A 72,089-nucleotide genomic window follows, 5' to 3' on the forward strand; every position below is an offset into this window, starting at 1 on the left:
CCGCTGGCGCGCGGGGATTTACTTCTCCCTCCGGGAGGTGTAAATCCCCCGACAAAGGTAGGGGGGGGTTTAGATAGGGCCGGAGGGGTGGGTTAGATAGAGGAAGGGAGGGGAAGGTGAGGGGAGGGCGAAAGCGAGTTCCCTCCGAGCCGGCTCCGATTTCAGAGCGGCCTTGGAGGGAACGGAGGCAGGCTGCGCGGCTTGGCGCGCGCTGGCTGCACAAAATCGGCAGCCTTGCGCGCGCCGATCCTGGATTTTAGCAGATACGCGTTGCTACGCGCGTATCTACTAAAATCCAGCGTACTTTTGTTTGCGCCTGGTGCGCCAACAAAAGTACGAGAAGGCGCACTTTTTTAAAATCTACCCAAACATGTGGATATAGGTGAGCCAGTTTGACAAATTCCCACATGAGAGACTTCTGAGGAAATTAAAAAGTCATGGGCTAGGAGGCAATGTCCTATTGTTGATGGGGAACTGGTTAAAAGATAGATAACAGAGAGTTGGGCTAAATGGTCAGCATTCTTAATGGAGAAAAATAAATAATGGCATTCCCCAATGTTCTTTCTGAGATCACTGTTTTTAACATATTTATAAATGACCTGGAAATGGGAACAATGAGTGAGGTCATCAAATTTACAGATACAAAAAATGTATTCAAAGTTGTTAAATCACAAGAGGATTGTGAGAAATTGCAAAATGACCTTGCAAGACTGAGAGACTGGGCATGCACATGGCAGATGAGATTTAATGTGGACAAGTTCAAAGTGATGCATTTAGGAAGAACAATCTAATTATAGCTGCACAACGCAAGGTTCCATATTAAGAGTCATCAATCAGCGAAAAGAATCTAGGTGTCATCATGGATAATATGTTGAAATCATTTGCTGAGTATGCAGCAGCAACCAAGATAGTAAATAGAATGCTAGGAATTATTAGGAAAGGAATAAAGAATAAAACAGAGAATATCATAAAGTTGTTATATTGCCCATTAGAACGACCACATCTTGAGTATTCTGTGCAATTCTGGTCACCGTATTTCAGAAAAGATATAGCAGAATTAGAAAAGGTGCACAGAAAGGCAACCAAAATGATAAAAGGGATGGAACAATTCCTCTATGAGGAAAGCCTAAAGAGGTTAGGGCTCTTCAGCTTGGAGAAGAGATGGCTGAGTAGAGATATGATAGAAGTCTATAAAATAATGAGTGGAGTGGAATGGGTAAATTTGAGTCGGTGATTTACTCTTTCAAAAATTATAAAGACTAGGGGACATTCAATTAATTTACTAAGTGATACATTTAAGATAAATAGGAGAAAATAATTTTTTTTTACTCAATATATAATTAAACTCTTGAATTAATTGCTGAAAGATGTGGAGAAAGTTGTTACTATAGCTGGGTTTTAAAAAGGTTTGGACAAGTCCCTGGAAGAAAAGTCCATAAAACATTATTAAGGTGGATTTGGGGAAATCCATGGTTTATCCCTGGGATAAGCAACAAGGAATCTATTGACCTTTTGAAATCCTGCCTGGTACTTGTGACCTGGATTGGCCACTGTTGGAAACAGAATACTGGGCTTCATGGACCTTTGGTCTGACCCAATATGGAAAATCTTAAATTCTTATGTGACACTGGTCCTAAATGGTTCATACTTAACCTCTATCTAAACCTTACATTCCATTGTTCTCTATGGATAGAGGATATTTGCTTTAACAATCGAGTGTGTATATTGGGTTTTTGCTTTTAAGCTTTGGTATCAATGTTGACATTTTGGTAGTATAAAGGGTCAGACCTGCAGTAAGTGCATGTTTTTATTTTCAGCCTTTTTGTTCCAGTTTTTGGCCTGCACACTAACTTTCTCTTTGTAGTCTCTGGTGCAGATACCAATGAAGGTAATATGTTTTCATTGGAGGAAGTAGCAACAAAGCTCTAATTCTAGGCTTAAAGCCGAGCTTCGTTTTGGAAAAGCCTCTGAGAGGAATCATAAGGACAACACCAGAGAGATCAGCCAACCCATGGAAGTCTCATCATTTATCTCAGCCTCTGCCTTGAGTAAGTGACTGATCTTTCTTCAGATGAACTGTGCTGAATGTACTTCCCTGTGCCGAGGAATCTGTTGTGCTGTTAAAGATGTTGGTTTTGCCATTGCCTGTCTAAATTTACTGTGAAAGCCTGTGAGAAAACTGAACTTGAAGACACCTTATTTTTGTGCTTGAAGAAATTATTGGAACTAATAATTCAAGTTGTGGATTGAACTGTATTTTCCAAGGTTTGGGGTTTGCATGAGGTGGAGATTGCCAATGAACTGTTACTAATCCAAAGAAGCCATGTAATTTTGAGGGGGAAGGGGAAGGCAGTTGTCTGTCCAGCCGCAGAAGGGAAAGTTTTCCTGCCAGTAAAGAAAAACCTTTGAACCTGGTCCACTGTATGGTCTGCTCATTTTCAAAGAACTCCAGCGACGTGTAAAAGGATTAAGCTCCCCAGCAACTGGTTACATATTATGTACCCCTAGTAGGAGTCACATGAACATAACTATTTACAATAAATAATGTAATAAACATAGTCTTGAAAAATGTGTGCAAGACCCCTCCCTCCAACTTTTACAGTTGAAAAATAATGTCCAAATCTTACGCAATTCCTTTGATTCTGAAAGAAAATGAAAAACAATTAGAAAGTATCAAATAAATAGGTCTTCAAAGCAGAAAGCTGAAGTTACTGTACTTACTGAAATAAAGTTTGTGTACTTTACCGGTCATACAGTCTCATCTTGACTGTTAGATTCCTTCCAAAGAATGATCAAAGAACATTAAATCCTAGAAATAAAGAAATAAAGACAGATGGATTTACCAAATTCCTGTTAGATCCACTATTGGGAGGCTTTTTGTATATAAGGGAATGAATTTTCAAAAGCATATATGCACGTAAAACAGCATTTTACACAAATTATCTAGACCTTTTGAAAATTATGCTGGGGTTCCATGCATAAAAGCACCTGCACAATCAATCTGAAAAAGGTATGTCTGGGGTGGAGTTAAGGTGGGAAAACCATTTACGCATGCTACTTTCTAATCAAAAGTATGCATGTAAATGTACGTATGAACATTTACACTGCTCCCTTGGCAAATTTTCAAAGTGGCCCATCCCTTCTGACCCCCTGTTCTGAAGAAAGTTAAATCCCTGAGATCTAGTGGTCTCCCCTCCCCCTTCCCCCTTCCCCCTTCCCCCTTCCCACAACCTCCAACCCCCCCCCCCCCCAAGAAAATGATCCTGTGGTCTGGGGGGTAGCAGGTGGACCCCCAACCCCCACCTCCTAACCTTCCAGTACCTCTAAAATGCATCTTTGATAGCCAGCAGGGGCCCAGAGCACCCTCTAACTCCGGACCTGGCAAAACTATTTTTCAAAATGGTGTCAATGTGACCTTGCATCTATCATGTGATTGGGCAAGGTCCTGAGTTAAGTCCTTGGCCATTTAGCCACTTTTCAAAATGGCGTTGACTGAACCTTGTCCCTGTCATGTGATAGTTCAAGGACAGGTCAACAACATTTTGAAAAATGGCATCAAAGGGCCCAAAGAGAGGGGCATTCCAGACCCCTTTGGCTATCAAAGATGTGTTTTAGAGGTACAGGGGGCTTAGGGGTTGGGGGTCAGGATTCACCTGTTTCCCTCCAGACCATGACTGTCATTTTTTAGGAGGGTTGAGGTGTAGGGGTTGGGGTTGGATGTTTGGGGGAGTGAGATCAATAGACCCCAGGGATTTAACTATTTAGAAGGGGGGAAGGGATGGGCCTTATGGGGAGGAAGTTTTGGCTAAGAGGCCATTATTTGGATTAAGGGTGGAGATGAGGAAGGGAGCAGGTCATCGCCATGTGATAAGTCTCATTTTTTTTTATTTCATGGGTCCAGAACCACAACAGATGGTGGCTGGGGGCAGGCTGGGGTCTCTTTATGACCCCCAGGGAGAACTGTGCCCTTTGGAAGGGTCTGATTTTTTGGGTCTTGGCCCTTTAAGTGATGGCAGCCCCCATCACTTGGGAATGCCCTCTACAACAGCATGATTTTTTGTTACATGTTTGTGCCATAATAGTTTATCAGGGAGAACCAAATATCATGATACTCTATCGTGGCCTAGTAAATCTTCCTAACAACTGGCTAAATTCTAGCCTCCTGACTTATTACCCAACTAAATATATAGTGCTGGCTAATAGTGTTCAAATATTCATTTAGCTGGATAACCTCTGAGTTATCCATCTAAATGCTTCTGAATATGGGCCTCATATATGTAGAGATCCTCCCAGATCTCTACTGTAATCAAATTTTTATCATCCATTTAATGGATGGGAGATCTCTACTGTAATCCAATTTTTATCATCCATTTAATGGATGGGAGGAAACAGAATATTTAGTGTAGGTTTATAGCTCCTCCATTTGGAATGATGCTCAGAGTATATAAACCCCAGCTCCATTTTAAGGTATGAGATTTTCAATTGACCCTTCCAGGAATAACATGTCCATGGCTGTTCCCAGGTTCTATTTTATTTTTAAAGAAGAAGGCCTCTGGGGTCTCTAAAAATGAGACCTGGATTCAGAGTAGAGACAGAGGGCCAGATTTTAAGAATCTATGCCCTATTTTATAATATGCGCATGCAGCCGCACATGTTATAAAATCCGGGGTCGGCGCATGCAAAGGTGTGCACACTTGTGCACCTTGCGCGCGCTGAGCCCTAGGGGAACCCCGATGGCTTTCCCCATTCCCTCTGAGGCCGCAACGAAATCGGAGCAGCCTCAGAGGGAACTTTCCTTCCGCCTCCCCACCTTCCCCTCCCTAACCCGTCCCCCAGCCCTATCTAAACATCCCCCTGACCTTTGTTTCATACATTGCGCCTGCCTCTGGGCAGGCGTAGGTTGCGCGCACCGGCTGGGCCACTGGGCCGGAGGCCTCGGTCCTGCCTCGCCCCCGGACCGCCCCGCCCACCCCCTGCCCCTTTTTTCAAGCCCCGGGACATACGCGCGTCCTGGGGCTTGCGCGCATCACCGGGCCTTTGCAAAATAGGCTTGCTGTGTGCAGGAGCGGGTTGAAAAGGGTTACATGCATATACGTGCGTAACCCTTTTAAAATCCGCCCCAGAGAGTTTTCACCTTTTTGACGGACTGTGTCTGAAATCTTGAAGACCATATCTGGAAACTTGGTAATTTTTGTGTTTCTTGAAATAGTTTTTCCACCCTTATCTCATATTTTGGTGTCCCTTTTAATATTTTGTTTTTTCCTAACATGTCTGAGTGCTCACCAAAGGGCTCATTGTATGCCACCTAAGGAACAGTGCTTCTCAACCTGAGAGCATGGGTGGTTTGTAAGGAGTCCAAGAGGAGGAATGGATCTTCATCCATTTCTGGAGGAAGAAGGAAACTTTGTGAACCCTTCCTTAAGTTCATTATTATTATCTGAAGAAGAAAAGAGGAGATGAGGAATAAATGATACCCATCAAGTATCACTGATAAGATGGAGAAGACGAGAAGAACTACAGAAAAGGTAGGCATGAATGGGACATGACCAGATTGACAAAATAAATCCCAACCAAACAAAAGCTATCCTTTATCAATTGAGATGGAGCTTACAAACTTCCCCAAATTGATTGGAAAGGAATAGAGAAACTAAACTGATTGAAAGAGAAAGATTCACGTATTTATTCAAGAACTGAATTTGTAAAAGCTCATTTTGGAACAACTAAAACCTATAAAGAAATCAACCATCAACTACCCAGTTTATTAGTAAAACTGGGTAGTTGATTATTCCAGCAGGCTTATTGCTGTATATTACCACTGAATGCTCATTAGTACTGTTTATATGAACTTTACAGTGGGATTTTAGTAACCGCAATGCAGAAGGCCTAGAAGAATAATTTTCCTCCTGCTCAGGGAATCTAGGATTGTCAGTTAAATTATCATGGGACAAGATGCCAAGACTATGTTTGAGTTGTAGTTCCTGGGCCTTTATCCAGGACTATCAACACAGGGGTTACATATATTTAGCTCATTTTGATAAATCAGCCCCATAATGACTTCTGTTTTGTGTATAAAACTTACTATAAGGAAACAGGCACCCATCATTGCTGCCTTCATTTTAACATCAAGATCAACAGGAAACTGGATACCAAAGTTGTCAGCATTTGTGAATACATCATTTACAAATCCAGACCAGTACTTTGAAATCTTGCCAATTGTTGAATCTTCGTTAAGAGTTTTTACCTAAAAAGGGGAAAAAAAAAAAAGATTGCAGTAGATAATTTTCAAAGACATTTTGGTGGGTAAAACAATGCCTTAGTGCATTCATGTTTACCCACATGAATGCACATGTGGGTAAACATGTACATAATGCACATGTGTAATTTTGCCTGCAGTGAGATGTTTCTGGGGGGGCAGGGTAGGGAAGGGGCTTGTACTTACATACATAATTTTGAATTTTCAAAAGTATGTGCATATTTTTTCTTCTAAATACTACCCAAACAACTTATCAGGTGTAAATATATTTGGGTATTTTTTCCTAGGATAATTTTCAAAGTGAAAGTAAGTGCATCCTTTCACTTTAAAAACTGGTGCAAAATCTGTGGATAATCAATAGGTATGTACATTTGTTGAAAATGAAATCTCTTTTGTTTCATTTGTTTGGAACCACAAAAGAAAAGACAAAATACATTTCGAGGGGGGGGGGGGGTGGGTAGTTTTGTGTTAATGTACAGTAACTGACCTAGTTCAGATTTAGTGCCCAGTAACTACAAAATTAGGGGGGAAACTTTTGGCAAGTCTTGGGGAGGTCAGTATTCAAAATGGCTATCGGCGCCATTTTGAATACTGGCAGCCGATGACCTGAGTGCAGGAGATCACTCCAGGACCCCGCCTGGACCACCAGGGACTTTTGGCAAGTCTTTACCCCCAAAGACTTCCTAAAAGTCCCTGGTGGTCCAGCAGGGGGGGGGGGGGGCAGGAGGGTGGGAGTTTATTTGTTAGTGATACGTTGTATTTGTGGGGGTTCACCATAAGTTTCGTGACCCCCACGAATACGGCATATACGTTGCAGATTGCCAATTGGAGATGTGAATCAGAACCGGAATCTGATCGGTTCCGGTTCAGATTCAAAATCTTAAAATTTTTATCGTCCGGCTCGATTTTTTTTTTTATCGGTTGCGCCCGATCCGATAACAAAAAAACACTCCCCCACCCTCCCAAACCCCCAAAAACCGTTTTAAAATTACCTGGTGGTCCAGTGGAGGCGCAGGGAGCGATCTCCCGCTCTCGGGCCATCGGCTGCATTAATAAAAATGGCGCCGATGGCCTTTTGCCCTTACCATGTGACAGGGAATCCGTGCCATTGGCCGGCCCCTGTCACATGGTAGGAGCACTGGATGGCCGGCGCCATCTTTAAAGATGGCCGGCGCCATTTTGGCTGCCACTAAAAAAATGGCGCCGATGGCCCGAGAGCAGGAGATCGCGCCGGGACCCCCCCACTGGACCAACAGGTAATTTAAAACATTTTGGGGGGGTTCGGGAGGGTGGGGGATTCATTTTAAAGGGTCGGGTGGGTTTAGGGGTTGTTTTGGTGTGGCGGTTTTCCCGCCCTCCCCCCTCCCCCGATTTATGATTTTTCACGCTAAATCGGGGGAATTTCTATTGTATCACGACTCTAACGATTTTTGACGATTTAAAAATATCTGACGATTTTTTTAAATCGTCAAAAAACGATTCACATCCCTATTGCCAATACTTTGCAAATGAATACACACCCCTAGGAGGCAGTACTATGTAGTAAGGTATGGAGACGCATTAAGATTTAGTATTGAATTCGGTAGCGAATGGGTAACCAGTGAAGTTACTTAAGTATTGGAGTTATGTGATCCTCATGTGGAGTATTAGTAAAGAGTCTGGCGGCACAATTTTGAATCAATTGAAGCGATTGTATTGTATCATTTGGAAGACCGATGTATAGTGAGTTGCAGTAGTCAAGTCTAGTTAAGATAAGAGATTGTAACACAATCTGAACTCTTCAGATAGAAAGCATGAATCTGAAAATATTCACATCTAAACCAGGTCAAAAATGTGACCATACAAAATATGAAAATTTGATGCAAGTCACAGATAGTCTCGATTTATGTGATTTGAACAATGAATGACTCAAATTCATCTCACCTGATTTGTAGTGTATTATTTGAACTCCTTACTTCCTAGATCTCTCAGTTTAGATAATATAGATTTAATCCATTTCCTATTCAAGTTACAGTACTGAATCTCAAGAGAGTAGGAAAGACACAAGAATGTTGAATAAAACAGGATTCAAATCCTACTTCTGTTCACTTCACCTTCCATTGCCTTAGGATAGATACAGAATGAGAGAAAGTAAAAGAGACCCTTAGATTGTTTATAATTCTGACTGCTGGACTGTTGTAGTAGGCCTTACTAAGCCTGTGGCAGCACATGTCAAATGCGTGCTGTGTTGTTTGCTGTAAGGAAAGCAGCTAATTACAAGTACAGGATGTGGGCCTAAGTCAGCAAGAAGTGAAGGACATCTCACAGGACACGTCTGTGAGCTTTATGAGAACCAACTGCAAAGGAGAATACAGAGACTGATAAGAGATTATCTATGTCTTCCTACAAAGTATTGTGGGGAGATAAAAATAGCATGGAAAGTTGGACCCGAAAGGAAGAAGGAGAACAGATGTTGGGGTGCAGGTGGTCTAGGGAAAGGAATCCAGGCCAGAATGTCGTAGTTAGAAATGATCAATACTTGCAAAGGTAACTAGAAAAAAATGTATATAAGCCTTGTAAGATTGTGACATAGACAAGGAGGGATCATATGCATTCCTCCTTCCCAGACACACATACTGTGATTCGCAATCATTTATTTCCTATAATAAACATTTTACTAAATTTCTAAAATATCTCTGAGTCTTGTGTCTGGTACATGTGGCCGTCAGCAATGAACACAAGTAGATGGATCGGTGTAAAACAGGATTTTATTGAAGCTTGCCCGACTCTGGCCGAGTTTCGCTCAAAGAGCTGCCTCAGGGGCTAATATAAACAAATAAAATTACACACATACATATAAAATTGAAACAACAAATAAAATGTATATCAAAAAGAATATTATATAAATAATAATAAATGAAAACACATAATTAAAATAATTAAAACTAAATAAATCTCAATGTCAACAAGAATATGCTATAGTGTTAAACAACAATAGAGTTAACCACTAACAAGACTCTATAGTGTATCGTATCCATACTGGCATAGTTTATAGCATGCATATGTGTGTACAGATAACATTAGGCATACACTTGAAACAAGAATACAAACGCAGGTTGTGTGCACATATAGACAACGCAAAAAAATGTAATCAATGTAAAAATCAAAAAATGCAGATGAAGAAATTGAAAAAATACAAGACTGAAAAAAATGAAAAAATGAAAAAAAGAAATGAATGAGAATAATGAAACAATGAAAAAAACAAAAAAACAAAATTACATAAAATGTGAAAAAATAAAATATAAATTATAAAAAATGTGTAAAAAAAAAGTGAGATATCGATAAATATAGTGTGTGGATGGTTCTGGCATCAACAATTTTACAGTATAATTAAAAAACCAATTAAATACCTTAAAAGCCACTTGAATTGGCTTAAATCATCTCAAAACTATCACGTAACAAAGTCAGAAAGGTACTACAAAGCAGGCTTTTAAGACGGTATTCTGGTCAAGTACTTTTAAAAGCAAAAGTTTTAAAAGTAGTGGTTTTGCATTCCTTCAAAAAAGATAAAAACATGTCTATAAAGATACGGTTCCATAGTGTCAAACCATGTATCGAATTACAAACTAAAAAAGAAAGAAATTATGTATATCTCTTTTTTATATTTCACTATGAATAGTTGTTACGCCCAAATTGATGTACCGTCCATGAAATGTACCGGTTTGTTTTCTTGGTATATGTGGCCTAAAACCATACAAATGTGAGCCCTCTAGGGTCAAAGAAATACCTACAGTTTCTAAATATAATCCACTTTGAAGTATCTGAAAAAACAGAATATAAATCAAATAAATAATAATGTAAGTCTCTTTCTAAAACAAACATAAGAACATATGAAATTTCCATACTGGGTCAGACCAATGGTCCATCGAGCCCAGCATCCTGTTTCCAACAGAGGCCAAACCAGGCCACAAGAACCTGGCAAGTACCCAAATACCAAGAAGATCCCATGCTACTGATGCGATTAAAAGCAGTGGCTATTCCCTAAGTCAAATTGATTAATAGCAAGTGAAATATATATATATAAGGATAATCAATGCATTTTTTAGATTCAGAAACATGGATTCTGGGGTGTGCATCATTTTGCTATACAACAAAATGGTGTCAGCCTCATGTCGACCAGCAGCCATTTTGAAAACCAGCACTTGCGGGGCAAGGTTGACTGGGAATTGCTTCTACCTTTTGAAAACCCACAGATAGGATAAGAAGTAACATGGAGAGTCTGGTGGGTGACTCAGATGGGATAGCACTAAACCTATGGAACAGGATGGGATCTGGACCCACAGTTTCTTTTCTATGAGGTCAATATTCAGAAAAGCAGTGAATAGGCAAGTTATCCTGGTAATTCATCATGGATATTCAGTTGTACAAGTCTCCAGATGAATATACTCACCTAATGTTATGCAGGTGTATTTCTTTTATTTTATTTATTTATCGAGTTTTATATACCGTCGTTCGGTTTTGCCATCACAACAGTTTACAAAGTTTTGATGTTTAACAAAGTGTTCAAAAATTCATACGCTTGTTAACATAGTTATTTTATTTGTTATAAACATAGCTTGGTTGTAAATTGAACAGGTTAAGTTACGTGTTTTGGATTGGGTCTGCATGTTTATATGGGTCGATAGGAAGGGAAGATGTATCATAGAGTCATAAGGTGTTTTGGTAGGCTTTGTGAACATCCAAGTTTTTAGTTCTTTTTTGAAGGTTTTTAAATTTTGTTGTGTTCTCAGATTGGTTGGGATGGAATTCCATAGTTCGGGGCTATAGAATTCATACCTAACCAACTATCCCCCTCATTTATCAAAATGTGCTAAGGCGTTTTTGCATGCGTTAAAGACGTGTTCGCATGCGGTAGCACCACATCATATGGTGCGATGCAAATTTGAAAAACAGGAGGAGTGTGGGCTGGTTAGCTGGTCTGTGAAATGCTATCACACAGACTTAACGTCAGTTTTAACTACATCTTTTTCATTAGTGTTAAGCCGTGCGATAGCTTGTGTTACGGTTTTATCGCATATTGCAATGTCTCCTGAAAGGCCTGTTTTAGTAGATTTGAAGCTCTAGCCATGTGAGAGAGAGAGAGAGAGAGAGAGAGAGAGACTTGAGGTGAGGTTTAGGTATTAGTGTAGGGGGTTAGGGGCCACTTTGACATTCAATGTGAGACGTACGAACAGAAGAGTGGTCTCTTGTGAAGATTTGATGACCTTCAGAGTGAGGAAACTCACCCAAAGATGAGATTTGTGCAATGTTCTCTCAACCTAGCTTGATGTTACCCAGGTAGAGAGTCCATCAAGCTAGGTTGAGAGAACGTTGAATGTCAAAGGGGCCCCTAACCCCCTACACTAATACCTAAACCTCGCCTCGAGTTACTAGGTGGGCCTACCATAGGGATACAAATACCTATCTAGGGAGAAGACATTATGGCTAGCTTCTTTCTCTCCCCCCCCCCCCCCCACCCAATGGTTGAATGCAGGAAATACATCAGGTCTGGCATTTATTGCAGTCTGAAAAGATTATCGCAACTTAGCTCTTCACATAGGTAATTAGTGCAAATTGCAATAAACTGTATATTAGCATAAACCACGCCCCTTTTGCTATCACATACGATACGTATCGCATTTTGATAAATCCAGGCCTTAGCCAGAGAAACCATTTTTTAAATATTAACCACTTTATGGTTTTTGTTTCTTTTTCTGTTTATGGTTTGCTTTATTCACTTTAAATAAATGAAATTAAAAAAAAAAGAAATGATCAAAACAAAAAACGTTTCTGTCACATTCCTATTACAGGACTTTTTCTGACACTTTCAGACATACCTTATTTCTAAATGATTTCAAGCTAATTTTATATGCATTCCATGATGTTCAAGACAAGGATGATGTTACTAAAGTGCGGAGAACTCTGCAAAAGGGGCTTTGCATGCAAAAACCTAAAATGGAGTGCGTTATTTGGGATAAAGTGCTCCATTCTGGCTTTTTTGGCATGCAAAGTGCCATTTGCAACGTTTTCGAATTTTGTGTGGAATAAACTACGTGCAAAATTCTATTCAAATTCATAGTTGATGATCTGCCTTGATACAAATTCATGCATAACAGCTCATTAACTATGCTCACAACATAAATTGCATGCAAAAATGTCTTTGCAGGATTGTCTTTCCAAGAAACATCATATAAACATATCTTTTTTTTTTTGGGGGGGGGGGAATTTTCATTCCAAAATTTTGCATACTTGATGCTGAAACCTGCAATTTAGTTGCTATTGAAATCTGGTTTAAAACTGTTTTCTATAGGATTGGATAAACAAAATGTTGAATGAGGACTTGCTTCATCATAAAAATGTTCTACTACTAATACTGAATCAGATGAAGCATTGAAACAGATGCACCCTTGAGGTTTCAATTCTTGTCCAGTGTTTGCATAAGCAGCCAATCTATTGCTGTTGATGTGAGTTTGGATGCAATGTTACTGTTGCTCAAGGTTCTTTCACATTATCCATTGTTTTGCTTTTGGCTAGAAGAAATAGTCACTGCTTGGAATGTAAAGAGCTGATGAGGAAGAAAGTCTCTCTACCATATCTGCTGTTACAGAGGAGCTGGCACCCACACTCCCCTACTGCCCTTCCCCCCTGCGCAAACCAGTGAGTGATGTGAACATCCTGCCAACAATTTCTACCTGCAAAGAGTGGAAGCACGGCATTGAGTCTTCCCCACAGACATGGATCAAACAATTTTGACAATGTACAATCAATTGAACTAGAGGATTATTATAGTACAGAAATTAGCTTTCCTGTAAAAGTTACTGCAGCAACATTGCCTTATGATTTTTAAATTCCCTTTGCCTTATTAAAATTCCTAACCCCAAAGTAAGTTGATATAAAGTACTGAGCATGGCAACCCAAGCTAATATTCACTTTATGACACTGCTAAGACTCGTGCCTTGAAGCCATCCTACTTGTGAGTTAGTATAATGTGGTAGACTTTTTTAACTGACCCTCTGTGGAGAATTCTCACATCTGCGTGAGTGAAGCAGCAGGATCAGATGTATTCTGAGGACAAAAAAAAAAAATGATAGCAAATGTGGAGGGAATGAAAGTTAGAATCATCCTTTAAAATGAACTGAAAGGCATCTAAATATCAAAAAGCTAGCAATCTTTTCCTGACAATTTAGAAGCACCTTGATGCCCACCACCTAGCATGTCTCTTAAACAAAACTTCTAATCAGGAGAAGCTCTCAGACATTTTTTCTAAACTTGCATTTCAACAGGCAGGTTACATTTGATTTATCCCTCTATATTTTTTTCTGCTTTTCCCCTTCTCAGAATTATGCAATGATGTTTCCTCTGAGAGTTAGACACAAGGAAAGGCAGATGCACTGAACAAACAGATGTCCAGTTAGTGGTGACCATGGTAACAGTCACCATATGTTTGCCAGACTGTGTACTTACCACAGCAGGACAGAGAGTGTTGGTAGTACATCCCATACCCTGTGGAGCGCAGATAGGCTTGGGTGACACTTAAAATCACTGTGCCTGATCTTGTTATGAGTTCATTTAGCATCAAAGGCCTAGATTACAGCCAAACTATTTGGCACCTATTAGAAATCTACCGGGTCATTCATGAAACCACGATGTGCAGATACCGCTGCATCGCGGCAGTACAATGCAAATTAGGGGAAGAGGAAGAGTGTGGGTGGGGTTTGGGCGGAGTTATGTCCCAGCAGCGCTGCGGGCGATAATGTTTTCAACATTATCACCGGCAGATCTGTGGGAAATAATGACAACTTTTTCTGTGGCGCTATGGGTGCGAAACTGTGTGGCCCGGCTGCGACCGCGGCAGGCGAAAACTCACCGCCACGAAGCGGCTGGCTGCACAATTTCGGCCCCTGCCCCTTTTTTTTTTTTTTGTGTGGCTCATCATTCTGCTATCAATATATAGCAGAATGATGAATCTAGGCCCTAGTATGAAATAAAGTGGTACCGTTGCCACATTGATCCACTTGCATACATAGAAACGAAATCAATGGATTCAGCTGGTGCCATTTTGGTTCAGCTGGTGCCATTTTGAAATCCAACAACAGCAGGGCAGGAGCAACTGGGGATTGCTTCGTCCATCTTTGGATCCTGTGGATGGGGTAAGATAAGGGCCAGAGGAGGATCTGAGGGCCTGATTCCATCAAGGCATTTTCACATTTATTTATTTAAAATATTTTCTATACCGTCATTCAGTATATTACCATCATAACGGTTTACATAGAGGCACATATAGTAAATTGTACATGTTTCTGTTCCTAATATTAGGGTGGTGCCTTATAAGTTCGGTAACAAAGTTTCATAAAAAGGCTATATGTTCAGTGTTGTTTAATATGTCCTGTGACCATAATAAAATACTTATTTAAACATTTCAATTAAGGGTGTAGTAAACGAACCATGACGTACATACATATATTGTGTTAGTGCTGTATAAAGATTATATGTGTACAGCTTTCAGCGTTTCTCTCATTCTCGCTCTCCTTGTGAAAAGGCTTCTCTGAAGAGCCATGTTTTTAAGCTCTTTTTGAAAGCCTTGAAGTCTCTCTGTAATCTTACCTCTGTGGGCATGGTGTTCCATAGAATCGGCCCAGCCAATGATAGTGCTCTTTCTCTGACTTGTGTTAGTTTTGCAGTTTTTACTGAGGGTATAGTTAGGAGGGCTTTGTTGGCAGATCTGAGGTTCCTGTGTGGGACATGGACTCGGAGAGCTGTGTTTAACCATTCCGCTTTCTCGTCGTGGATTAGCTTATGTATAGTGCAAAGGGTTTTATATTTTATCCTGTGTTCAATTGGCAGCCAGTGTAGTTCAGCCAGTGTTGGAGTGATGTGATCTCTTTTTCTTTTTCCTGTTAAAATTCGCGCGGCTGAGTTTTGTAGAATTTGGAGTGGCCTTATTGTCGTGTATGGTAATCCTAATAGTAGTGCATTACAGTATTCAGGGCTGGCAAATATTAGCGCTTGTAGGACAGTTCGGAAGTTAGTTTGATTTAGTAGCGGTTTAAGTTTTCTGAGGACCATTAGTTTGGCATATCCTTCTTTGACTTTTAATGATATGTGTTGTTTGAGGCTGAGTTCAGTGTCTATTATTACCCCGAGGTTCCGTACTTTCTCGGCACAGAAGGGGAGAAATGCCTTAGTGAATCTGGGCCTGAGAGAGTCAAGCAGGGAGTGGGGGAAGGAGGGAATGTTTTAAAAGTTTGGTGGAAAGATTTAAGCAGTGGGGTGGGGAGGGGAGGGCACCACAAATCTGGTGGTACCAATCCCCCAGAAAACAACAAAAAAAGTAAACCAGCCCTGCCCCCTCCCCCAGCACCCCCCCCCCCCTACAAAATTAATTCATGTTATCAGCAGGCTTTCAGTACTCCATGGAAAACTGACGGATGATCCTTCTACATGACTTCCATAAAGTTTTGGCAGAAAAAAAAGAGAAAAGCAAAGACAGGAAGAGCTTTTAATGGTGTTCAGCCATATTTTCAATTACCTCTAAGCTAGGCACGCAATAACATATTTCTGGCATCACTGATCTCAAACCAGCATTCGCTGAAAAGAGAATATTTGATGTGTTCTTCAGCTAAATCTTCAAAGCCTGTACAAGTAGTGCCTCACAGGCTGCTTACTGCCAACTTGGATTTTCCACACTGCACTTGGAATTTGCATGTTTGCTTTGGCAGGTTTAGAAAGACTTTCAGAAACAAACGGCTTGTTCGGGGTTCACAGGTGATGATGCACAGTGCCATGACAGTACAACTAGTTTCCAGCCAGCACTTCACATTCAGTTACCCATATTTCTACTTGGAAAGGATAACTCCAGTATTCCATTTAGTATTAGAGTTGCTGCTTCATCTATTTACGTGAAAAGTACTTGTTTCCAAATTAAAGAAATAACTTTTGTTTTAGTGCAAATATTTTACAGTTTTAACTCCCAGCGAGTTTCAAAGAAACGTGCACCGTTTTTGAAATGTTACAAACGAAGGCAACAGATCTTTCCTACGTCTTGAAAAATGACCCCCACAATGGAGGAAACACGATAAAAAGAAACGTGAATTTTTTTCTGTAGTATTTACAGCTTGTAACAGAAATTATGGTGTAACCATTAGATTTGACTATTTCATAATGACACATTTTACGGCATTTGAAAACGAGTAATTATACAAACAGGACAGAAAGGTTAACCTGGATTGATATATATGATTATGCAACTGACATTTCTGTCAGTTTTACTAAAGCCATCATTAAAAAGACAGAAAACCAGTAAAAGGTTATACCAATGCTTTTAAACTGAGATTTAATAGCTGTCTAGCCTGTTGCTTAAAAAGCTGTTCGAATATTCAGTTATATATTATGTTCTTCAGCCCAGCTATATGATAGGTGAATATTGAATTTGATTATTTAAACTTTCTGTAGGAAGTTAAATGGCAGAGAAGCCCTCCCCTACATCCACCTTGCCCAGACTCACAGGGATATTGTGCCTGCCCTCCACCTATCATTGATATTATCCATCTGAATGCAGCAACGTGCCTAGGAATCAATAAAAGCTAAAGTCTCCATGGGAGAAGGACAGCAGTGGGATAACTGGCATAAGTTTATAGAGCTTTTTCCCCTCTATGGCTCCAGTTCAAAGATGGCTGTGGTTGACTGGCCCTATAGCTCAAGTACTGAGGGACCTGGGTTTGAATCTCAGCTCCGATTTTCCCAGGTCAGCTGGGGATTGGGAGTCTGCAGAGATTGGGGAGGGAATCATAGACATCATACAAGGATAACACTTAGTGGCTGCATGTAGGGCCCATGATTACAGCCTTGAATAGCCCCCAGCTGAGGATTGTTGCTGCGATGACTGGACTAAAGTAATTTGGGGTGGAATATAAAATAGAGGAAAAAAAATCCCTTAGTAGCTGTGAAATAAGGCTCATGATGTCAGATCCAGACCTGATTCTGACTGAGGTACAAATCTAAAGGTGTAGGAGGAAACTTCCAGGACAAATAATATGTGGTTGAGGTCTACAGTAACTGAAAGCTGGTTGGTAGCCTAAGTAGTATGAGTCCATGTCTCTCAGGACTAAGCGCACCAACAGCTTCAGGAAAAACCTCAGCACCGAAACTCTTCTGCTCAACCTGTCAAACAATATACTAAGAGGCTTCGATAACAAACTAAGCCATTTACTAATCCTCCTCGACCTTTCCGCAGCATTTGACACAGTAGACCACAAAAGTCTAATATCCAGACTTGCAAACTTAGGTCTCTCTGGCAAAACTCTAGACTGGTTCACATCGTTCCTAAAAGACAGGTATTTCAAAGTCTCCATCAACAACAACTCATCTGACACCATCCCCCTTGAAACAGGAGTACCACAAGGGTCTGCTCTTTCGGCCACACTCTTTAATATTTACCTACTACCACTCTGCCAACTCCTATCAAGCCTAGGCGTAACATACTATATGTACGCTGACGACATACAACTCCTCATACCAATTACTTCCTCCATCAAAGATGCAATGAGACTAGCAGCATCTCACCTTGATTAGATTAGAAATATGCTAAACCACCTAAAACTATGCCTAAACATGAGCAAAACCAAATGCATTCTAATAGAAAAAACTCAGGATCAGAAACACCCCACCTCTTCAAATAGACAACATCTGTATCCAATTAAAAGACAGCGTTAAAGACCTTGGCTTTTGGATCGACAATGAACTAAACTACAAAAAGTACATCACAACTAAAACAAAAGAAGGTTTTCACAAACTCCAAATACTTAAACAGCTAAAACCGCTGCTTCATCACCAAGAATTCAGGACCGTACTACAATATCTTATTTTCACAATCCTTGACTACTGCAACTCACTCTTGATTGGTCTACCTAAAGTGGCCTTAAAACCACTTCAATTACTACAGAATGCTGCAGCTAGAGTTCTATCTGGCAAAAGAAATCAGACCACATCACCCCCATGCTCAACAGTCTACACTGGCTACCGGTAGAAAAAAGAAATTGAATTCAAAATACTAACAATCCTACACAATGCAATATACAAAGTGGATAACACGGCCCTAGATAACGTCATACATATATACAGATCACAACATACGACAAGAACCGCAAGAAAACTACATCCAGTCATACCATCACTTCCATTAGCCAAGCTATCCTCCACAAGAAACAGAGCCATTTCCATCGCTGGTCCGAAATTATGGAACTCACTACCAGAACACCTGAGCTCACAAAGCAACATTAAACCATTTAAAAAAGAGCTCAAAGCATGGATATTCAGTCAAACGCTTAAGGATGGTATTGGTTAATATCACATAAAATATCTAATGCATAATTGTCATGGTTATGCAAGATCAATCCTCAGACTCCTACATTGAACGCTATAAGTTAAACTGAAAATGTATTGATCATTTCCCAGGCTTGATAACACTATATACATGATTTAATCACAGATATTCCTGTTCATAAAAGTAGATCTCAAATGTATTAAGTAGTTCTTTGGTTTCAATTAATGTTAAATGTACTAAGTTGTTGTATATGTAAACCAGAGTGAAGGCATCTAGCTATACTTCGGTATTAAAAAACCCCCAAATAAATAAATAAATAAACTCATATTAGATAGGTCACTAAAATCATCACGACAATTTGATGTTAAGATTGCACAAGCATAAGAATGAATTACCCTCATATTCCCTTAAAGATGTCACTCTAGAGCAGAGATGAGTTACACTGGCAGAGAAGTGCAAGGAAGCTTTCGCTGCCACTTCCCTTGCTATCTCTATTTGCGGCTGTGCTAGTTAAGCCAGATAAGCTTGTCTGGCTAACTAGTGCCTTATATTCAGCGGTGCAGCTGAATATCCCCATCATTCATCAAAAAATATATCGCATGCACTATGAAAAAGGGGTGTTTTTATGGAAATTATCCTTATTTTTCAGGATCTGCACTAAGAGGAAGGAGAGAGAGAGAGAGAGAGAGAGAGAGAGAGAGAGAGAGAGAGAGAGAGAGAGAGAGAGAGAGACTGACTATTTACAAGGCCTTCATAGTAGTTAAGTATTTATATCTCTATAGGAGAGCCACTTGATAGGTCGAGGTGAGGTGTTAGTGGTGGTTTAGGGGGCCCTGTTTCGATCTTCCCAGGTCAGCTGGGGATGGGGAGGCTGCAATGGCTGGGGAGGGAATCACAGACACCGTACAATGACAACACTAAGTGATGGTCAAGCTAGGGTGAGAGAACATAGTACAAATTTTCATCTTTGTGAGACTTTCCTCCCTCCAAATGACGTAAAATCTTCACCAAGGTGTACTGTGCTGTACGTACGTCTCACTCTATATGCGAAACAGGCCCCTAAACACTAAACCATTACTACCAAACAGGTGGCCTTCCTATAGAAATATAAATAGGTGCACACAGTGAGTCCCTACTATCATGCGATATGGCCCCTAATTTAACTAAAACCTGCCCAAATCCATGATCCTGTATCTTAGTACTTGATCTACTAAGGATTTTTCCCATAGACACAAAATGGAAGAAAAGCCTTAATGAACCTGGCCTTTAGATAGTTGGATAAAGTTAAACTGGCTAACTTTGTGGCAGTCCTATGTCCTGACCAGAGTTGGCTGGATAATTTAGCCAGCTAATCCTGAATATTGGGTCAGCCAGAACTTATCCAGCCAACTCGCCTCCTCCCTGATCTGCCCATTCCCTGTCCCTGACTAACAGGTCGTTCATCAGACTGTGTTAGGGCCTTATCACAGGCTTAGGGCCCTAATACCTGCGATAATGCATCATGAGATGCGTATGTAAATTTTCAAAATTTAGTCAAAAGGGAGGAGGTTGGGCAGAGTTTATGAAAATGAGGGGTGTTTAATGCTGCATGCGATAGCGTAATGCGCACTATTGCATGATTTAATCACAAATCTCGTTTCAGGCAGGGAGAGGGGAGGGAAGGGAAGGGAAGAAAGAGAAAGAGAGAGAGACTGGGGAGGAGTAATTCTGAACTTGGGGTGAAGTTTTGTTGGTGGACTAGCTTTTGGGTGGGAAGTGTTACATGCACAGTCAGAGGTACGAACAGCACAGAAGACCACAGTGAAGAGTTGATGTGATTTGGAGTGATAACAGGTACACAGAGATGTGATTTGTACAACGTACTTTTGACATAGCTTGATGCACTCTTTACCTAGCTGCTAACAAGCTAGGTTGAGAGTACAATGTACTAGGGATGTGAATCGTTTTTGAACGATTAAAATTATCGTCAGATAATTTTAAAATCGTTCAAAATCGTTAGAGTGCACGATACAATACAAATGCCCCCGATTTATCGTCAGGGGCATTTGTATTGTATCGTTAAATACGGCGCGGGAAAACCGGCACACCAAAAAAACCCTAAAACCCACCCCGATTTACATAGTGAGGGCAAAGGTAGCGCCGGTGCCGGCGCCATTTTGAAGATTGGCAATACGGCCCGCGTGCAGGAGGTCGCTCCCGGACCACCGCTGGACTTTTGGCAAGTCTTGTGGGGGTCAGGAGGCCCCTCCCAAGCTGGCCAAAAGTCACTGGGGGTCCAGTGAGGGTCCGGGGGCGATCTCCTGCACGCGTGACGTCGGGAGCCAGGAACCATAATGGCGCCGGCGCTACCTTTGCCCTGTCACATGATAAGGGCAAAGGGCCACCGGCGCCATTTCTCTTAACGCAGTCGTGGCCAGAGAGAAGGAGATCGCGCCGGGACCCCCCACTGGACCCCAGGTAATTTAAAACATTTTGGGGGGTTCGGGAGGGTGGGGGATTTGTTTTAAAGGTTCGGGGTGGGTTTTAGGGTTTTTTTGGTGTGCCGGTTTTCCCGCCCTTCCCCTGATTTACGATTTTTAACGATTTAAAAAAAAAAAAAAAAAAACCACAACGATAAGATTTCCCTCCCCCCCAGCCAAAATTGATCAAGACGATCGATCACACGATTCACACCCCTACAATGTACAAATCTCATCTTTGTGTACCTGTCATCACTCCAAATCACATCAAATCTTCACTGTGGTCTACTGTACTGTTCAAACCTCTGACTGTGCATGAAACCCCCCCCAAAAACCTAGACCACCATCAAAACCTAACCTCGAGTTACTAGTTGCCCCTCTTACAGTGGTAGAGTTTACTTATATGAGAGCCTTATAAAGAGGCTCTCTCTTTCTCTCTCTAGCCTTTTTTTTTTATCACGGGTGCTATTCCAGCAAAATTTATAGCAAAATGATGAATCTAGGTCTTAGCTGGCTAAAACCTTAGCTGAATAAGTCATCTGGCTAAGTGGCACCCACTGATTCTAGCTGGATATTAGTGGTGCACTTAGCCAGATAAATAGATATTATCCAGATAAGTGCTGTTTTGAATATCAGCCTTTTAGTTTTCACTATCAATCTGGCAACTTTTACAAGCGCTAAAGATTCATTACAAATTTTTTTTTTTCAGTTTACCTAGCTATTTTAATTCCTAAGTATGGCTGAAGGTTTGATTACTTTAATTGTAAAAAAAAAAAAAAGAAAGAAAAATGTCATTTTTAGCACATGAGGAGGGATCTTTGTTTTCAGTTTTTATTCTATTTTTTCCTGGGAATTTCAATGTTATAACGAAAAACAATCAGTGGAAAAATGATTTTGTTATAATACACAGGAAAAACATCAGTGGAAGAATCATTTTTCTACTGATTTTTTTTTTTTTTTTTTTTTGCTGTAACATTGAAATTCCCAGGAAAAATAAAATAAAAACTGAAAACAAAAATCCCTAAAATGAAAAATGAAAAATTATATGAAACTGCTTCATGTCTTATGTAATCTCAGGTATTATGATATAATTTCAAACCAATTTCTGGAGTGGGGTCTAAGAGAATGATTAATGCTGCTAAAAACAGGTCAAAATTATTCCTGATGAAAATTCCCCAAAATAGGAGAGCAATGATTCTGGATAATTACTGGTTCAATAATATATTTCAAGTGGTAATATAATGCATTTATATTACCATGCTAACAAGCAGCTAAGTTAACATGATAAATTTTCAGAATTGTTATTAGCAATGCTGCTATCTAGTTGCAAATGTATAAGTTGCAGTGAGAGCTTCTTCTGCTGAATGAAACTCATGGTACCTCAAAGTCGACGTCTCCAAAGCAGCCACATGTGGTGTATGGTCCAATGATTCTTAGCACATCTTCTCTTCCTTCATTTTGAATAGTGAACTTTGGCAGAAGAGGGTCCCAGTTCTGGACAATGAATCCAACAGTTGCACCAGGAGGAGCTTGAACTTCTAACTGTGACAGAGAAGTGGGACAATGGCATGTGTTAGCACACCGAACCGACTGTAATTAAGGTTGGCATTTTCAGCCCTCACTGGGGTCTGTAAGTCGATTTTCAAAGACTAGCCCCTTCCCCCCTCTTTGAATGAAAAAAATCATGCAGGGCGTCTGATAGTTTCTTTGCACTATTTTGGCATGGTATGATTCAAAAAATAAGATATGTAAAAAAAAATATGGTGCATGCTATAATGAGTCCAGTTCTTACTCTGGTCATTGGTATGCATCTTTCTCATAAAAGAGTGAGATGTGCTAGATGAAGTTAGACTGATTCATTCAGCTTTTCCAGCACACATTTCCTCCCTCTATGTGGGAGATGTATATCAGTAGCTAGAGTTTGAAAAGTTTTTATATATCCCATTTACCAATCAAAAAGGGTATCCAGAACATGTTAAAAAAGCAGATTCAATTAGGTATGTGTTTCTAGCAGTAAATTGATTCATCATTACTGTAGTGCTATTTAAGAACTTCTTAAAAGCCAAATGGTTGTACAGCACACAATCTCTTATGGGCCACTTTTCAAAAGGTTTACCCAAGTAACTTTGGAAGTTAGCCAGGTAAACTTCTAACTTTGAACATTTCCCTCTGCTGACCAGCTACATTTGTCTGCCCATATTCACAGGGCATACAGATTAAATTGGTCAGAAAATGACTGCTCCTGGATGGATTTTAGATCTAGCTCATTAGTATGCCTTGTTCTCCAAGGACAAGCAGGATGTTAGTCCTCACATATGGGTGACATCATCAGTTGGAGCCCGGCATGGAAAACTTTTGTCAAAGTTTCTAGAAACTTTGACTGGCACACTGAGCATAGAGATGTGCATTCTTTTATCACAAATTAGGCAATTTCAACGAAATTGTCTAATTTGTCGTGGTTTGGGGGACCTGAACCCAGACACGAACTTTCCCCGAACTTCGGGGACAATTTGTTTTTCGGGATAGTGCGGGGGGGGGGGGGGGGCACATTTATAAAAAAAAAAAGAAAAACACCCCAACCCTTCAATTTTACTTTATTACAAACCCCCCCCCCCCACCATCCCGATCCCTCCCCAAGACTTACTAAAAGCCCTGTTGGTCCAGCGGGGTCCTGCGAGCGATGTCTCCCCGGCGGGCCGTCGGTTCTACCATGAATCAAAATGGCGCCAGTGCCCTTTGCCCTTACGATGTGACAGGGGCTACCGATGCCATTGGTCGGCCCCTGTAACATGGTAGGAGCAATGGACGGCTGGCGCCATCTTGTGCTCCTACCATGTGACCGGGGCCGACCAATGGCACCGGTAGCCACTGTCACATCGTAAGGGCAAAGGGTACCGGCACCAATTTGATTCGTGGTAGAACCGACGGCCCGAGAGGGAGACATTGCTCGCGGGACCTTGCTGGACCACCAGGGCTTTTAGTAAGTCTTGGGGAGGGGTCGGGATGGTGGGGGGGAGGGGGGGGGGTTGTAATAAAGTAAAGTTGAAGGGTTGGGGTGGTTTTTTTCAAATTATGGGGTTTTTAAAATTCATTTTCCGACTCATTTTTCCCGATCCGTGCCGCCAAAAACGATCTGCGGGAAAACAAAATTTTCAATGAAGCGCCCGAACCGAAATCCGACCCAACACGGAAAAACTAAGCTCATCTCTGAGCATGCCAGCATGCTTCTAACCACGCATCCATGTGGAGTCCCTCTTCAGTCTCTTTCTTTCCATGAAGCTTTTGCCTCATGATCTTGGAGCTTGCACTTGTTTCTTTGCTTTTTTGCAATTTTTCATCACAAGCGTTGCGTCGGGTTCCTCTGCGTTCCTTGGGGTTATTTTCCCTATGGTCTTGGTAAGTTTCTCGGGTTCTCGTGGTTGTTCACTGATGATGTCAGCTCCTGGTGGCCACTGGCCATCAACTACGTGCTGCATTCTTTTTGCTATGGCATCGTCTGGCTTCTGCCAGTTCTCCTAGTGCCCCTGGACTATGTCCATCACAGATCTACACGAGGTCTGTGTCCTCTGCCTGTGGCATCTCACTAAGGGGCATATTTTAAAAGGTACATGCATGGCGTACATTTGTGCATGCAACCCAGCGCACACAAATGCACGCCTGATTTTATAACATGCGTGCGCAGCCATGCACATGTTATAAAATCAGGGGATGGCGCAAGCAAGGGGGTACACACTAGTGCACCTTGCAAGTGCTGAGCCCTCGGGGAGACCAGCTGGCTTTCCCCATTGCCCCCCCACCTTCCCCTCCCTTCCCCTACCTGTCCCCCCCCCACCCCCACCATCCCCTACCTGTCCCACTCCCCCCCCCCCATACCTTTATCTGAGCCATTGCACGATCCCCCGGCTCAGTGGCCTTGAAGAGGCCTCTGGCCATGCCCCGCCCCAGGCCGCCCCACCCCATCCCTGCCCCCAGAACGCCCATTTTTTTCAAGCCCTAGGACTTACACGCATCCCGGAGCTTTACGCACACCGCCGGGCATAACCCCCCTATGCGTGTAAATCCTTTGAAAATCTGCCCCTATGTCCGTGGTTGCAATCTCTGTGCCCAGATGACCCCCAAGGGCCGTTGAGCATGCTTGGACAAGATGGAGAAGCTGTTCAGCCCTAAATGTTTGGATCCGTTGTCGGCATCTGGGTTTTCTACCCTGCTCGGGAAGGAAGTTCTGGCCTCGACCCCCTCGGGGGTGACCTCCACTGCCACTCTATGGTCCTGAGGTGGGCGCAGGGGACCGGGTGCGTTCGATGTCTTTCCATTCTAGGTCGGGCTTTTCTCTGTCACCGTTGGTCCTGGGTAAAGACCATGGTGAACATCTGGAGAAATCGAGGAAACATCGCCATAGCTCATCTTCCTCTAAGTTGGACTGCGGGCAGGCATTGATTGCATCGGTGCCTCCCCCGAAACGGTCTCATGTGGAGGAAGCAACTCCTTACGGTCCTTCCGAGAACTCTCAGCATCCTCCACCAGCACCGGTGCAGGGTTCAGTGTCTCCCCGTGATTCAGGGGACACTCCAATTCCGCTGCCTCCTCCTCCTTCTCAAGCCGTTTTATCCTCGGCAGCTTTTGAGGAGGAGTTGGAGAGGCGTGTGTGGCTAGTGGGGCTGAGCCCTGCAGGGCATCGAGCCTCACCAGGGCCATCACCGCAGCGAGAGACGACTCCAGTGGTGCTTGCGCCTCTTCTGGAATAGTTGGATATGCTACTCGGTGTCTTGCCAATGCAGCCAGCTCTGATGCCCCAAGCCCCTTCGTGGCCAAAAGGAGCATTGCTGCTGCCACCACTGGTTCCCATCCTAGTGAGCAATTCCTTGGATGAGGACAGGCCACTGGGGTCGGTGGTGCCCCACTTGCCCAAGGCGCCCCAACACCCTCTGGCTCTCCAAGGGTTCTTGGGACCAAAGCCCTCGGTACCATCGGTGCCCCAGCGTTTCTGAAATCGATGGACCCATTAGTGTTCATATGCCACGGGCCCTTCCAGTCCCCTTGGTTTCCTCTTCTGTTCTACTTCTGCGACCTCCTGGCTTGACTCTTAGGGCACAGTTGGGTGGTCAGCTCCTGCATCTCTGGATGTGCAAAGTAAGGGGGAGGCCTCTTATGATCCCTGGGAAGGGGAGGCATCCATTTCCTCCACTGAGGAATCGGAGGATTTGCCCTCCGAGCCCTCCAGAAAAGTGGCAGAAATAACCCCCCCCACACACACACACACACAGGATCTCTCCTTCGCTGGGTTCATGAAAGCTGTGGCGGAGTCGGTGATTTTCCAACTGTTAACAGAGCAGGATTCTCGGCACAAGATGCTGGAGATCTTGCACTTTCTGGATGCCCTGAAAGAGCTGGTGGCTGTCCCAGTCCATAATATCCTTAAGGAGCTGGTAGCCTGGCTCTGGGAGCACCCCCATTTCCATTCCTCCGGTATACCGCAAAATGAATACAGTTTATCTGGTCCATCCTGCCACCGGGTTCGAGTGCCACAAGCTCCCCCACCAATCGGTGGTGGTGGAATCAGCCTTGAAGAAGGCAAGAGGCTTTGCACTCATGTCTCAGCCCCCTCGGGCTGCAAGCATAGGGCTCTGGATGCTCTCAGATGCCAGGTGTTCCAAGGCTCTATGTTAGCTGCCAGGATCGCTTGTTACCAACTCAGTATGGGTCAATACTCCAGCTTCTGGAAACAGGCCCAGGAGTTGGGGGGAGTGCCTCCTTCAGCAAATTTAGGAGGAATTTCAGAGGGTAGTGCAGCAGGGCCTTGTGATAAATACGAGGTCCACTCTGTACGATGTGTTCAAGATGGCCATGAGAATTGCAGTAGCAGGCATTGGGGCTCGCCATATGGCTTGGCTACACGCCTCTGATCTGTGCCCGGAGGTCCAAGACCGCTTGGAAGATTTGTCTTGCATGGGAGAAAATCTGTTGAGGGACAGGATTAAAGAGGTGGTGGCACAACTGAAGGACTATCAACAGTTATTGGCCAGTACTTCGGACACCCAGCCTCCCAAGAAACCCCCTAGGCAGTATCCAAGACAGCCTTTTTACTAGCCATGCAAGTACTGGTCTCTAGAGTGAGACCTCAACAGCCTCCGGTGAGACTGAGGTTGAGGCAACCTCATAGGCCCTGTCCGACCCCAGCCCTGCAGTGGAACCCAATCACAGGATTTTGACTAGCAGCCAGGGAGTGTGAGCCAACCTCCTCTGCCCGGTGATGTCGACTCCCCAGTGGGGGGGTCGACTGCAGTTATTCGTAGGCCAATGGACTTCGATTACATCGGACCTCTGGGTCCTATCCATCATGTGCCAGGGATACAGATTGCATTTCCAACGAGCTCCACCCCGATCTCCTCCATGTCCATGGTGGAAAGCAGTACGGAATCTGCAGATACTCCGAGTAGAGCTCTCCACCCTTTTAATGGCTCAAGCATTCGAACCAGTTCCGCCAAGTCAGTGGGGCAATGGGCTCTACTCCAGGTATTTCCTGATTTCCAAGAAAACTGGTGGCCTTTGGCCCATTCTGGACCTGAGGGCGCTGAACTGGTATTTGGTCAGAGGAAAGTTCAAAATGGTCTTGGGCACCTTGATTCCTGTCCTCAGGATGGGAGACTGGCTGTGCTTCCTCAATCTCAAAGACGCATACGGCGGATCGGCAGTACCTGTGATTCCTGGTGGAAGGCAAACACTGTCAGTACTGGGTGCCTTTGGCCTTGCTTCCCTGCCCCATGTTTTCACCAAGTGCCTAGTGGTAGTCGGGGCCTATCTTTGGAGGCAAGGGATTCACGTCTTTCCTTACCTTAATTGGCTTATCAAGAGCGACTCCAGACAGAGGGCACAGAGTGCCCTCTGAGCCACGATCTGAGTCTTGGAAAATCTGGGTTTTCTGATCAACTGTCCAAAATCCCATCTTCAGCCATCATTATTACTGGACTTCATTGGGGCCCGGCTAGACACCATCTAGAAGAAAGCCTTTCTACCTCAAGACAGGGTGGAGGCCCTTGCTGCTCTTGCTCGGGTAGTCTCCAGTTGCTCCCATGTCTCAGCACACCAGATTCTCTGACTGCTGGGTCATATGGCAGCGACAGTACACTTTACAGTATTTGTTCGACTTCACATGCTCAGGGCTCACTGGATGTTATGCTTCCAGTGGTGTCAAGCCACCAAGGACCTACAGGCTCGCGTCCTGGTCAACCCTCCACTTTGGAATTCTTTCGTGTGGTGGGCAGCCCCATCAAATCTGGAAAAGAGGATGCCCTTCTGGAGTCCGCAGCCCCAGATTGTCCTCACCATGGATGCATCCCAGATAGGTTGGGGAGCTCATGTTGCTGGCCTCCACACTCAGGGTGTTTGGTCCTTGCAGGAGGCGCAGTCTCAGATCATCTTCCTAGAATTACGATCCGGTATGCCCAGCAGGTATTCAGAGAACTCCTGCTCAACAAAGTGTTCCTTGTTCAGACAGACAATCAGATAGCTATGTGGTATCTTAGCAAGCAGGAAGGAACAGGATCGTATGCCTTCTGTCAGGAGGCAGTCCAGATCTGGTCGTGTTCCATTTAGAACATTCTCCTCCAGGCGGTGTACCTTCCCGGGGTGGACAACATCCTTGAGGATTCATTGAATAAGGCCTTCCAGCCTCACAAGTGGTCCCTCAATCAAAAGGTAGCAAACCACATTTTTCACTTGTGGAAGACCCCAGACATAGACCTCTTTGCTTCCTCAGAGAACAAGAAAGTAGATCGCTTCTGCTGTCTGAGCTGGACGAGCAGAGGATCGGTTTCGTATCCCTTTTCGCTTCACTGAGGCACCGGGCTACTATGCACTTACCATCCCCTTCAGCTCATCACAAAAGCACTCAAAAAAGCTTCAACAGGACCGGGGTACCATGATCCTGTTCGTGCCCTTTTGATCTCGCCAGCTCTGGTTCCTTCTACGGGAGCTGGCCTCAATCCCCCTGATCCGGTTGGGGACTGCTCCGAACCTAATCTCTCAGGACTGGGGCAGGCTTCGCCACCCCAACCTCCAAGCCCTGCCTTTCATGGCTTGGCTGTTGACTGGGTGACTGTCCAGTGAGAATAAGATAAACATACAGTTCAAAGGACTTAGGAAATAAAAGCCTGTATGCAAAGCCTTTACTATTTCCTATCATTTCCTATGCACTGGATCTAAGATCTTTTAACACTAATCACGTCAAGAGATTTTATCTAGATATGCTAAGCAACATGCAGATATGCATGATAAGCGTGCCTCAGGAAGCAGGAATATAGAACAATGAAAGAACAGGAAGCAATACCATATAAGGAAAAGGAGGGAATATTGGTGTGAGAAAGATAAGAACTGTATAAAGTTGTGCTCTACAGGAAAACATCTGGCTGGCATCTTTTTTTTCTGCTACTTTGCTGGCAGCAGGCAGAGACTAGATCCCAGTACCTACAGAACTCTTTGTACTTTATTTACTTTTTAACAAGGTTTCTGTAGTTCTTCCTTTAACTCCTCTCAATACTGAAAATTCTTTAATTGTAAGAAGACTGCCTAAGTTGTTTAAGAAAAAAACAGATTAACACCAGGCTCTGGGCTTTTCGGAGGGCATATCACGCAACTTGTTGGAATCCAGAAGGCCCTCCATGAGAAAATCCTACAATCTCAAGTGAAGCGGTTTTCAGCTTGGTGTGTGGAACACGGCCTGGATCCCTTCTCTTGTTCCTCACCGCAGCTTTTGGACTATCTGTTGCACCTCTCCGAGTCTGGTCTGCAGACCACGCCTGTGAGGGTTCATCTTAGTGCCATCGGGGCATACCATCAGGGTAAGAATGCTGCCTCCATCTCCACCCAGCCGCTTCTGGGGCTGTTCATGAAAGACTTGTTACAACTTAAGCCCCTCATAGGGGCGTCAATGGTCTCCTGGGACCTCAACATCATCCTGTCTCAACTCATGAAGGATCCGTTTGAGCCATTGCGGTCCTGCAACCTGAAGTATCTATCCTGGAAGGTCACCTTCTTGGTTGCAGTTACTTCAGCATGCAGGGTGAGCGAGCTGCAGGCTCTGGTGTCATACCCCCCTTATACAAAATTTTGTCATAATAAAATGGTTCTGCATACGCACCCGAAGTTCCTTCCTAAGGTGGTCACGGAGTTCCATCTCAACCAGTCCATTGTGTTGCTTTCCTTTTTTCCAAGACTGCACACTCACCAGGGTGAATGGGCTCTGCACACTCTGGATTGTAAAAGGGCTCTGGCCTTTTATTTGTCATGGATGGCGCCTCACCGCCTATCCACGCAGCGTTTTGTCTTTTTCGACAAAAACAGATTAGGGGTCGCTGTGTCTAAGCAGACCTTTTCCCATTGGCATGCGGACTGCATTTCCTGTTGCTACACTCAGGCGGGCTTACGGTTTGAAGGCCATGTCAAGGCTCATTCCATGCGAGCCGTGTCGGTCTCGTTGACTCACTTGCATGCAGTTCTCATTCATGAGATTTGCAGAGCGGCGACCTGGAGTTCCTTCCACACGTTTGCCTCGCATTAGTGCCTGGATGAGGATGGCTGGTGGGACAGTCATTTCGAACAGTCTGTCCTCCATAATCTCTTTCAGCCATGAAAACCCAACTCTCCCTCCAGGGGCCCTGTCCTTGGGTGCAGGCCTGCTCCTCTGGTTACTGCAGCTCTGATTGTTGTGCATGTTGGCACCTGTTCTCTGCTGCACATGTTGGGAGTAGTCTGGAGCTACTTAATCACCCTTATGTGAGGACTACCATCCTGCTTCTCCTTGGAGGAAGCAGAGTTGCTTACCTGTAACAGGTGTTCCCTAAGGACAGCAGGATGTTAGTCCTCACAAAACCTGCCTGCCACCCCGCAGAGTTGCTTTTTTCTCTCAGTTTGTTATTTTATTTTTTGCGAACTCTTATGTTATAAGACTGAAGAGGGACCCTGCGTGGATGTGTGGTTAGTGGCATTCTGGGCATGCTCAGTGTACCAATCCAAGTTTCTAGAAACTTTGACAAAAGTTTTTCGTGCCGGGCTCTATCAGATGATGACACCCATATGTGAGGACTAACATCCTGCTGTCCTAGGAGAAAAGCTGTTACAGGTAAGCAACTCTGCTTTAGAGCTAACTGCCTAAATTTAGCCTGACAACTCTGATCACGCAAATGGCTGATAGCCAGATAATGTTTTGTCCATCTAGAATAAGGACAATTTTCAACCATAAAGTTAGCTTCTTAGGTGCAGTTGGAAATTCAGCTAAATTCAGCTAAATTCACTCCCTCCAGACCTTCGCCTTGAACCTTGCCACAGTACATTCAAAAAAGAAACTAAAGACTTGGTTTTTCACACAAGCATTCCCGGAGAACTAAGAACAGGAAAAATTACAATATCAGTGTAGTCTTTGACCCCCATCGCCTCTGTACATAAGTTCCTGAAAAGTTTGTTACTGAAACTTAATTAGTCATGATTGTTCGCTGTAAGCTCCTCTAAGCTCTTTTATGCTCCTTAATGTTTCTCTGTTAATTGTTACAATGTAAGCCGCCCACGAGGCGGCAGTTTTACTTCCTTGTACACCGGTGTGATATGTATATTATACAGGAACATCGGTATATAAAAACTAAAAATAAATAAATAAATAAAGATAACCGGGTTAAACTACTCAGTTATCTTTGAAGCTCAGCAGCTTATTGAAAATGGATCTCTCAGTTAAATGGAAGACAGGGAAATAATGTGGTCTACCACTCACCTCTTGGAGGTAGCAGGGGAACAAACAGCTATTACACCTCAGTGGACGAATTACATTGATTACTTCCCGACCTTTGTTGTCCGTGATCCTCATAGTGAAGGACCGGATTGGCCCACAGAAGTTACGGTCAAAAAAAACGTTTTCTTCCATGGCAAAGTAAACTCTTTGTCCCAAATTGTTTTTTATTTCATATTTGTTGCTGGTTTCAGTTCCAAGTATGACTGAACAAAAGCAAATCATAAGTAAAGGGCTTTCAATTTGTTTAACATGGACATTTTCACATACATATTTGCAAGATCCCAGTTTACTGCAGCAGCTCATGGGCAGATTTGTGGCAATGGTTAGAAAATTGTACTGATAACGAGGCTGATATACAAATGTGTGATAACACTTTCATAAGTGTTGACACGCTTAAAACTGCTGTTCGTGCATGCAATCTAATTTCTGTGTTTTAACAATGCTTTTAATGCATGTTAATTAGCTTGTGAGAGTTTTATTGCTAAAAAAAATAACGGAGTTGAAAGGGTTTGTCCAGCAAACTTTGGGAGTTAACTGCACAAAACTTGATGTTTGAAATTTTCTCCTTACTGACTGGCTATAGTTTGTCCTGGAAATTCGTAGCTTGCAGAAAATTCAGCTGGACATAAACAGGCGGCACTGGGGACATTCTCGGTGCATGGTTAAACCTTGGTTAGTCTGTGCTGATATTCAGTGCAGGTTGGCCAGAGTTTCCCAGGTAACTCTGATCAATTCAAAAACAGGCCTAAAATTAATATTATCTGGTTAACTTTATCTGCTCACAGCTGACTGAATATTGGCCTCAATGTTAATATGTTAATTAGATTCAAAACTATGCAAAACAATGTATTACCTATGTACAATTTGGTACATAGGAAAAAAGCTTGTGTTAAATCTCAGAAAAGTGAATCCAGATCCATTAATGCAATTAAATGTAACTAAATTAAATTTACGAGAAGTACAATTCAAGTTTTGTAATAACACCTGTGTTAAAATGCTGGTAAATTAATGCAGAACATATCTGCATGCCATTAACACGGGCTATCATTGTGAACTAATATATATTAATGGGTAAAGCTAGCACGCTTTGGTAAACTGGTCTCAGTGTTTGAGATTTTGCAATGCATTTATTGTTTTATATTATTAGATGTGTACAATTAAAATAATTTTTATTGAAAGCTTTCCATTAATAAACATTATGGAGGTAATTTTAAAAGGAGTGTAACTGTAACATACTATCGTAGGAACTTTAAAAAGCCATTTACGCGTGTAAAGTACACTTACATGTGAATATTTTATGGACAATTCAATGGCATTTAATGCAGCAATTTTCAAAAACCTACTTACATGGGTAAAGTGCATTTACACGTGTAAAATCTAGTTTTAAGCATGTAAATACTTTTGAAAATCAGTCCCTTTCCTTCAAAAATAATATAAATAAATTAACAATCCTTTTTGTACTTTAAATTTGGATTTTTTTTCCTTTAATGTAGTTCAGCAGAATTGTAATTAATATCCTAACATTTTCTAGGCCTTCTTGTTTTTTATGGACTATGTTATAATCTGTGTATCTAAGATATCCCATTTAAGAGCTCAGATGCTACTTTTGTTTTGTTACTTGGGATCTTTCAATAGATAAAACATGGTTGAACTGGGGATGAACTGAAGAAAGCTAAGATCCTGAATCACTTCTAAGGATGCCCAGTCAGCCATTGGAAAATACAGACTTAAGGTATCTTTTCTATAAGAAATGATGCTCTGATTTGCATACGTGAACTTGCTGTATGACTTTCAAGTCATATCCCTGCAAAGTGTCAGTTCACATTCCTTTGTTTTTACGCTGCACAATTTAAAATGGAATATAAACATCAAGTAGGGATCTGCTGCTGTGTCAAAAATGACAGGGATATAACGATAACATTTGTTGGTTTGTTTTTTGCCACTAGGCACAGTCCCACTGAATCCGACCGGCCTGCACAACCTGCTGCTGCTCCGGAGAGCGAGTAAGTTGAAAAATTGGGGGTAGTTAGCGGGGTTTTAGGGGTTGGAGCTAGTTGGGTAAAAGGGAGGCAGGTTAAGTAGGGAGTTTAGAAAGTTCCCTCCCAGTCCGCTCCTTTACTGGAGTGGACTGGGAGGGAACTGGGGAAAAGGCCTATTCCGTCGCCGTGCGCATCTACTAAATTCCCCCCACTTACGGACACGAGATGTCACTCTCGTACATGCACGCCGATATAAAATCATGCACGCATGTGCACATGGGTAGCGGATTTTACAACACGCACGCATCGATACGCGCATGTTCTAAAATCAATGTGTCCTTGGGTGCACACCAGGAACCGTGCGCATATGGATGGGTCTTAAAATCTACCTTTAAGAGCACAGCACTGTAGAAAATAGTTCCTTGACAGTCACTCTCTTAGATGGTTTAAGAAGCATTTAGCGTGTGAATAACACAACTTCTATTTCACTTGACCGCAGGACAACTGATGTTAAAATCTGCTACATACCTTCCAGGAGCTCCACCTGCTGGTGAATAATGATCTGGTCCAACTGAGAAAAGAAAGAGTCAACATTAAAACATAATTTGTGATTGTCAAGTTAAAACCAAATTTGTAGATGTGTTGAAGCTTAAAGTCATGTTATGATAACTGAAAGACTGTTAGAACATCATCTTTATTTGTGAAAAAATAATCACCATATTTTAAGATGGGGCCCTGCTTACCTCCATGTAGCTGCAGAATTCCAAAAGGAGCAAACTGAAGCATAAAATGGGCAAAGTACCAAAGAGTATAAGAGCCATGTAAAAAGAGAATGACAAGTATATAATGATGGCATTTGTTGATTTGTTTTGTGTTATCATCCAAAATGGCATAAAAATACAACAATATGCCATTTTGTTTTGTTTCTATCTTATGCAATACTTAAATATAGAAATTTCAGAAGTATGTAATAATATCGGTGCATCTGTAACCTTTTTCACATCTGACCTGAAGACTAGACTACTGACCATATATGAGTAATCCCTAGGCTGATGTCTCACTGAAGGACCCTAAGATTCCCCTTTAAATGTAGGTGTTTCTATTATTTTAACTTTCTTTACTGACCTGGATCCCCTCTGATTCCAGGATACCCTATCAGAAAAGATTGGGGGTAGGGAAGACTGCTCTCCAAGGCCCTGAGTGTTGCTAAACTAGTATTTAAACATCATGGTAATAATCACATGGAAACTGATGGTAGTTCCAACTTGACTTTACAGAATTGATTGTGAGATAATGATAAGGTTCATTTACAATTCCTTGTTCAATACAATCCATTTACACTTCTGGTTTGCAAATAAATCTGTGACTATAATGTGAATTAATTTGTTCTGTATAGGATTCTTAATGAGAATTTAGATGTAATAAATTAAAGTCCTATGTCTCATAACTCTATCTTGATATACAGAATTTACTTATTATTTCTTATCTATTTTCCTCAATGTCCTTTACGGTACCTGGGGGGATACCTCCCTACTCCCCTCTTCAATATCCATATGATATAGTAGTGGTTAATACTGGATGGGTGCCACTGGCCTACTTTAAAGTCTAAATAAATAAACTTCCCCTCCTCTCAGGAATGAATGGAAATTCATTCCCTCAGTGACCTTCCAAGAGTCATTGGATCTCCTTGGTTTAGAAACTCTCAACGTCTTCCATAATGTTACACACTGAGTTCCTGGATCCTGGCAAACTCAGGTAGGTGGTAAATATAAAACAGTTTCAAAATACAACCAAAAATAAGGACGGAAGGGTGGATAAAACTTCCTTTACTTAAAATCAAAAGGGACAAAAACCTGGTATTGTCAAAGCTGGAAAAAAGGCACCCTTTCTCTGTTTCTAATACCAGGCCTCCTTCAATGAGATCTAACAGTCATTTCCCAAAAGAAAACACAACAAAACCAGAAGCAGGAACAAAGACATCTTGCATCTCGTAATGGCTGACTAAAAATCCACATTCAAAATAGTGTCACTAGATTTATATTATCAGGACTTCATCACTGAAGCCTCCTACACTCAACCACATCTACTTCTGTCCCCCCTACAAATACACAATGCTCCTCTTAGTAGAGACCCAGAACGGCTCTACATATGTAAGTTTGTTTTTATTGTAATTACTTTTTAAGCTTAATAAAATAAACACAGAAAGGTAGGAATAAGAGAATCAGACATAGTAGAAGATGAGAATGTATTACACCAATGAAAAGGGATCAAAGTCACATGAAAGGCATCAAGTCACAAATTAAATTAGATCAGAATCTTATATAAAATGGGATCAAAATATCACATAAGTGGGAATCACTCTTTTAAAAAGGAATCAAAGACTAATCATATGGATCAGTGTTAAACATATAGGGGCGGATTTTAAAAGGGTAACGCGCGTAATATACACGCGTAACCCTTTATAACCCCTCCTGCACGCGCCGAGCCTATTTTTGCATAGGCTCAGCGACGCACGCAAGACCCGGGATGCGTGCCGGCACTTGGCAGTTATAAAATCGGGCCCACTGCCATTGGGCCCGGGGATCGCATGCCGGCACTTGGCCAGCGCGAGCAACCTACGCCTGCCAAGAGGCAGGCGTAAATAATAAAACAAAGGTGAGGGGGGATTTAGATAGGACTGGGGGGCGGGTTAGATAGGGGAAGGTGGGGGGGGGGGGGGGGCGGAGAGAACGGGGAAAGCCATCGGCGGCTAGGGATGTGAATCGTTTTTCTGACGACTGAAAATATCGTACGATATTTTCAAAGTCGTCAGAAATCGGGGCTCCCTGAAACCGATAGGTAAACCCCATTACATTGTTCGTGGGGGTTCTCTTATCGTTTTGGGGGAGGGCTGGAAAAACAGCACACAAAAACAACCCCTAAACCCACCCGACCCTTTAAAACAGCTCCCTTAGCTTCCCCCACCCTCCCGGCCCCCCCAAAACGTTTTAAAATTACCTGGTGGTCCAGTGGGGGTCGCGGGAGCGATCTCCTGCTCCTGGTACCCCCACTGGCGCCATCCAGTGCTCCTACTATGTGACAGGGGCCGGCCAATGGCACGGATACCCTGTCACATGGTAAGGACAAAGGGCCATTGGCACCATTTTTATTAGTGGAAGCTGACGGCCCAAGAGTGGGAGATTGCTCCCGGGACACCCACTGGACCACCAGGTAATTTTAAAATGTTTTTTGGGGAGGGGTCGGGAGGGTGGGGAAAGCTAAGGGAGCTGTTTTAAACGGTTGGGGTGGACTTTTTGTTTATCGGCTCGGGCGCAGCCGATAAAAAAAAACCCGATCGGGCGGCACGAAAAAAAATTCACGATGTGAATCGGGGCTCCCCTAGGGCTCGGCGCGTGCAAGGTACACAAGTGTGCATCCCCTTTCGCGCACCGACCCCGGATTTTATAACATGCGCGCGACTGCACGCGCATGTTATAAAATCAGGCACAGATTTGTGCATGCCAAATTGCACGTACAAATCTACGCCCGCGCGTAGGTTACAAAATCTGGCCCATAAGAAGCAGCAAAAATAATATATCTGTGATGGGGGTCCAAGCTTTCACTAATATTTCCTTTGAAACTTGGATATTTTGTCTAGCCAAGGTTTGTGGGCAGACGAAGACTCTGCCCAACCACAAGGATCAGAGGATAACTGGCCTGCTTGCCACATCCTGAAACACAGGAGTATGCTGATGGAGCCTGATCCAGACCTTTTAGATAAACTGCAACCTGGCGGGCCGATATAGTACAGTGCGCTGCGACGGAGCACACTGTTAGCCGGCATTTGGAAGCGCGTTTTGGACGCGCTAGCTTTACCCCTTATTCAGTAAAGGGTAATAGCGCGTCCAAAACGCACGTCCAACCCCCCCATGCATGTTGGATGGCCCTATTGGGAATTCCCGCGCGATTCAGAAAGCAAAATGTGCAGCCAAGCCGCACATTTTGCTTTCAGAAATTAGCGCCTACCCAAAGGTAGGCGCTAATTTCTATGGGCACCGGGAAAGTGCACAGAAAAGCAGTAAAAAACAGCTTTTCTGTGCACCCTCCAACTTAATATCATGGTGATATTAAGTCGGAGGTCCCGAAAGTTTAAAAAAGTAAAAAATGTAAAAAAAAAAAAATGTAAATGGGCCCGCAGCTGTTGGGTCGAAAACCGGATGTTCAATTTTGCTGGCATCCAGTTTCCGAGCCCGTGGCTATCAGTGGGCTCGAGAACCGACGCCGGCAAAATTGAGCGTCAGCTGTCAACCCGCTGATATCCGCCGTTTCCGTCAAAAAAGAAGCGCTAGGGATGCACTAGCGCCTCTTTTTACCACCGGGCCTAATTTAAATAAAGATACTGTATCGCGCGCACAGGAGAGTGGTTGTGCGTGCGTTTTTACTGTATCGGCCCATGGGTTAGCAAAGGAAGAGGACTTCCTAGAGGAAGAACTAAAAGGCTGGGAGAATGAGAGAGATGTGGATCAGCAGTGGACCAATGTAAAAGGAGCAAATATCAAGGCAACTACTCTATATGTTAGAAATGTAAAGAAAAGCAAAAGAAAAATGAAACCTATCTAGTTCTCAAAGGAGGTGGCTGACAAAATTAAGGCTAAAAGAACAGCATTCAAGAAATATAAAAGATCCCAAAGGGAGGAGCACAAAGAAGAATATTTGATTGAACTGAGGGAGACGAAGAAATTAATCAAGTCAGCAAAAAGTCAAGCGGAAGAGAGGATTGCCAAGGAGATAAAGAATGGTGACAAAACATTTTTCAGATACATCAGCGAAAAGAGAAAAGTTCAAAGTGGTATAGTGAAATTGAAAGGTGGAAATGATCAATGTGTGGAGAGAGACGAAGAGATGGCAGAAATATTAAGGGGTAGATTTTCAAAGGGATACGCGCGTACCCCCCGAAAACCTACCCCAACCTACCCCCACGCGCGTATCTATTGAAATCCCGTGTACTCTTGTTCGCGCCTGGTGCGCGAACAAAAGTATGCGCTCGCACAAAATTATAAAATCTACCCCTAAATGAATACTTCAGTTCTGTGTTCACTAAAGACCCTGGAGAAAGACCGTCTCTACACAACAAGAAACTGGAGGGGAGTGGAGTAGATGAAAATCCTTTTACAGTAGAAAATGTATGGGAAGAGCTAAAGAATCTGAAAGTGGACAAAGCCATGGGGCCTGATGGGATTCATCCAAGGATACTGAGGGAGCTCAGAGATGTGCTGGCGGGTCCGCTGTGTGACCTGTTCAATAGATCCCTAGAAATGGGAGTGGTGCCGAGAGATTGGAGATGAGTGGTGGTGGTCCCGCTTCACAAGAGTGGGAACAGAGAGGAGGCTGGTAACTACAGACCGGTTAGCCTCACTTCGGTGGTGGGAAAAGTAATGGAGTCACTGTTGAAAGAGAGAATTGTGAACTATCTACGGTCTGGAGAATTGCTGGACCAGAGGCAGCATGGATTCACCAGGAGAAGATCATGTCAGACAAATCTGATAGACTTTTTTGACTGAGTAACTAAGGAATTGGATCAAGGAACAGTGCTCAATGTCATCTACTTGGATTTCAGCAAAGCTTTTGATACGGTTCCACACAGGAGACTGGTGAATAAAACGAGAAGCTTAGGAGTGAGTGCCAAGGTGGTGACCTGGATTGTAAACTGGTTGACGGACAGAAGACAATGTGTGATGGTAAATGGAACTTTCTCTGAAGAGAGAGCGGTTTTAAGCGGTCTACCACAAGGATCGGTGTTGGGACCGGTCCTGTTCAATATCTTTGTGAGCGACACTGCGGACGGGATAGAAGGTAAGATTTGTCTTTTTGCGGACGACACTGCAATAGAGTGGACACGCCCGAAGGAGTGGAGAGAATGAGACGGGATTTAAGGAAACTGGAAGAGTGGTCGAAGATAAGGCAGCTGAGATTCAATGCTAAGAAGTGCAAAGTCATGCATATGGGGAGTGGAAATCCGAATGAACTGTATTTGATGGGGGGGGGGGGGAAGGCTGATGTGCACGGAGCAGGAGAGAGACCTTGGAGTGATAGTGTCTAATGATATGAAGTCTGCGAAACAATGCGGCAAGGCGATAGCAAAAGCCAGAAGAATGCTGGGCTGCATAGAGAGAGGAATATCGAGTAAGAAAAGGGAAGTGATTATCCCCTTGTACAGGTCCTTGGTGAGGCCTCACCTGGAGTATTGTGTTCAGTTCTGGAGACCGTATCTACAAAGAGACAGAGACAAGATGGAAGCGGTACAAAGCGGTACAAAGAAGGGCAACCAATCTCTCCTCGTATGTCATCGAATGACATACGAGGAGAGATTGAAGAATCTAAATATGTACACCCTGGAGGAAAGGAGGAGCAGGGATGATATGATTCAGACTTTCAGGTACTTGAAAGGCTTTAACGATCCTAAGACAACGACAATCCTTTTCCGTCAGAAAAAAATCAGCAGTACCATAGGTCACGAGCTGAGGCTCCAGGGAGGAAGACTAAGAAACAATGTCAGGAAGTATTTCTATTATGCCTTCCTTATAACGAAGACTGAGCCGTTTAACTTGATTTGATGAGCTTAAGTGATATCTACTTCATCAACCTACTGTTTGTAGATAGACCACTTGCAAAAGCTTGTGCAGCACACATATGTACTTATTTTAAAAGTGAATAAAGAATAGGGATGTGCAATCATTTTTCCCGAATTAGGCAATGTCAACGAAATTGCCTAATTTGGAATGGTTCAGGAGAACCGAAAAATGATTTAATTTTTTCCGACATTTTGGAAAAAATTCATTTTTTAGTTAGTGTATGCTAACTCCCGATAGCATGCACTAACCCGAAAATCGGGGCCCCTGAAAAAAAAAAAACACCGAACCACAGGAAAAACGAAATTCCTGTGGAGGGGCCCTGAAACGAAGCCCAACACGAACTTTTTACCCAAAGCACATCTCTAATAAAGAACACAACAGAAACATCAGATCCAATCACTAAATAAAACAAATGTCAATGTATCAAAAGTGCAGAGAATATCATAACTACAATAAAACAGCAGTAATCAAAATAATCATCATAAGAACTTGAAATTTGTAACAAGTGCAGAACAGAACTTGGACATGCAAAAAAAAAAAAATCAAATTCTGGTGCCACCTTAGTGACAGCAAAACAAACTCTCTGTAATGCCAAACACTTTGTGAAGTAACACAAAGTCCTACAAAGCAAATAAATAAATAAATAATGCCTAGAACCTTGCCATACAGCGGTAACTCTCAAGACTCAAACAGCAGCAACCTTATCTACAAAAAGACAGCAAAAATAAGCATTACCGCAAGCTTTTGAACTTTAAAACACCACCTAGTGTCAAACAGAACAAGTCAAACCGCTACAAACACCTACAGAAAAACTATGTGCTAGTTGAAATGCTGCACTTCTGTCACACATGCACAACACAGACAGACCTTTACCCAGTACAGAATACCCAATACAGAATAAAGGACTATAAATTAGAAACAAACATGCAGACAACACTGACGTGGAAAGCCTGAAAATACAGACATTGGAATACTGAAGAGCAAAATACAAATATATAAGAAATGCACATTCTCAAAGATGGCATATTTCAATCACTGAAAGTCAAAATATATTTTTTTACCTTTGTTGTCTGATCTTATTTTTCTAATTGGTTGGTCTCAGTCTCTTTATTCCCCTTGCTGTCTTTTTGTAATTCCTTTTTCAGGGTCTGTTTTATTCTTTGTTTCTTCTCTCTCCTCTTGTCTTTTGTCCTTCCTCCTTCATACACACAGACTCTCTCAATCACACGCTTTCTCTCACACATGCTTCCACTCATGCATGCTCTCTCTCACATATATACAGGCTCCCATTACCACACACTCACTCTCACTCAGGCTCCTACTCTCATATGCTCTCTCTCACATGCAAGCCCTCACTCTCACATGCAGGTACTCACTCCCAAATACACACAGGTTCTCGATCTCTCTCACACATGCTGTCTCTGACATGCAGGCTCTCATGCCCCCTCACAGACATACACAAGCTCTAACTCTTACATTCTCTCTCACACACAGGTGCACATTCTCACACAAAAACACAAGCTCTCGCAAGCTCTCTCTCACATGCAGCTCACACAAACACACACAGGCTCTCACTCTCACAAGCAGGCTGCCACTCCCACACACATAGAAGCTCCCACTCTCATGATTTCTCTCACATGCAGGCTCCCACTTCCTCACACACATAGGGTCTCACTCCCACATGCTCTCTCTCTTTCAAACACACATGCTTTTGTTCTCTCTTACACAGAGGCTCTCACACCTATATGCTCTCTCACATACACACAGCTTCTCCACTCCCACATGTTCTCTCTTATACACCCACACCCAGGAAGGCTTCCATTTACACCTCATCCCCAAGACAGCATCCCATTCACACCTTCCCCCCTAAGCAACCTCCCATTCACACTCCTACCCCATCCCACAGCAGGCTCCCATTCACACGTACGCACCCAGGCAGGCTCCCATTTATACCAACTTCCCCCTCCCCCCAGCCAGGCAGGCTCCCATCCATACACACATACATCTCAGGAAAGCTGTCATTCACACAAATACATAGGCTCCCATTCACTCACAAACACAAAACCTAGGCAGGCCTCCCATTCTGCTGCAGTTCCTCCTCCTAGTGGTCATCACCAGGAGCAGCATGGAGTGATGTAAGGGAAAAATGAGCCATTCCCTGTTACGACCATCACTGCCTGAAGTCTCCACTCCACCCACCTTACCTTTTTTGCGACTCATCCAACGATTAATGGACATCTGGCTGCCATGGCATCTGCTTGCAGTCCTCGCCGGCGTTCACGATCCGGCTTGGGTGCTGCTTCCCGCCATGTTGTCCAGGTACCATAGGGCGCGTGCGCCGCGTGGCCCTGCTTCTTATTCTCTCTTTGGCGCGAACCTCAGGGGCATCCCCCTGTCATGACGTCAAGCATCCCGGATACAAAAGCTTACACTTTTTGATAGCTAATCGAATTAGCAAAGGAACTCCTTAAGAATGGGATTCGCTCTCCGTACCTAGCTACTCTGCCTCTCCAACTTTTGGACTTTATCCTAACAGGGTACCCACTACTTGGGGGCCTCTCTCATTTCTTTCAGGTCGCTATCAGGAACCGGTACTCGCTCCTCGAGGGCCCATGTTCCCTGACTCGCTGCCTGAACTTATCTCTTTTGCTTGGAAGAAACCGCTGCCTACATCATCAGTGAGTTACCAACCTTATTTCCTCAGAGCTGTTCCCTGGAACTAGGTATTCGCTCCTCGAGGGCCTGCCTCTATTCCAGCTTCTGTGTCACCTTCCAGGAGAAACCGCTGTGTAACTTTACCAATGAGGCTCTATACCAGAACTCTGTGTATGCTCCACTGTACTCACTATCTCAATTTTCTCTACTACAGCACAGCCATGGAAGGAATCGCTGTTCCAGTATCCTGAGGAACCCTAGCCTAGCCGGGCTTCATCTCTACTCACTACTGCCACCTCTGGTGGCTTCTCAAATCTGTCTAATAAAAGACATAACTCTGTGTTGTGTGTCCCAAAGCTGAGCCTGACCTATGGCCCCTCACAGGACTTCCCCCCATGGGCGTGGTTAGCTGCCACAGTGTCCAAGGGTCCACCCAAAACCTTACAAACAATAACACTCCCAGTCTTAAATTCAAGTCTTCTCTGTTAGAGGGCTTGTAAGCCACAGGATGGGTCTATTTATTTGTAGCCAAGTAAGCTGAGAAGTCTTGCCAAGGGAGTTACTAGGTCCTTCAAAGATCTGGGGCATGGGCAAATACATTCTTCCTTTTCTTACATCCTCCCCCCAGTGTTGTCCACTTTTTCCACAGACCAGAACCAGACACTTGATGACTGAGGGAAGGGGGATAACCTGCCCATCTAATCCTCCTCTCATTTGCATAAAGTTGCCACCACTGCCCCTGAATCAGTCTCCTCTCTCTTGTTCCTCTGTTCCTTCTATTCTAGCACCCCAGGACAGTGGCAATGAAGAATCTAATAATGGATCAAGAGAACTAACAGGGCCATCAATGATGAATTGATGTTGCATCGGAGGTGGACCCTTGGGCCGAGGTGGGGTTGACACAACCCATAGGTAAGGACCTACGCATCGCCACCGTCGGCAGGTGGAGTGGGCTGATAGGCAGAGGCCGCTGGAGCTTCACCTATACCAGCCCTCATTCCCCACAGATTGAGCCTTTGGGTGCCTTGGCCAGCAGGACTTAGGTGGGCCTCTGTATTATAGTTGCAGGAGAAGTTGGTTCAGCCCAGAGACAGCAGGTGGTATAGTCCTAGTCCGGGCTGGATAATGTCCTGGAAACTCGGGGACCAATGGAACGAAGGCAGACAGAATCCATGTTCAGGGAGTAGGCAGAAGAGGTGTCCAATGGTAGGCTTGAGTCAGGGCTGGCAGCGGTCCAGAGGCAGTGGCAAGCAAGGCTGCGGTCTGATCACGGACATAGTCAAGAGCATAGTCAAGCAAAGCTGAGCTCTGATCACGGAGATAGTCAATAGCGTAGCCAAGCAAAGCTGAGGTCTGATCACGGAGACAGTCAAGAGCGTAGTCAAGCAAAGCTGAGGTCTGATCGCGGAGACAGTCAAGAGCGTAGTCAAGCAAAGCTGAGGTCTGATCGCGGAGACAGTCAAGAGCGTAGTCAAGCAAAGCTGAGGTCTGATCGCGGAGACAGTCAAGAGCGTAGTCAAGCAAAGCTGAGGTCTGATCATGGAAATAGCGTAGTTGGACACAGCAAAGGACAGGGTCTGGAGATAGGCAATACATAGTCGGACAAGCAGAGGTCTGGGTCTGGAGATAGGCTGTAGCGTAGTCAAACGAAGCAGAGCCAAAGTCCATGTAGTCAATCTGAAGCATAAGCAGGGCAGGAACAAGGAAACAGGAACCAGGAACAACAAGGAACAGGAACGCAGGGAAGAGACAAATCTCTTAGTAGCAACAAGTACTCAACCAGTGAGGAGACCTATTGCAAAGGCAACGCTATGGAGCGGAGCCTGAGCTTAAATACTATGAATAGGTTGACGTCAACATCCGGGGCCGCAGCTAGGTTCTCGCCGCAGTCCCTACTTGAGGATCAGCGATGCGCACGCACACGCCTAGGAAGGGGCGCGGGTAGTGGAGTCTCTCCACGGGCCACGCGGAGAGGCACGACGAGCAGTGGCAGCATGACAGGGGACCGTGGCAGAGCCGGAGGCACCGGGGGAGGCCCGAGGACTGAGTTGGCAGCCCACCACCGCCAGCAAGGAGGAACCAGAGGCTGGAGTCCCTGTGGAAAGATGAGGGGGCCATGCTGCGGGTCTGCCGCGGATGGCACGCATAACAATTGACTTGAAACACTATAAGAATAGTGAAGCATAATCTGCATAGATATATGCATTTCATTAATTGTATGCACACATGTATTAGGGGCGTGTTGCTTATTTTTCCCAAATGTTATGGAAATATTATGAGTGCATCAATCATCCACACTCTTCATTGATCTCTTCTTAAAGTGCTCCCAATAGCTGGCTGAAGGACCCAGACAGCACAGCACAGCACACAACCACTTACATACACATTTTTGTGTCTATTATTGCAGACATTTTTAAATTGTGCTCTTTTTAATTTGATGCTGAAAACAATTTGATAATGAATCCTCTTAAAAAGTGAACTACAATACAATATAATAAACCTTCCATATCAAAACAGCACTAACTACCAGCATTCAGTAACAACCCAACCTATGAAAAACACTAAAAATACTACACTAGGCTCTAAAATACCAATACACCTCCTATTAAAGAAACAGAAACAAGTCAGGCTGCTGTACATTCCTACACAGAAACTATATGCTTTCATAGCGTCCAGTCAGATGAATCCAGAACAAGTGGGTTATGCACCTCTACCAGCAGATGGAGGTGGAGCAAAATGACGTCACAGTATATACACCCCTGCAGTGACATCAGCCTGCCAGTATTCTCCATCTTCAGCAGATGGTGGATGTGTATCTCCCCACAGAGGATTGCTTCATTTTAAAGGAGAATTAAGGAAATAAATTTGCCCCACTCTCCTGTGGTGATACCAAATGGTCCCTTCCACAGTTGAGAGTTCCTGAGGTGATATATATGGTCCCACAGACGAGTGCCTTGGTCCGTTAGCTGATTTTTCAGACAGCGTGGACTTAGCTGCTTGAGCAGCCGAAAGGCAGCGGGTGCAGGAAGCCGAACGCAATGGTGACAGCACATGCCCTCTCCCCCTACAGATGGAGACCATGTCTGTACTCAGCCAGGTAAGACTGAGCTCCAGTAAATTTAAACAAAAAAAAATTATACAGACAATTAGAAGAAGGTTTTTTGTTGTGCAGGGCTTCCTCCTCCCCTGGTCTCTGTGTTCAGTGCACCAGTTTGACATTCATCCCACTCCATGGGAGATCAAGGGACGTGGGCAGTCTGGTGGGTTGAGCAGTCTTCTTAAACTCGGCCCCACTCCGAGGCTTTCCACTGCGCACTGTGTGGTAGGCCACAACGGCATTTCGCACGCGTTCTAACACTGCCCTTTACAGGACTGTTGGTCCAGCGTGTGTGTCTAGCTGTGCATCCAGGTTGTGCGCCCAGTTAAGAGACGCCATAGTGGCCACACGCTTACCTCTGAGCACAAGTGTTACTGTGCGCACTTTTTTTGGGGCACTTATTTTTTGGGTGCCTAAGTAGGTACCTAAGTGTGCACACCTAAGTGTTAGATGCATAATTTTTGGGTGCCTAGGCTGAGTGCACATAAAAAAAAACAAAACAGCTAGACTCATGTCTCCAGTCACTGCTCAGTGCTCTGTCGGTCATAATGGCGCCTGTACCTAAGAAGCCTAAGCGTCTTTCTCTTTGCACTACTTGTCATATTCGGGCATCTCTGCCAGAAGTGTCTGCTAATTTGTGCCAGCACCGTTTGGAGACTCAGGGAGAATTGTCTTCCTCTGATTTCACTAGGCCTGGTTCTTCCCAGCCGGATGTGGATCTGGGTAAAGACGGTTCAGGTGGGGTGCTTGATTTTGAAACTCCGCTAACTGGTTCCTCAGCAGGGGAAAGTAGTGAGTACACCTCAGGTACCTCCTGGTCTGGATACTTTTAACTTTTCATGGGTAGAATTTTTCCAGGGGTTGCAATCCTTTCTTCAGGCGCAGTCCTCAGCTCTGACCAATGCTCCTAGAGCAGAGGTGCAGGTAGGAACCTTGCCTGGATCCAGTGTTAAGCACCGGAGTACTCCTAGAGCGGCAGCAGGACTTCCTGATAGAGATCCGGATGGCATGGATGATGACACCGATCCTGCCTCTCTTGAGGATGGTGAAATTTCCCCGGATTAGAACCATATGGAATTTTGTTATGGTTCTTTCATAGAAATGAAATACCAGCTATGATTTCCCAGACCTTGAAAATGCTTGGAGTTCCTGGGGCAGATTCAGTGTCTGAGCCAAAAAGAAATCCCATTTTGGTTTCCTTGTGTAAAACCTCTTGTTTTTCCTCGTGATGGAGGCCATTCAAGAATTGATTGATCTTGAATGGAGCTCCCAGAGGCTAATTACAAAGAGGGTCAGGTTTTGGAAGCTCTGTACCCTCAGAATCCAGTGGTAAGAGATCACTTGCAATTTCCAAAGGTAGATGCACTTGTGTGTGCAATCTCTAAGCGTGGAAGGAGGAGTGGCCTTGAAGGATGCTCATGAGAATAAGATTGAGACTGTCCTTAAGCAAGCATTTGAAGCAGTGGCGATGACCTTGCAGATCGCTTCTTCTTGTTCCTTGGTGGCTTGCTCTTGCTTGTTTCTCTCCCAGGAGGTTGATAACTCTGGGGTAAACTCGAGGGCAGTTATGGAACCAGCTGCTGCCTTCTTGGCAGATGTGGGCTGTGATTTGGTCGCACTTCAGCCAGAGGGGTGGCTTTGAAAATAGCGGCCAGGCATCAGTTATGGTTGAGAAATCAGTCGGCCGATGCAACCTCCAAAGCTATCCTCACCAAACTACCCTTTGACTCGCTTTTGTTTGGTAGTGAGTTGGAGAAACTGACCAGTAAGTGGGGAAAATCTCTGGTTCCTTGTTTGCCAGAGGATAAGAAATAGGCACAGAACTCCTTTAACATGAGAGGTCATTCTAGAGGATCCAAGCATTTTTGACCCCATAGAGGAGCAGCCTTTCAGAGGACTCAACCCTTCGGTAGGTCTCAGTGCTTTCGTCACTGACAACCCAGAAGAGGCGCAGGCTCGGGTAGTGGAACCTTCTGAGCCTTCCAATTAAGGTTTGCTGACCCACCCCTGGGAACAGGAGAAGGGGGACACCTCTTTCTATTTTATCAGGGGTGGGTCAAAATCACATCAGATCAGTGGATCCTGGAGGTTATACGAGAAGGATATTTGATGGAGTTTAGCAGTGTTCCTTGGGACATGTTCATGGAGCCTCCCTGCCAATCCCCGCAGAAGAAGCAGGCAGTGGAGGGTACATTGGCAAGGCTCCTCAGTCTGAGGGATGTGGTCCCAGTGCTAACGTCTCAAGAAAATACAGGGCAATATCCCATTAATTTTGTTGTGCCAAAGAAGGAGGGCTCTTTTCGTCCCATCCTAGGGATCCTCAAGGGTGTCAATCGTCGTCTGTGAGTGAAACATTTTTGCATGGAAACATTGTGCTCGGTGATAGTGGCCGCGCAGTCGGGGAAATTTCTGACCTCTCTGGATATTCCAAGGCATATCACCACATTCCCATTTGACTAAAATATCAACACTTCCTGCAGTTTGCAGTTCTGGGATGTTACTTTCAGTTTCAGGTGCTGCTCTTTGGTCTGGCCACCGCTCCCAGAACTTTTTCCAAGGTAATGGTGGCAGTTGCAGCAGAGTTGAGAAAGGATGGAATTCTAGTACACTCGTATTTGGACAACTGACTGGTTCATGCCAAGTCGCTGGAAGAGAGCCGTCTGGTGACTTGCAAGGTGATTTTCCTGTTGCAGAAGCTCGGCTAGGTGGTGAACCTTGCCAAGAGCAATCTTCAGTGTACTCAGTTGCTGGAATACCTGGGGGTTTGGTTCAACATGAAGCAGGGCAAGGTGTTCCTGCTGGAAGATCAAATTTAGAAGTTGTTAGCTCAACTCCATCTGTTGTGGAACATTCTGCGCCCAACTGTATGATCTTACCTGCAGGTCTTTGGTTTAATGGCAGCATCTGTGGAAGTGGTACCATGGGCAAGGGCATATATGCATCCTCTTCAGCAATCCCTACTTTCTTGGTGGAATATGAAGTCTCAGGACTATTCGATTCAGCTCCACCTGCCGATGGAGGTCTCCTCCCAACTGCAGTGGTGGCTGCAGGTGGATCATCTATGGATGGGAGTTTCTCTATCCCCACCAGACTGGCTAGTATTGATGATAAATGCAAGTCTCCTTGATTGGGGAGCTCACTGTTAGGAGTTGACAGCGCAAGGGCCCTGGAGTACAGAAGGGTCTCTCTGGAAAAACAATTGGTTGGAAGCCAGGGCAGTCCAGCTGGCATAGTTAGGCAACAGGTTGCAGGCCGATCGGTTCGAATGTCAGACAATGCAACGACTGTGGCTTACATCAATCATCAGGGAGGTACCAAGAGCCAATAAGTGTTGCAGGAAATTGATCAACTTATGGAATGGGGAGAGGTGCATCTCAAGATGATTTCAGCCTCACACATTGCAGAAAAAGACAACATCACAGCAGACTTTCTCAGCAAGGTCTGGACTCAGATGAGACGTTTCAGCTGATTCGGGATCGCTGGGGTCTCCCATTGCTTGATCTGTTAGTGACTTTGTGCAATGTGAATGTTAAGCAATTCTTCAGCCGCAGAAGAGATCCAAATTCTTTTGGGGGTCGATGCACTAGTGCAGGAATGGCTGGAAGAAAAGTTGCTGTATGCCTTACCTCCATGGCCCATGTTGGGCAGATTGATTCAAAGGATCGAACGCCACAGAGGAATGTGCTCTTGGTCACTCCAAATTGGCCCAGAAGACCGTGGTATGCAGATCTGTGGAGGCTCTTGGTGGATTCGCCTCTTCGATTTCTAGCACATAGGAACCTGTTGTAGCAGGAACCTGTTCTTCACGAAAATTCGACTAGATTTTTGTATTATGGTATGGCTCTTGAAAGGGCTCACTTGCTGAAATGTGGATACTCTGCAGCAGTGATTTCCACCTTGCTAAGAGCTAGAAAGTTCTCTACTTCCTTGGCCTATGTGCGGGTTTGGATAGTGTTTGAAGCCTGGTATGAAGATTGAGATACTCTTCCTTCCTTGCTCAAAATTCTGCTCATTTTGGAATTTTTTGCAGGATGGCTTTAATAAAAGCTCTCAATTCCTTAAAGATATAAGTAACGGCTCTTGCCTGTTTCAGGGGGTCAGATAAATGGTGGATCCTTGTCGGCTCATCCTGTTGTGACTTGTTGTCTGAAAGGAGTGAAACATCTTCATTCTCCTTTACGGTTTCCGGTGACCTTATGGAGTCTTAATTTGGTTTTGGATTTTTTGACAGGCCCTATGTTTAGACCACTATGCACTCTGTCCTTGTGGTGGCTGACCTTGTAGCAATTTGTTCTGTGTGTAGGGTTTCCAAACTGCAGGCCTTGTTTTGCCAGGAGCCATTTCTCCAGGTGACTCCAGGGGCAGTACAGCTTCGTACTGTTCCTTCCTTTTTATCCAAGGTGGTCACTGAGTTTCACTTAATCAGTCCATCTCCCTGCCATCTCTGGATAGAGAGAGTTGTAGAGGAGTATCAACTATTGTGACCCTTGGATGTCAAGAGACATATTGTCAGGAATCTGGAGGTTACTAAGCCTTTTTGGAAGTTGAATCGCCTGTTTGTCCTTCTCAGCGGTACTAGACAGGGAGAGTCAGTCTCGCGGGCTTCAATAGCTTGCTGGATTAAGGAAATAGTCACGGCTGCATATGTGGATACTGTGAAGCGGTTACCTAATCAGGCTAGGGCTCATTCCACTAGGGCGCAGGCAGGGTCATGGGCAGAAGTTAGATTGTTGTATCCCGTCGACATTTGCTGAACTGTGAAGTGGTCCTCCTTACACACCTTTCCCAGGTATTATCATCTGGATGTTCAGGCCCAGGAGGACATGGTCTTTGTGCGTGTAGTTTTGACTGGACCATGGGCAGTCTCCTGCCCTATTCAGGAGTAGCTTGGATATATCCCACTTGATCTGGATTCATCTGACAAGATGCTAAGAAATGAGATATTACTACTTACCTGATAATTTCCTTTTCCTTGGGACAGTCAGATGAATCCAGCTTCCCTCCCTTGGCTGCCAAATGATTGCATATTGATCCTCCTGTGTGCCTATGTGTTACAGGGATTATTGGTGTTACTCCAGTCCCTAGACTGGTGTTATTACAATCTTGTCTGAGCTCAGTGTTGCCTGTTGGCTGAGTCTTAAAATGGATATCTGTTTTTAATCAAGTTTTTTGCTAGTCTGTCCACAGTTGCTTATGAAAAAAAAATACTGTCAGACTGATGTCACTGCAGGGGTATATATATACTATGACGTCAGTTTGCTTTGTCTCCATCTGCTGGTAGAGGTGCATAACCCACTTGTTCTGGATTCATCTGACTATCCTAAAGAAAAGGAAATTATCAGGTAAGTAGTAATATCACATTGCAGAATACATCACCTTGGTCACATATAAAGAACAGAGACAAGTACCTTCACCAAACATGGAATAAAGAGACCTTAAAATATAAACAGAAACATGCAAAGAAAAACTGAATTGGAAACTGCTTCAATAATGGACAAACCAAAATATCATTATGCCATATAAAGCGTCAAATTATAAAATCAAGAAATATAAAACATCATGTTAGTAAAACCATACATATAGAATATTTCAAAACAGCTGACAAAAAGAATATCCAATAATTAAAAACTCATAAATATTATTAAAATGTCCTAAACATCAAAAAAATATTTCAAAAACAGCAAGCACACCAAATAACATGCAATAACTAAAATAAATAAGGATAAAAAATATCCCCCATTCTCCATACCTGGAACATTTGATTTACAGACATCCTGAGATTGTCAGTGGAGGAGTGGGAGGGAGGCATGCAGACTTTCTCCTAGAACACATACATGCCCGCGCCATTTTTAAAGATGGCACCAGCCATCCAGTGCTCCTACCATGTGACAGGGGCCAGCCAATGGCACGGATACCCTGTCACATGGTAAGGGCAAAGGGCCATCGGCGCCATTTTTATTAGTGCAGCCGACGGCCCGAGAGCGGGACATCGCTCCCCGCGCCCCCACTGGACCACCAGGTAATTTTAAAATGTTTTTTTTGGGGGGGGAGGCTAAGGGGTCAGTTGTAAAGGGTCGGGGTGGGTTTTTTGTTTATCGGATTGGGCGCAGCCGATAAACAAAAAACCAATCGGGCCGGACGATAAAAATTATAAGATTTGAATCGGAACTGGAACCGAACCGATTCCGGTTCAGATTCACATCTCTAGTATATATGTGAAAGCTAACTGGAACATTCTCACCTGGACTAGGCTGACTGTGTACTGTGAACATGCTGTTATGTATTATAATTAGGTTCACGAAGGTGAAGAGAATCTGTTACCTTTATTTTAATCAATAAACTCTGCATTGAATGTGAAGCTATTTGTTTCATATCCTGAGGTTAACGACCTGACATATATCCCTTTTGTTTCTGAAGATCAGAAACCTCTAGAATCTTAAGGAATCATTTGGGAGGGTTTGGAGGTGGATTGGCCTAATTTTGATTGGGGAGAGAGAGGAGGGGGAGAGGGGTTGAGGGATGAAATCACTTTGGACCTGTAAGCAGCGAGCTTGAGGACTTTCAAGATCCAGTGTGTGTTCTAATAAGTTAATAAAAGGAGGCCAGTGTTCTAAAGTGCAAACAAATTTGCAAATGCAATTACATATAGAGAAAAATGGCAAACAGTGCACATAATTATGTTTGCATGCTATTTGCCAATTTACTGCACATGATTTTGTGTTTGTGAATATATTTGCAAAAATAATGAAAATCGTTAATGAAGTGATGAGTCATTCAAATCAGTTCACATGAACAATTTTGCAAAATCTCAGAAAGATGCAGTTGTCCAGGATTTGTGCAGGCTTTATCACAAAAAAAACCCTGCAAAGCTGTTTCAATAATATTTAAATGAGGTGGTAGCACGAGAAAAGATTTGCATGATAGTGGCTTATTCCCGCGAACCCACTCTGATGATAACTTTATGGCTTTGGTGGGTGCATGGTAAATAGTGCATGTTGGAAAGCACACTACTTTATTTACTGTCAGGCCGATATTTACTGTTAGCCCGCATATGGCCATGCATTTTTGACGCGCTATTTTAACCCCTTATACAATAAGGGGTAATAGCGCGTCGAAAACACGAAGGCAACCCCCCAAAACTAATAGCACCCGCAACATGCAAATGCATGTTGATGGCCCTATTAGTTATTCCTGCCCAACACAGAAAGTAAAATGTGCAGCCAAGCTGCACATTTTAATTTCTGCCGGCACTGGGAAAAGAGTACAGAAAAGCAGAAAAAACTGCTTTTCTGTACACCCTCCAACTTAATATCATAGTGATATTAAGTTGGAGGCCCCAAAAATAAAAAAAAAATTTTAAATTTAAAAAAAAAAATTTAAAATGTGCCTGCGGCCCGCGGGTCGGAAGACAGACGCTCAATTATGCCGGCGTCCGTTTTCCGAACCCGTGGCTGTCAGCGGGTTCGAGAACTGACGCCAGTAAAATTGAGCGTCGGCTGTCAAACCCGCTGACAGCCGCTGCTCCTGTCAAAAAGGAGGCGCTAGGGACGCGCTAGTGTCCCTAGCACCTCTTTTTACCGCGGGCCCTCATTTAAATACTTGATCGCGCGCCCAGGAGAGTGGCCTGGGTGCGCGTTGGGAGAGCGGGCGCTTGCCTCGGACCGCCGGCTCTCCCGTGGGATTTACTGTATCGCCCTGTGTGTGCATACTGAAGTTTAATTTGCATATGGTGCTCCCTCATTTACATGCACATTGCAATAGTTTTAGTGCTTGCCTTTTAATGTCCTCTAATCCCAGTCTAGCGTGCATGCTAACCTTTACTGCATAGGTCTCCTCTATGTTTATGGGAAAAATGATTAATTCATCAAGTCCCGGGGGGCGCTCTTGCGCGGAGACCAAGATGGCCGCCTGCTGTTGAGCTCCCGGGGACTTCGCTCGAAATTGAAGGGAACTCTGAGAAACTGGTAACCTGTTTTCAACTTCGACTCGCTGGATCACTCTCTAAAGATGTCCGCTACTAAATCTGGCAAAATCGAAGCAGCCTTCGCTGCTGCTACAGGCACTAAACGCTCAAAAACGGATCCGCCCACGCCAGATAAGGCCGTGCCCGCCAAGGTTATGGCGTCTGCGGATCTTGTCCTCGCAGAATTAAAAACGCTCAAAGAAATGCTGCAAACAAATACCGATAACACTGTTGCGATCCGTAGGGACCTTCAAAACCTCTCAGGTCGGTTTGCTCAACTTTCTCACCGTTTAGACGACGCTGAAACCCAGGTCTCCTCGCTACTCGTGGCTACTGCGTCACTTCCCACCATGGGCCAAGAAATTGAAACGCTGCGTAGAGACCTTGAAGATTTGTCTAACCGCAATAGACGAAACAACATACAGCTTCTAGGCATCCCCGAAGGAATGGAGGGAGCAGATATTTTTGGCTTTCTATCCCAATTGATCCCTGAGGCGCTGCATCTTACTTTCTCCCTCCCGCTGGAAATAGAGAGGGCGCATCGCATACCATCCCGGCCTCTTCGCTCGTCCACCCTCCCTAGACCTATTATATTTAAACTTTTGAGATATCCCCAAGTCTTACAGATTTTCTCTGCAGCCAAATCCAAGGCGCCTGTTCAGTATAAAGGATCCAATGTTCTATTTGTACCGGACCTCGCGAAAACGACTGCGGCCAAACGTAAGGCATTCTTGACAATGAGACCTCGTCTCCATGCTCTTGGGGCCAAGTTTGGCCTATTGTACCCCGCTATGATGCGAGTCACCCATCAGAATACCACGAAACTGTTCCATAACCCAGAGGATCTTGCAGCATATCTACAGTCATTTGAATGTCCTCGCGATATGGTTACCTGATGTAGCATACTGCATCTTATTTCCTTTTTTCTCAGAGTTCCCGAGGATGCTCCTGTTATCAGTTGTTCCCGTGAGCACCCCAGGTGGTTTCATGGCCCCCAATGAGGCCCAATTCTAACGAGGGCGATGAACACTCGGAGTTAGTGTTTATCCGATGCCCGTGTTTTTCACTTCCCTCTAGCACAGGTGATGCTAGTTTCTGGACACTGACATTCCTTTTTTCCCTTCTTACTATTTTTACTTTTTTCTCTCTTTCCACTGCGCATCCTGGATTTTTTTCCTGTTTCCTGCCGCTGAAGATTACGCCTGACAGTGTGTCGCTTGCTTGTTTGTTCGCTGCACCACACCCTACCCGATGGCATCCACCATAGACTCCATCACGGTGGTATCACTTAATGTTAATGGGTTTACCCACCCGATCAAGCGTAAGAAGATACTGACCTACCTCCAAACGCTACATGCCGACATAGCCTTATTACAAGAGACCCATTTAAGTGCTGCGGAATCTCTAAAGCTAAAGCAACAGTGGGTTGGGCAGGTATTTTACAGCCCTGCCTTCAAGAAGAAACGCGGCACTGCTATTTTAATCCACAAACGCCTTGACATCACTGTTCACCACCAGGAAATGGATACTGATGGTCGATGGAATCTCATCAACCTCACTCTGCAAGACGGATCTTACACCATCCTCAACCTATACGCGCCGAATGCGGACGATCCTAGATTTTTTCATGGTCTTCGCGAGATTGTTATCCTTCGACTCTTCACCCTACATCATTGGGGGAGACTTTAACCAACCGCTGGACCCCCTTCTAGACAAAAAAACTGAGATACGATACACCACTTCCAAAGCGACTCAAGCTTTAAAGCACCTCATTTCCCAATTTGGCCTTCTAGACCCTTGGAGGCTGGAACATCCTACGGATAAAGATTTCACGTTTTACTCCGTTCCTCATTCGTCCTACTCCAGGATTGACTTTTTTTTGGCTTCTAACTCTCTCCTGCAACATATCCATGCCACGCAAATATGTTCTATCCTGGTGTCAGATCACGCGGCGGTCCTTTTTCAACTTAAACTTGTTTCCCCCTTACGCTGTGACAAACAATGGAGATTTAATGCGTCCTTACTTTCAGACCCTGACTTCCTCAACCTCCTCACGGAAAAAACGTCTTTCTACTTCGAGGCTAACTCAGCCACTGTCTCCTCTCCAGAGATATTGTGGGAAGCGTACAAAGCAACAATTCGGGGAGAGATAATTAGCTACGCAGCCCATAAAAAGCGACTTCAAAGGCAAACACTCCAGCGTCTACAAACTAGCACTGAAAACTTGGAACGCCTACACTCAACATCCCCATCGGCTCACACTCTAGCTCAGCTCCTACAGGCGAGATACGAATACAATAAACAGCTTAGTGCACAAGTACATCTTCATCTTTTCCACTCCAAAACGCAATACTATGCGGACAGCAACAAATGTGGTAGATTATTAGCATCCTATCTTACTAAGAAAGCAGAAAGATCACGGGTAGTTAAGCTTACTACTCCTACTGGAGAGACCATCACATCTGATAAGGACATACTACAAGCATTTCGTGATTTCTACGCCCAACTATACGAGTCTGAAGTTACTCCATCTCCGGAAGCCTTTTCATCCTTCTTCGAGACTTTGGAACATCCACGCCTTACCGATGCACAGCGTCATCTTCTAGAATCACCGATTAGCGAAGACGAAATATCCACAGCCATCAGATCGCTTCCTCTACATAAGGCTCCAGGCCCTGACGGATTCAACACTGACTTTTATCATGCATTTCAAAAGACACTGTCACCACATTTGTTGCGGTTTTTTGCTTCTCTATCAGACTCGAGTTCTGTGTCTTCCAATTTTACTGATGCTAGAGTGGTGGTGATTCCAAAGCCAGGTCGCGATCCTGCTTCCCCCGCTAATTATCGGCCCATTTCACTCTTAAATGTAGACTACAAAATTTTTACTAAACTCCTAGCCATTCGCCTCTCCAAAGTATTAGGATCTCTTATCCACGCTGACCAGTCCGGCTTTATTAAAAATAGACTTATTGCTAATAACACCCGTATGTTTTTACACATCCAAGAGTCCCTTTTTTCTACCACGATCCCGGCCATAGCCGTCTCACTGGACGCTGAAAAAGCCTTTGATCGTATAGAATGGCCATTTCTTTTTGAGACCATGTCCAGATTCGGTTTTGGCCCTACCAACATCCATTGGATTAAACAACTTTATTGTGCTCCCCTGGCCTCTTTAATTGTTAATAATCAGATATCCCCTACATTTTCCTTACATAGAGGGACGAGGCAGGGTTGCCCTATCTCTCCCCTATTGTTCGACCTGGCTCTGGAACCTCTACTAATCGCCATCCGTCAATCTCATGGTATATCAGGTGTTACAATAGGTCAGGGAGAATACAAACTTTCTGCGTACGCAGACGATGTTTTACTCTTCCTGACCCATCCAGAGCAATCTCTCACCCAACTTTTCTCACTCATAGACTCCTACTCACTTCTGTCAGGATACAAGGTGAATTGGAGTAAAACAGAGTTCCTCCCTCTGAATAATCTCTCTAGCACGCTTGACTTCTCCTCCTTCCCTATCCAGAAGGCAAAGTCAGGCCTGAAATATTTAGGTATCCGATTTTTCTCGGACCCCCACGAGACCCAGCAAGTCTGTGAAAAATCCACTTTACAACACGCCAAAGATGTTATCCTTAAATGGTCTCCGCTACACTTATCCTGGTGGGGCAGGCTAGATACTATCAAGATGACCCTCGCCCCGCAAATTACTTTTAAATTGTCCATGCTTCCTATCTTTTTCTCTAAAGAATTCTATAAGCACATTGATCACACCTTACTCAAGTTCCTTTGGAATAACAAGGTCCCTCGAATTGCTTTGCGCAAGTTGAAAGCCACAAAAGACAAGGGAGGGGTCAACTTTCCAGACTTTCGCACCTATCATTTGGCTTTCATATTGCAACAAAGCTCTCACTTGTTCAATTTGGACGTTCCTAACCCTGATTCACCCAGCTGGCTTCCTATTGAACGCTCACTCCTCCACCCTTCTCCCCCGTGTGCATTCCCAGGGATGCTCATCTCCTCCCATCGTACCCTAAATAGGATTTTGCACTCACTATACCACGCTCTAAAGGAATTTGACACTCTATGCCCCAAGGGGAAACCTACTTGGTTGACCTCTGAATCATTTCCTATATGGAATAACAACCAAATGAAAATAGCTGATCACCCCATACACTGGCCTTTATGGCAAGCTAAAGGGATCTGGTTTTTATCTTCAATTGTATCCCATGGTAGCCTACTCCCTTTCTCCTCCTTGCAATCCTTATTCCACCTCCCCTCCAGCCAATTCTATGCTTGGCTGCAACTTCGAGCAGCCCTCAAAGACTTAGACTTTTCCTCTTTGCAATTAAACCAGCCAGCCTATTTTACCTCCTTTATTAGGGAGGTTGGCCCCAACAACCACCTTGCTTCTAAACTCTACAAACTGCTTAGAAGTTTCTCCTCTTCTTCCTCGCTCCTGTCCCTCCAACGTGTCTGGTCTCTCGACATCAGAATCACTCCTCCAGTGGTAACATGGCACCATATTTGGTCTTCCTCAGTACGTATATCTTTATCAACTAGCCTATCTCAGACGTCCTTTTTTATCTTGCACAGAGCCCTTTGGACTCCATGGAAACTCCACAGGGCTCAGCTTCTCCCTTCCCATAGGTGTTGGTCCTGTGACAATGAGAAAGCCACTCGGGAACACATGCTATTTGCTTGTCCGATAGTTTTTGAATTTTGGACACAAATTTGGACCAGGGTGTCGGCCTTACTTGACATACACAGGCCGATCTCCTATGACATAGTCATATTAAAAGGAGCTCACCCTGACTTGACTCTCCCACCCCCACACAGAAAGTTACTTGACTTTCTCCTTCTGGTCGCCTTACATAACATCACCTCTAATTGGAAAAGGAGTGACTTTCTCTCAGAGTCCTTGTGGTGGAACACAGTCTGTCTCTATAGTAAATATGAGAGAGCAATGGCTATCAAATATAATCGATTGGCCAAATGGGACCTCATGTGGAAACCCCTTGACAACTACACATCGTAATTTTATGTATCCGGATACTGACATATATGACACACTGTTTTGGCGGTAATGGATTCACGGATGCTCTTTTTTTTCTCCTCCTCTTTCTTCCTCTCTCTCCTACCTCTTCTACGCTTTCCTTTCTCTCCTTTTATCATTTGCTCTCCTTCTTTTGTTCATTCTATACTGGTGTCCTTATTAGTCTGTGGTTATCGTTCGGCTGTTTATAAATCCATGTCCGATATATAGTGTTCTTGCACCACAATGATATGTATAATTTCTCATTGAGGACATCTGTTTGTACATTTGAAAGCATTGTTACATGTTAATACCAATAAAAATATTTCAACGAAAAAAATTCATCAAGTCCCTTACTGTCTACCAAATTAATTTTCCAGGGGAATCTTGTAAAAGCAAAAACTTAAAGGTAGAGGTGAACTGACCTTAGTCAAGTACTCCAGACCAGGAGGGGACTTGTAAGTTGGAGGAGGGAGTGGAGGCGATTGTGGCTCCCATGGTGTTGACTGTTCAGTAGACTTAATTTGATATGGAGGTTGTGCAGCACCCGGGAGATAATCCTCTAGGTTTTTATTTATTTGGCCTTGACAATCTGCAAGGGAAAAAGAATTACAATTAAAACAAAACAAAAAACCCAAGCAATTTAGAAAAGACAGTTTTATGTTGCCTAGGTAACCTGTTCTACACAATATCAGCATAACATAGTGAGGTAGTTTAATGCAGTTAATAGTTTAGTTTGTGCTATGCATGTTTAGACTTCAAAAAATGGTCCTGTGTAGTACATCATCTCTGCCTGGAAAACATCTATATAAAGCTAATACTGATATTCAACATGCACCTTTGCTTCTATAGCTCGTATTGTTATCTTATGCTTCTTGTTGATGACTTGAGTGCACTGTGAAATTAAATTCATGTTTAGATCTAGGCATCTTGTACATCACAGAGATAGTAAGTAGTGATACTATATTGTGCTTAGTAGCCCTACATGGCTTTTCCACTTCCTAACACTGAAGGAAACATATGTAGGGATCAGAGAGTAGTTTAGTAATCATACACATTTCATCTTTGACCCCTTTACAGTAGAAATGACTGCCATCTATCCTGGCATTTTATCACTAGTGATTATTGCAATGGAAACAATGGTTCAAATCCCATTTCCCATATTGACTCACCTAGGGGGAGTAATTTTACTTCTCATTGCCAGAGGTACTTACATTATAAGCTCTTTGGAGCAGGAACTTAATGTACCTGAATTCTAATAGTGCTAAAAGCTGCCTTGAAAATCATTTGAAAAGGCGAGCACAAATTATTATTTTTATGACCACATCTTAGCTTTTATAATAATGTTTGGTTCTGGAAAAAATGACATTGGTTTCTGATTTTAGTTAGTTCATCAGAATATCAAAAGTGTAAATAACCAAGTTACGTTTACCCATTCTATTCATGATTTTAGAGACTTTTATCATATCACCCCTGCAGTAACTAAATATCTAATGTAGGGTTTTATAAGATAAACTTCATGTTATGCCTAGCATAAAATTTAAAGGCAAATTTGAGCACAAGGACGATAATTTTACACCTGTGTGCAGTAGGGTAAAGTTTGCAATTAACTTTTATGTGCAGATTTTACCCTGAATTTTCCAAGCAACTTATATGCATGTTTGCTTTGAAAGTTCATGCAACAGTGGGCTATGTGTACAAATTCACCCATACAAAGTTACTCCTTTTCTGTTGAGGGCATAACTTGCATGGCTGAAATTACTTGCATGCTTTTTAGAAGACAGAAGTGAGCGTGAAGGTCCCAACTCCGTCCCTTGGAACGTTTGTCCTCTGTGTGCATATAAAGATCCACACAAAATCAAGTCATGCACGCACTTTTATACACACTGAGCCCTGAATAACTTTATAAAAGCCACGCCCACACAGAACTGTGTGTTATGCACATAAACGGCTTTAAATCTTCAGCCCCAAGAGGGTAATACAAAAAAAACCCAAACTCATTTCTACAAGAGTTTTAGAAAATTGCCCTCGTGTGGGTAAAAGTGCATGCAGTGTCACTACATGCATAACTTTATTCGCCGCGAGCAGAGACACTCCCCGAGTGGAGTTGGGGAGGAGTTTGCATTTAATTATTGTCAGGTATAAATTTATGCAGGTAGTTTTCCTAGGTAAATTTTCAAAATGAAAGCATGGGCCTAATTTCATTTTTCAACTTAGTGTAAAGCCCATGGATAAAAGATACCCTGCATGCTTCACGCCAATGCAGGCAGGCAGAAAGAAGTCCTGGAAAGGATCATATCCTAGTGCAATTGAACTTTCTTTCTAAAATAACTGCTATATCAACAGGAGGGTGATTTTATAATTTGTCAGGTTGGGGTACAGTCTGCGTGAACCCCTCATGCACAGGCTTTAACCCAGATTTTCAAAGAAAGCGTACGCACATAGGTATGCTTTGAAAATCGGTGTGTTAGTGTCTCAGTACACAACCAGACTCACCCATGCACAAAGATACACTTCTGTCATGCATGTCATTTTACGATACAAAAGTATGCTCAGAACTCCCAGCTCTGCCCAAATTCCGTCTGCCCAAAATGCCAACAGTGTGTCTAAAGGTACACGCCAAGCTCGATTACGCGCATGTCTTTACATGCACTGGGCTATTTTTAAACAGTCATTTTTGTGCATAAAATTGTGTTTTATGCAAGCAGCTTTGGAAAATTAGGCCCCTTTAGTGTTTTTATACAATTAGAGAAAGAAATGTATTTATTTATTTATTTATTTTGGCCCTGGTGAATGCTTTAAACCCACAAGAACAAAGCCTTCACAATTTCCTTCATGTATTTAAATATGCATAAGCCAGTTGTAAATATTTTATTTTCTGTGTAGTGTTGCACCTTACGGTACACAGCATCTCACCATAGCTTGAATTCATACGGTGAGCCGGGCTATGATGAAGCCCGAGCAACCAAGTGTTGAATAATAACAAAGACAGATCCTCAATCTTTCCAGCAATTTTTTTTTTTGAGATTACATTGTAATTGAGTGAAATGCTTGTAAAATGTTAATAGTATTTCTTGTGTTCTGCCATTTGTTTCAATTTAGTTTAAGGCTAGTTGGGAACTGATGAATAGACAAATACTAATATGCTTTCAAACACCAGAAGACACTGGTCTGGTGGTAGTGGTGGGAGAAAGATGAAGTGTATGTGTGTGTGTAAGTGTGTGTGTGTGTGCGCGTGTGCGTGTATGTGTGTGTGTATGTGCGGTGGAGGGAATAGGACGAGGTAGTGTCTAAAACCAGGTGTCTGAATCAAACATGGTCACTGGCCTCACACCACCACATGTACAGAAAAATGTAGGAAAATACAGAAACTTGTCTTAAGTGCTTAAAATTAAAGGGTCGTACCCCCAGGTTTGCTCAGCTGTATGGAAATCCCCCCCCCCCCCACTCCTCCACCCATGTAGTGTTTGTGCCCCACCTAAGTTTTAAATTGCCTGTTTATCCAGGTAAGACACTTCTGTGGGAGTTTTGCGTGTAAGCTGTCTCAGAGGTCACACATCACGGAGTTTTTAAAACATATTCTGCACACATAAAGTACTTGATGACCTTGTGGGGGCCCTGGACCTGCAGCACATTTACAGCCCCTTAGAGTAAGCACCCCCCCTCCCCCCCTTGGCACCCCACTTTCCTTTTGCACCTTAAGATATTGCACATTTCATTTGTTAGTTTGGCAGCATCAGACATTAGTGACCTTGGAAACTGACAGTTCTTTGCTTAAACGCTACTGCTTTCATCCCCCAACATAGAAATAAAGTGCTTACAATTAACACTCTATGTCATGTAAAGGAACTAGACTGAGTGACCTCAGTATACAATGAACCCTTGGCAAGGACAGACCCAGCCTTTACTATCCATATGGCATTCAGATGTTGTTTTTTATTTTGTTGTTTTTAACGTTAGAACTCCTTTAAAGAAATCTTGCACAGATTGCATTCAAACCAGACTTCAAATTAGATTCTCCTTGTTGGAGGTGGCAAGGAATTGAAAGTTCAAAACAAATGATCAATGAGCAATTGCACTCCTCCTCCGATATTTTATCTGTGGTGGTCACTATTTCCATACTTATAGCTTCATTGCAAGGTGCGAAAAGAAAGCTTAGCTTGGCACTGGTACGCCAGAGAGACACTTACCTTGAGAGGCCATGCCACAGGTTTAGTCGCGTCTTCGGAGGGATGGAGGGGAAAAAGAAAAGCCTTTTTCTTGTTGCAGCAAAGAAGAAAAACAGCATGCAAAAAAAAAAAACAAACCTACTTCAGAAGCAGCTGACTTGGTGTTAGCTTACAAAACACAATGCATTTCCTTTCTCGGGTTCCCCAAAAAGGTGGATATTGTGCCTGTGTGGACCACAGAGGGATACGAGGGGGGGAACCTCTCTCATGCCAAGCAGCTCTGCAACATTAGGGACAGGGTGGTCAGAGAGAGAATACGCGCACAGTTGAGATGGACTTGCACTAAGAACTGTTGTGGCTTTTAAGGGTCCGAAGTCTGGGCTCATTGGCTCATCCTTGTTCCCACAGGATTGCTTCCTCTGACTGCTGCCGAGTGCAATGAAAACAGAAAGAATATTTAGCTCCTTGTCCTGCCTGTTCCTCCTACTAAAGTGACATTTCTTGCACTTATTGTTTGCTTCTACAAAACGAGTGGAATGTGCTCTGAGCTGTAACGGGCAGTGCCTTGAACGTTAAGGGGGGCGGGAGGGGGCTCGTTTAGGATCATTTAAGCCCCACAAATCACCACGCGGTTCTCAGTAATTACCCGCATTACCCCGGAGTGACAGCGACCGAGGTGGAAAGTAACCTTGACTCGGCCGGCTCGGCTTTCTCGCCGGAGTGTTCCGCGGCGTCACCATGGCGATCCCGCCCCACGTGATCGCCGAGCCGCGCGGACGCGGCGCTGAGCCGGCAAGAATCACGCGGCAATGTCAAGGAGCCCGCCTGACGCGAGCACTATGCCTGCAATATTAATGGCCGGCACGGTGCCACGGTCGCCCTGAAGTTTATGAGCCTGACAACTCCAGCACCACCACAGCGTGCAAACGCGTGTCATTAAACAAACGAAGAAAGACGCTTACTTACTAACACAAATAACTTGGAGCCTGGACAGCTTCATGGCTGCTCTGACTAGGCGAGTTTGCAATGAAGAAGGAAGTGGGGGGGGGGGGGGGGGGGGATGATTGCCAGGGTTCTTCTCCAAATCACCCCTTTAACACATGGATGGGCAGGTCTTGAAGATTTGGCAATGCTCTTCCTGCCTTGGAGGTGGAAGACTCTCCTGAAGATTTTCAGCCTAGGTGTTTGACTTGAGGCTTTCAACTGTAGTACCTACAGTACCTAAGAACATAAGAAAATGCCATACTGGGTCAGACCTAGGGTCCATCAAGCCCAGCATCCTGTTTCCAACAGTGGCCAATCCAGGCCATAAGAACCTGGCAATTACCCAAAAACCTGAATGTAAACCGATGTGATATCTCAGATCGAATGTCGGTATAAATAAATAAATAGATAGATAGATAGATAGATACATAGTCCTGTTTAGCTTACAGCTTTGTTCTTGGGAAGCAGGCCAGATTGGTGGCAACTCAGTGTTGAGTTTTAGGCGAAGAGGCCATGGTGGGCCTGCGCAGTGTAATTGCTGCTCGTTCTTTCTGTGACTTCATTGTACAATGGTAGCACAGGGGTGAGGCTAGCAAAAGGACAGGGATCAGTTTAGATCGTTGCCTACCATGGGTTTTTTACTCCAATTTTAGCGTGGACTTTTCAGCACTATCCTTACTCAGGCATGTAGTATGGGTTTTAACATTGACACAACCTCTTGGGAAATAGTGTATTAGCTATTACAGGGCATTCTAAAGAGCCACGATAGCAGGGTGACATTTTAATGCATGTTTTTTAACGCAGGAAATGTAACACCAGGGACATGGTAGAAGTTAAAGCACATTTCTGGTGGCCATTTTAGACCATTGTGCTGTGTGTAGGTGCTTCTCTGAGCTTTTCTGTGGTAAACATGGATTACGTTTTTTTTTTTTTTTTTTTTTAATGCTTTGGTACGTTTTGTGCATGGGCCAAAGAATGAAAGCTGCAGAAGTTTTACAGCAAGAAGAGATAGAGACGAGAGAGAAAGAAGACAATATTTTGCTGAAGAAGAAAGGAGGGTACAAGAGGATCAGGCTGTCCTGGCTCAAGCCATTCACAGAAAGGCGCACAGGCAGTAGATATTTTGTCTGCGGACAACACTGATGGGTTTAGGGAAACATATATACCGTAACATGGACATATAGACTAAGCTCCAGAGCAATTCTCTCCCTTAAGAAGAAATCAGAGATGATATTGATCCTCTAACCAAGTGTGGAACTGCCATTCTAAGCTTGGTCAAGCTTCTCAGTACCTTGCATTCTCTTGTCACTGCCTCTATTCAGAATACAGTGGCTGTAGTGACTGGTATGGACCAGTCAACATTTTCAAGGCATTTCAGCAAGGTACTGAGGACCATGATAAAATAGGTCAGGGAGTACATCAAGTACTAGAGATGAGCTTCGGTTTTTTCTACCGGGTCGTTTTTTGAGTCGGACCCTTCGGGGTAAAGTTTGTTTTTTCTCGGTTAGTTTTTTGGAAAAACAAACAAAAACTAAATGGTGAAAAACGAAACTGGCCCAAAAAACGACGCGGGAAAACGAAGCTCGAAAAAACCCACCCCAAGCATTAAAATTTACTATAATACATTAAATACAACCCCCCCTCCCCACCATCCCGATCCCTCCCCAAGACTTACTAACATCCATGGTGGTCCAGCAGGGTCCCGCGAGGGATTTCTCCCTCCGTGCCGTCGGGCTGTCTGGCCTGTCTCGTTCAAAATGGCGCCAATAGCCTTTGACCTACTATGTCACAGGGGCTACCGGTGCCATTGGTCAGCCCCTGTCACATGGTATGAGCAATGGATGGCCAGCGCCATCCATTGTGGGGTCAGGAGGGTCCCCCAAGACTTGCCAAAAGTCCCTGGTGGTCCAGCGGGGGTCTGAGAGCGACCTCCTGCACTCGGACCGTCAGCTGCCAGTAATCAAAATGGCGCCAATAGCCTTTGCCCTTACTATGTCACAGGGGCTACTGGTGCCATTGGTCAGCCCCTGTCACATGGTAGAAACACAAGATGGCACCGATGGCCATGTGACCGGTAGCCCCTGTGACATAGTAGGTCAAAGGCTATCGGTGCCATTGTGATGCGAGGCAGACCCGAAAGTCCGACGGCATGGAAGGAGAAATCCCTCGCGGGACCCCGCTGGACCACCAGGGATGTTAGTAAGTCTTGGGGAGGGATTGCGATGGTGGGGGGGGAGGGTTGTATTACAGTAAATTTTAATGCTTGTGGTGGTTTGTTATTTAAAAAAATAAAACGTGCCCCTCCCCCCATACAAACCCGAAAAACTAATTTTCCTCGTAGTTCGGGGAAAATCAGTTTCGGGGTTCGGGGCCCCCGACCCACGAGGAATTAGACAATTTCGTTGAAATTGCCTAATTCGTGATAAACGAACCACATCTCTATCAAGTACCCAGAGCAGCTTACAGAGTGGCAGGGGATGAAGAGCGCTTTCTTCGATATGGTTCGTATGCCAAATATAATCTGTGCAATTGATTGCACCCATGTTGCTCCCACCCACCCCCATGCGGGAGAAAAATAGCACGGGAAGCATTTCCACTCCCTGAATCTGCAAGTTGTGTGCACGTGAAGATAATCAGTGTTGTTTCCCAATTTTCCAGAAGCAGACATGACTGCTTTATCCTTGCGCAGTCGGCACTGGTTCAAAATTTCACCAAAGGGAAATATGGCGAAGGCTGGTTGGTTGGTAAATCAAACTAAAGCATAAGCTAAAATGTGAAAATGTAAGCTCTCTAGGGTATGTATTATTCCACTACATATGTTTGTTCTCTTGAGTGGGTGCCGAAAGTGTTGGCAGAAAAATGTAAAATGTAAGCTCTCTGAAGTGGGTACTGAAAAAGAAACAGTGCAGGCTTTCTGGTGCATGGTGCCAAAAGCGTGTCCTATTCCACTATTCAATCAAAAGTTAGCTGCCTGCGGTGGGTACATGTAAGCTGTCTTGGATGGGCACCAAAGGCGGTGTAGTACATGCTTTCTGGTATATGGTACCAAAGTGCCTACTATTCCACTACATGTGTTAGCTCTCTGGGGTGGATGCTGAAAGTATTAGCAGAAAATTTTAAATATAAGCTCTCTGGGGTCAGTACTAAAAGCAGAATAGTGTTGGCTTTCTAGTGCATGGTGCCAAAAGCTATACAACCAAATGTTAGCTGCTGGGGTGGGTACATGTAAGCTCTCTGGGATGAACCACGGAGTTGATAATAAACAGGTTGATAGCACGATTTATTTTTGGTGCCTTGCACTCAGCAAGTTAATGGATTGTTTTATTTCCAATTTTTTTGCAGGAGATGCTGATTCTCCTAGGACAAGCAGGATGGTAGTCTTCACATGTGGGTGACATCATCAGATGCCAATATCCACATGTCCATGCAGGGTCCCTCTATTTGCTTTTTTTCTGTGAAGTGTTTGCTTCGCAGTAGTGGAGCTCTCATTCATTTTTCAAAGTCTTTCTGTCATTTTTTCAGCAGTCTCTGTGCCGGGTCCCTCTTCCATTGGTTGGTGTCCTTCCTGCAGCGTGGGAGTTTGAATTTTTTCCTTTGTTGCGGTCAATTCCTGGTGTGTCGCTTCTCAGTGGCCTCCGGCCATCGACCTCTTGCCAGCAGTTTTTTATGATGTCTGGTTTTTGACGATGCCCATGGACCATATCTATCACTGATCTGCATGAGATTTGTATCCTTTGCCTGGGGGCATCGCACAACATCTGGGGGTGTGCTCTCTGCGATCAAATGACCCCCAAAGGCTGTCATGCCAGGCTGGATAAGATGGAAAAGCTTTTTGGGTACAAACAGTTTGGCCTTGGGGGGGTGTCAATACCAGGAGGCCATGAAGAGCCACTAGATACTCCCTCCCTCTCCACTCCTCCATTAGGACCCTCTCTCTTGAGAGAGGGGCCGTAGATAGGCCATCTCCGGTGTCCTCACATTCCAAGACATCTCAATCTTTGTCTTCCTTGGCACCAGGGAAGGACCAGGCCAAGCACTGAGGGAAGTCCCGCAAGCATCATCACTAGTCACCATCTTTACACAACACTGGGTTAGGTGCAGCACCAGTGTCTGCTGTGCCTGCACCAAAGCAACCCTGTGGAATGGAGACCTCGGCCTCTATCAGACCTGGGAGTCCCTTGTGTTCACCACCATTGTCGATGCTGGGCACCTCCTCTTGTGATACCTCCTCCTTCTCCTCCTCAGTGCGTTCTTTCTTCAGAAGACTTTCAAGAGGAGTTGGATCACAGGGTTCAACTAGTGGTCCTATGAGCCCTGTGGGGCATTGAGCCACCATTGGCACCGGTTCCCATGCTGGTGCTGGAGCCTACACCATCTTTCTTGGTGCTTCTGCTCGAGCGTCTAGACATTCTCTTAGGTGTACTTATTTATTTATTTTATTTATTTAGAATTTTTATATACCGACATTCTTGATAAAAATATCAAATCATATCGGTTTCCATTGAAACAGAACAGTCGCAGCTATGGCGTTACATTGAAACAAGTCAACAAATCATTAAATAACAGGTGAATATAGAAAAGAATAATAATAATTGTAACTAAGCAATTGTAACTAAAACAGGTGAAAATAGAAAAAAAATAATTATAGATAAACAATTATAAATAAAACCATTATAGTTAACAATTGATTATAAATAATCAGGTCGTCAAAAAACGAATGACAAATATAATATGATGGGGCAGCAAAAACAGTGGAAAACAAGCGATACATAAAGAAAGGCGACTGATATATATTGCTGTGTGTGAGCGGAATAGAAAGGGCATGGTGGGGCCCAGGGGAATCGGGTGGCCATGAGGAAGGAGAGGGTTGAGAAGCACAGGCTGAAAGGTGGATTGAGAAGATCTGGTTGAAGGATGGGGGAAAGGAAGAGCGAGGAGGATGGGGAAAAGGAAGAGCGAGGAGGGGGAGGGATGAGTGTCATTGAATCAGGATCGGGGAATGTGCTAGAGAGGTTGAGTCTCTCTACGGATTGGGGGATATGCTAGAGAGGTTGAGACTCTCTACGGTTCAGTTAAGTCCATTGACCAGTGTCTCCCTAATGTCCTGTTATGTCCTTTGACCAGTGTCCGAATGTTCTCGAGCCTCCGGGAAGGCTTGTCTGAAGAGCCAAGTTTTGAGGTGTTTCTTGAATGTTTGAAGACACGGTTCTTGTCTCAGCTCCGGAGAAAGCGAGTTCCAAAGGGTGGGCCCGGCTGTAGAAAAGGCGCGTTTTCTTAAAGTGGTTTTGAGCGGAGATGCATATAGAGATCCTTTGTAGGCGTTTCTGATTGGTCTGGTAGATGTGTGTGTGCGAAGTTGAAAGCTTAGCTTGAGAGGAGCAATGCCGTGAATGTCCTTGTGGATCATCAACAGTATTTTGAAGGTGATCCTGGATTTTAAAGGGAGCCAGTGTAGGCCTTGTAGTATGGGTGTAATGTGGGCTCTTTTGTTTGAGTTAGTGAGTAGTCTAGCCACAGCTGTACCATCTGAAGGGGTTTAATGGTTATTGCAGGGAGACCTAAGAGAAGAGAATTGCAATAATCTAATTTTGTGAGGATGATAGACTGTACTACTAGTCTGAAGTCGCTGAAATGCAGGAGAGGTTTTAGATTTTTGAGAATTTGAAGTTTAAAGAAACATTCTTTAGTTGTGTTGAGGACGAACGATTTTAAATTGAATAGATTATCGAGCCGAACCCCAAGGTCTCTGACAGAGGAGGAGTGGTTGATGGTTGTTTTTGCAAATTGAGATGCGCTTTGTGAGTTGAGGAGATTGTGGTTTTAATCTGGAGAGATGATGAGGATTTCGGTTTTATTTGAGTTAAGGATAAGGTTCAGGCTGGTGAGTAGGTTATTGATAGATTGAAGACAGCAGTTCCAACACAACCAGTGCCTGGGGTTCCATCGGTATCCCAGTGGCCACGGATGCCCTCCTCCAGAGTGATTCCCATCATTGGGTATCTGAGGTGGAAGAATCGATGCAGCCAACAACACCCGCGGAGGTGCTAGTTCCACAGCTGTGATTCCCTGATTCCAGCAACAGGCCATCGGGGGTCATGGGTCCCTCAATGACTTTGAGACCCTTGGTGCCTAAACCGAGATGCTTGGGGAGGGACCCTACACGTCGACCACCAAGGGACCTTAGCAAGGAGGAGCCCCCATATGATCCGTGGGGGGATGATAGCTCCGATTCCTCTTCAGATGACTCAGGCAACCTTCTCTCCTCAGTGAAGAGGCCATTTCAGCTCTTCACTGAGGAGGACCCCCCCACACAAAATGCTGAAGTCCTCCAGTTTGTGGATGCCCCAAAAGAAATAGTGGTGGTCCCAGTCCATGTCATTTTCTAGGAGCTACTCCTCAGGATCTGGGAACACCCCATGACCATTTCTCTGGTCAATCAGAAGATGGATGCTATTTACTTAGTACAACAAGCATTGGGGTTTGAGAGGTGACACCTCTCACATCAATCTGTTGTGGTGGAATCCACCCTCAAGAAAGCCAAGCGCTCCAGTACCCATGCCTCTGCTCCTCCAGGTCAGGAGTATCGGGCGATGGACACTGGGTAGGAAGGTCTACCAGGGCGCTATGCTCATCGCTCACATTGCCTCCTACCAATTGTATATGACTCAGTACAACTGGAACTTGTGGAAGTAACTCCAGGTACCTGCCACAACTCCAGCACCTGCCAAAACAGCAGCAGGATGCCTTTTCAGGTCTAGAGGCAGGTAAACACGAGGTGATATCGAGCTACAATGTTTTTGAGACGGTGGCAAAGGTAGCCGCAGCGGGCATTGGCACCCACAGGATGGCTTGACTTCGTGCCTTGGATCTTCAACCAGAGGTCCAAGAGAAGCTGGCAGATCTGCCCTGCATGGGGGGGGGGGGGGATCTTCTCAGGGATAAGGTCAGGGACATGGTGGCCCAGCTGAAGGACCACCATGTGACCCTTCAGCACCTTTCCACCAGTACCTCTGACTTACCATCCTCAGTCAGAAAATCCTCATGACAGGGCTCTAGGTAGTCCTTCTATCACCAGAGGAAATATTACCCTTCTGCCTCGAGGGCACACATGCCATGCATGACTTTCCAGGGTATCTCCAGGCAACAGAGGGCCCCCAGGACTCAGTCAGCCCCCCAGCAGAGCCCCGTTATGGGGGTTTTGCCTGGGAACGAGGGAGCATGATCCAGACTGCCATACCCTCGGCACCCTGTCCTCCAGTTGGGGGCAGGCTGCATCTTTTTGTGGAACACTGGCCCCACGTTACCTCAGACTAGTGGGTTCTCTCCATTGTTCGCTAAGGATACAGGCTAAACTTCAGGGACGTCCCCATGGACTATCCCCTACATCCAATATGGACCTCATTCACTTATCAGGAAATACTTTCGACAGAGCTCTCCGCCTTTCTAATGGCCAGAGTGATTGAGCCTGTTCCTCTGTGTCAGCGGTAACGGGGGTTCCACTCTCGGTATTTCCTGATACCAAAGATTGCAGGGGGCCTCCACCCTATTCTCGACCTAGGAGTCTTGAACAAGTTTCTTCAAAGTGAAAAGTTCAAGATGGTCTCTTTGGACACCCTGATTCCACTCCTACAAAAAGGAGAATGGCTGTGCTCCCTCGACTTAAAAACTCCTACACCCATATCGAGATCTTCCCTGGTCACAGGAAGTATCTCCGATTTGTTATAGGCAGGGAACACTTCCAGTACAGAGTGTTGCTATTTGGCC

The 72,089-nt window shown here is 44.1% G+C and overlaps 1 protein-coding gene across 1 annotated transcript; it reads right to left on the minus strand.

The window, feature by feature from the left end:
* Positions 1-1,273: 1,273 nt before the first annotated feature.
* On the minus strand, positions 1,274-34,557 carry LOC115099619 (phospholipid scramblase family member 5-like). The gene is made up of 7 exons (XM_029617350.1): positions 34,552-34,557; positions 34,337-34,379; positions 31,812-32,032; positions 22,433-22,594; positions 6,080-6,241; positions 2,722-2,809; positions 1,274-2,642 (listed from the first exon to the last, which is right to left on the minus strand). Exons 1-6 carry the CDS (start codon positions 34,555-34,557, stop codon positions 2,771-2,773), a joined length of 633 nt encoding a protein of 210 aa, XP_029473210.1. The 3' UTR covers positions 1,274-2,642; positions 2,722-2,770.
* Positions 34,558-72,089: the final 37,532 nt, after the last annotated feature.

The sequence above is a fragment of the Rhinatrema bivittatum genome, chromosome 9 (genome assembly GCF_901001135.1).
Source record: "Rhinatrema bivittatum chromosome 9, aRhiBiv1.1, whole genome shotgun sequence".
In the NCBI taxonomy this organism is placed as follows: domain Eukaryota; kingdom Metazoa; phylum Chordata; class Amphibia; order Gymnophiona; family Rhinatrematidae; genus Rhinatrema; species Rhinatrema bivittatum.

Coding starts and splice junctions, on each gene's coding strand:
- LOC115099619 (XM_029617350.1), bottom strand. Junction 32,033..34,336: donor GCAGGTGGAGCTCCTGGAAG/GTATGTAGCAGA, acceptor GCTTTTGTTCAG/TCATACTTGGAACTGAAACC. Junction 6,242..22,432: donor TTGGAGACGTCGACTTTGAG/GTACCATGAGTT, acceptor TCCCCTTTTTAG/GTAAAAACTCTTAACGAAGA.